Genomic DNA, 62664 nt, shown 5'->3' with positions numbered 1-62664 from the left:
TGTTGATACCGGCTGTTATGTAACAGTTGCAAAGGCATTGTTGGAGAATGACATCTGTTTGCGTAACACGAACATGTTAATGTTGTGCTGCATAATGTGTGGATTCCTGCAGTATTTAATCACGTGACTCATCAGCGATGGAGGACTGGACTCTGATCATATCAAGCTTTGTTTTCTAGGATCATTATTAAAGGAAAAAGAAATGTTAAAGTCTGTGTTTAGATCTCATGCAACGTTCCCATTGAAAATTTGAGATTGTGTCTTTTCACTACATTATTTCCTTCATTGACTTTATTAAAACCAGTCGAGTTGAGATTTACTACTTATTAACACGGCTGTGTTCTTCTTCTTTGCTGTTATTTGTTACTGAAAGAAATTCCTGATTTATTATTTTCTAGGTCAGTTTAATATCTCAAAATAAATTTTAACATATTTAATTCATAAGTGGCAAGAAATTGCATTTTTACTCAATTCAAGGAGTCACGAAAGTGGAGAAAAATCTATTATTATTTATAAAGCCCAAAGGTTGAAATATTTCCATAACTGCCCTATAAAGAATTAAGCTCTCGTTCATAAGTTTTTTATGTGCATCGCGTTATATTTCAGATCTCCTGACATCTCGCAACGTCCTCGGCTGGGAATTGGCTGTCCGTCCTCCTGTCCAGGTTAGAAACCGTCTCTTCCTGTTTGTGCATTTGTATAAATGAGATTCCTATGGTGTTTCTCTTCATATCACGATAACAGCAGCTGTCCACACATCATCAGGCTCTGCTCTCGAAAAGTCTCATTTCAATATTCAGTGTGTTTGAAAAGGTGAAGGAAAAAAAAAAATGCTTCTTTGGGGAAAATGTGTTTACAATGAAATCCCAGTGGGTCCTTTAAGAGAAGTGGTGTTTAGCCTTTTGCTAATTAGATCTCGGTTCTGGTTTGAACCAGTGTGCAGCTTTTCGCTGCAGATAAGCCGAGGTCAGAACAATCATTTGTCCACCGAGGAGGCGAATCTGAGGAGAGGTGTAAAGAAATGTCACTCAAGCTGGTTGTTTTTTTTTTTTCTTTACACTTAGAGAGCGTCCAATCTGGAGGCCACTGCGGGTGTTCGGGGCGTTCAGGGCAAACGCAGATGTTGCTGAAACTCTTTTGGTCCAATTTCATTTTGGACAAGCTTATTATCCTGCTGGAGATTTCAGATAACTGGCCTGACACTCATTATAAAGTTTTTAAGGCCCTCTTCAAACTCGCTCAGAAGTGAGAGTGACGTAATGGCGTGTGGCGCACCAGCTGCACTTTTCATTCACAAATACACTCTGAGATCTGAAGTTTTGTTTTATGACTTCAGCTGCTCCATCTCAATTTAGGCTTAATAACCACGAAACCAAACGGAGGCGGTGAATTAAAGTCAGAATGAGCCGATACTGATCAACCGGCTGACCTCACAGGAACACATGGAAACAGACAGGAAAATAAGTTGATGACTGACATGAGCACCAATGGAAAAAAAAACCTGCAATAACATAATAATCATATTTATGTTCAGATTAATACAAGTAATGGACATCTTTTGGTCAATTATTCTCTAATGGCATTAATCGGTCCGTATTTTATTTTGTAATTGTGAGTTTGTGTCATATCCTGATTTCTATAAGTTATAAGGTTTTTCAGTAGTGTCCTGAGTCCTGAGTGAACCGACTGGACTGTAAATGTCACAGGGAGTTCAGGCCCACTGGACTTCACTGTCGCTTCAAATGAGAGCTGGACTTCATTTCTAAGTGTTTGTCTTTCTGGCCTGGGCATTGATTTCCCTTCCGTCCATCTTTATTACTGTAGCTGCCCTTCTGACACACACACACACACACACACACACACACACACACACACACACACACACCTGTGATCCATATTGACGATCCGTCTCAGTTTCGCTGCCTCTCTGTTCCTTATTAAACCTGTGAGGGCGGTCTCCTTCTACCTGTCTGTTCCACTTTCCACACTCATTCTTCTTCCTTCTGGTTTTTTTTCTCTCCTTGTTTCCTCTTCCCTTGTTTCTCTTTGCTGCAAACCAACAGTTGTTACACAATAAACTTCTACGATAACCTTTCATTTATTTATTTAACCTGCTCTTCATGCCTTTTAGAATACGTTGTTGTGAAGTCTTCCGGACGCATGAATCACTGCCGACTGGTGTCTGCAACTGAAAGAAAACTTTATTTCAAACTTCCAAGAAGAGACACTCCACCATGTTTTAGGTTTCCCCTCCGCTGTGCTTGATTCAAACCTTGATTGTCAAAAGGACTTGAGGGGAACTGTAACTCAGCCACTTGTCCTCATTAATTCCCGTTGTTAACAAAATGGGGACAGATGAAAAGTTGCACTCTGATTTGTGAGAGACCGTTTCTATTGCTGTTTATCATGTCATCAAAGTTAATAGAAATAGGATAACACTCGGATCTAAACAGTGAAACACTGTTGACATGACCTATTTAAGTAGAACTTGTTTTTATACATATCAATACTTTACTCTGTAATTATTTCTTACCTTTACTCACATTGTAGTACTTTCTAAATGTTACATTTGTTCTACTGGCCTGCTGAATAGCAGGTTGATGGGTTTTGAAGACTCTTTAAACTAGAGTCTGATTTTGATGTCGTCATTTCAAAGTCAATTTTAGTTACTTTTGTATGATTTATCTCCCTTATTGCTACAGATGTCAAATCAGTTTGTGATGCCCCAAAAGTTAACAAATGTAATATCAATCACTTGATATTAACAGCCAAAACATCTTGTTTGACTTTCAAATAAAATATACAGTGCTTTAAAGATGTGACACTGTTAATGACTGAAAACTATAAGACCTGTTGAAACCTGATCTGTTGTGAGGCTGTCATATCCACACTGGCGAACATGTACATCATGCACATATCACCCACCACCACCAAATTACTAAATTAATTGGGAAGATTTTGCTCAGGTAAGGAAGTTACATTGGTAAAGATCTGGAGACAACGTCTACTAACATGAGCAATTTGACCTTCTCGAGAGTCAAAACCATGAGATGCATACTTTTGCAACTTTTCCAGCATTTGCAATTCACTTCAATCATCTATTTCATGCAGCTGCAAGACACTTTAAAACCAAGTGAAGACACGTCATCAAACGTAGTCTGGTGCGTAAAAATCATTGTGGAATAATAAAAACAACACATGCGCAGTTCCTGAGGAGTGAATGAGTTTTACGCACTTTGCTTCAGACTGTTTGAGTGAATCAATCAGTGTTTATTGATGACAGGCTTCGGGCCTGTGCAGTGTGCAGTGTGCAGTGCGCGCGCTCCGACGCGCTGCGCACTTTGCGCATGCCCAGAGCGGCGGAGGAGCGCACCGCATGGACACGCTGTACTCTGAAGAGCCACCTGAGAGCCGCGCTCTCCGCCTGCGTTTAATTCAGACCAGAATTAATTTGAAGCGTCTCGTCGCTGCTCGATGAGAAGAAGATCTGTGTTTTGAAGAAGAAGCGAGGTAAGGCTGTGTTAATTGGAGGGAAAGGAAAACAGTTGCCTGCACGGATGATAAGGAACAAGGAGGAATTATAAAAAGCATGCGCGGAAACTGAAACTTATGATCAATGTTTTTTGTTAGTTTTTTTAATCCTATAATGTATATAATATAATCACGAGAAAAGCAAATGCATTTAATCTTCCTCAGTCCTATGCTTCGGTGCTTTGGTTTTAAAAACAGACTGTCATAGAGGAGCCAAGACGTGCATCCACTTTCCTATAGTTTCTATATAATGAACCTGCACAGTGGTGGGGTGGTTTGCACTCTGGCCTGAACGTGAGATTTAATCCCTGGTTTGAATTCAGGTCAGGATTTGTGTCTAGAGTTTGCATGTTCTCTCCGTGCATGCATCGATTTCCAATGGCTACTCCGGCTTCAACCCAAAATTACGCACTTTTGATGGGTGATGAAATGATCAGTCAGTGTCGACCTGAAATGAATGGATGAATATTGCAGATTCACCAGACTGATCCCACTTTTGTTTTAGTTTGTCCCATCAGTGCTTTAACTACGAAGATAAATCCATATTTCATAAAATATAAAAACATTTGTTGGCTGTGGATTCAGTGACAGACAAAAAAAAACATTAACTCAAGACAGCCATACAAGAAAGTGTAGTTATAGAATTGTAATTAGTCACATAAAACCATTGTAACTATTTTTGTTAATATCAGGCTAAGAGTATACTGTAGCTTTTATATTTATTTTAAAAATCACATTTAAACATAGTATTTAAGAGTAGAAACCTGGCTGAAAGAAATGAAAACACTTCACTTCTCTCTCATAATTGTTATTTTCTTGTCCTACTCAGGAATATTCAACATTTCCCCCTACATATACACAATGTTGAGTACTTCCAGTACTGCAGTGTGATTCTTCAGTCCCAGCTCATGTTTGTTGGTTGAGATTGCGATTTCTTTCTCCTCCAGGGTGTATTCCCTCCTCTACATATAAATTGTTAGTTTTTCCTGTTCCTCTTTGTTCAGAGGCTTGAGACGACTGTGTGACGTGATCAAATGAAATCCCACTGGATGCGAGCCCCGATCAATTTTCACCCAGGATGCAGGACATGTCCATCCTCCGATCTCTACCTGGTGTTTGATGGTTTCTTCTGGCGACGTCGCTGTCATATTAATGCCCAACAAGCTGCTACGGTTTGTCCACATCCTGCTGCCGCTGCTCTGTATTCACAGCAGTTTTTCATACCATCGCTGAATTCGTGAGCGTGGCCGGATTGTCCTTGAACTTTCGTCATCGGTGTGTTGTTCTCTGCCTCCAGCAAAAGCCCTTCCAACATGTGGGAGCCTCCCTGGTGATGCACACTGTCCGTCGAGAAAAACACAGGGTTATTTTCAGCTCTGGGCACAAATGAACAATGTCCTGTGTTTGTGTTTGCTGTTGCTGGTTGCAGGCCACCCCGGGGTGTCCTGTAGGGCATTCAGTGAGTACGCAGCTGAAAGTCTGATTAAAATGAATCCGTTGGGCTAAATCTTAAGTGAAATTTCGCAGTTGTACTGTCAACAAACATTGACTGACTGAAACAAGGGTCCAGCTAAATGGGTGCTTTTTCTAAATGTTTTCAAAGATAAACGTTGCATATTGAAATGTAAAATTGAATGAGACAAATCCAAAGTCCCGATGTCACAATGATTTTGTCATTTAGTTATCCAGCCTGTTATCTCTTGCAATGCCAGTTTTCACCACAAGATGGTGTGCTGTGCCCCTCGTATAAGCAGCAGGAGGTTAAAATTGCATACTGCATTGCTTTTTTAATTAGTTTAAATTACATTGAAAAGCTGGTTAAAAATAATAAAGATTTACAATGTTAGAAAAGTTTATTAATGACTTCCTCTTAAATTAAAATAAAGATTTGGCTTATTGCTCACACAATGAAAACAAACTGCCATTTTTAATGAAATCACCTGTTCAAGGTGAACAGGCCTAAAGATATACATACTTTTTAAACAATTATTAGTTTTTCCTCAAAATTATATCTTTTTTTCTCCAATTAGATTTTTCTGCATTAATCACTGAAATGTAATCAAAACCTTCCTGATTCTTCGGGGCTAACATCAACACTGTGGTGCATCACCATGCACATGGCAGCATTATACATTTAAAAGGCTTTTATATAGTTATCATTAGGTCTGCCTGGCGGGAGGTTCAGCACAATCTGTGGCCATAAAAAGCTCCTAAACCTCTCTGGTATGATTTGGAAGAAGGCCATCAACCTATCAGCGTTCGGCTTCAATCCTTCTGCATCTGCACATCAATGTTGTGAACAGATATTCAGCTGTTGTGTAAATGTGGGGGGGAATCATCAGGGACTGCTGCAGATATACTAGGGGGGGTCTTCTTTTCACCACCTCACACTTTGGTGCGAGTTCACTGAAAGGGTAGGGGTTGCATTTCAAATTCTTCCATCTGATTGTGGCAGAAACATCCATATTCATGCTTTCTGTGCATGCAACAATAGAAAGCACTTATCGTTAGAAAATCCAGCCGGGAGTTCGATGGGAAAAGAGGAAGGAGTTGCAGTTTTTTGCAGTCAGTCTGCCTTTTTGGTGTCGATACACAAATTGCTGAAAATTGCGTGTTTCATTATAATTATGAATTACTTTTGTTTTAAGTATTAAAAGTTATAGAAAATATCAAGTAACTCGTTCCTGCGGAAAGTAGCTCCAGTGTCATTTTGTTGGAATCATGTGGGAAAAGAAATATGTAAAGGGGAAGCTAGCATTTGATCAGATATGAAAGCATCTTTTTTTTTTTTTTTAAGCATGACTATTTCAATCAAGTGGTCATGTAAATATGCATCTATCCTTCTTCAATACAGTTTTATTTACTTAGTTTGAACCAGTCCTGTCAGTTAGTCCCCAAATGCCTGTTTCTGGAGGAATCAGAATATTACCACTGATTCATAAACAAATGACAATAAAAAGCAGCACCAAATCAGCTTTAACGAGCCACTAATGTGCAGCCAAACTCTATGAATGTTTGCTCACCGAGCTGTGTAATCCCAGCTACCGTGGACAAAGGAGTGAAACTTTAATGTTACTGCCAGAGGGGCTGACATCTCTTCAGCAAACAGGAGTTTAGTGGAAGAATAACTGTCAAGACCACAGTTTTGACAACCATTAACGAAAATGACAAGCTTACTGTAGTGAATTAATGGTTTAAAAAAACCCAAAACCCACACAGGTACTTTATTCTTCGATTTGTTGGCTCCACGATAAGACAGAAATTTAAATCCTTGATCTTGACCAAAAATCCACAGATAAACTTCCGGGAAGTTTCATAATCCCAAATAAAATCGGCAAAAGCAGCGCTAATTTCTGCTTCTCACACTCCGCCGTGGGGGTGGAGGTGTTAAGAGTTCCAGCCAGCGTCGGTGTGTGTTCACAATCTCCTCTTGATGCTGATTCCTGCCAGTCATTTTCATTTATTACCGAAGGTTTAGCTTGACTCCACTGCAGCGCTGTCCTGTGGGAGAGCAACAAATTGTCCCGCTTGTGATTTAGATGATGAAAATTTCACAGACGGGTTGTTTTCATGAACAGGTGAATTGTAAATCTCGCTTATCAAAGCTGCAATGAATCAATAATAAAAGATACCGGAGGTCAGTCACAGCAGAGAAAATGTCTGCAGACTTTCCTCAGAGCAACAAAACCTCCCTGCTTCTCTAACAATAAATATTCAAATTCGGACCTCATTTAGGAGTTTAACAGTTCTGAGATTAACTGTATTATGTTTTCTCCAACATGTATTTACAATTTTAATTGAATGAAATTAAAAATTACCATTTGTGAGGACAGAAGAAACACTGACACGTAGAGGGGACGAGGACTGTTGCCGGATCGAGTTCGATTTCGCCCGATCCTCTCTGAGCATGCCCAGTACAGCCCGGATTCCTCAGGTTCACTTGTTTCTGTGACGTTTCGTGGTTTAACTTCTATTCCTAACATTACATCTTCAGAGATCTTGCATTTAACTGAGGTTGTTTCCAGAACCTCCAGCTTCCTCCCATCAAGTCACAACATTGCAAGACTGAACGTCTGTATTTCTAAATCAGGATTTGTGTCAGTGAATATATTTTATATTCTCATCTCATAGGATTGCATGTCCAAGGCAGGGAGCTTTCGTCAGGTTGATGATATGAATATCATGTATGTGTCTCCACTGATTCATTCAATTATCGGAAGTCTCTTATCACATGTCACGATGATCCCAGGGAAAATGGTTCCATTATGTGTGAAGACTTCAGTCCAGCCAGGCTTCCACTCTCAATCCAGCAGCAGGATATCAAGTCTATTCTGCCGTGGAGCGGTGCAAAGAATTCAGAATGAGGATCATATCCTCTATTCTCTTATTTTTGCCACTAATTCAGAAGTCTGACTAGTTTTGGATGATTTCACAATGGTTATAATTCTACACAATAAAAATTACATATTTTCTGAACAGTGTGGTCGAGTAAAATCCTCATATTTGTTTAGTCTTTCTCCCAAACTGACAATAAGCAAGTAAAACAACAGGCATTCTAACAGATATTGTTGTTGTTTTTTTTCCCGGGAGTGTCCAAACAGATATTTTTGGTCAGAACTGCCTCAGGATGTGTCGTTGATGTGAAGCAACTTGGGATCTCCTGCTGTGTTGCTGCAGATTCCTCTCGTGTGGGTTTTTTTTTTTCCAGTGCCTTGATTTGGAAACGGTTTAAAACGGGCGAAACTAGACGCTTTGTCAATGCTGATGGGGATTTACTGTGCTGGTAGAAATGTAGGACGTGGGTTCAAGCAGTGCTGGAATGCCTCTGAGCAAGGCACCAAATTCCCCACGAGCACCAATGAGCTTTTCGTCGAAAAAATAAATAAATCAACATTGTGCATTTCGGATCATGCAAACTGTGTTAAGTGCTTGTGATTAAGTCGTCGCATCGCGAGGAAGAAAGTTGGACAGATGAAACGTGCAGAGACACTGTGACCGCGGCACGGATGACTCACGAGTCTGTCATCTCCCCCGTGAATGTTCATTCCTCGTGTACTCGAGTACTTGTGTCCATGTACCAGGACGACGTAAAAGTCTCTGCGTTTCAGATGCAGGAGCACAATACACACACTTCTTTATTGCCACAGCAGGATTAGTGATGTGTCTTTTGATTTGTGTGTAAGAAGATTTGCGCTTGTGTAATAGATTTTTGCCCCAGGTTGCGTGTGCTTCAGGTGGTCCTCGGTGACTTAAAGTGTAACGGACATGCACAACAGCGGCGCTTAGTCATAACGAAGGTTGTTTAGTGAGGCTGCACGATATCAGGTCAACATGCGATATGCAGTGACTTATTTATTCTGGAATAAACCCAACCAGTGTGCGCTGAGGGATTTGTTCCTTCCCTACTTTACAATACAAGTGGTTTTTTTTCATCATTGTTATTTTGGTGCATTTTTCTTGATTTTTGTGCTTCTGATTTCTGCCCTGTGGCCAGCAGGTATGAAATAATTTGGGCTGTTAAAAATATGTTAAAGGGACAATTTTTGCCATTTCATTCAGTTGTTTATTTTTTTGGGGGGGAGATATTTACGTTATACACTTTGACGTTGCAAAAAAAAAACTAATGCAGCACTTGTATAACTAACAAGATGCCGTACAGACCAAAGCCTGCAATATAAACCAAAGGAAATCAGCAATAACTTGAGAAACAAAAGGTAGAGGTCAGACATTTAGCACAAAAATCACCAAACAACAATTACACACACACACAAATCTGATTAAATGTACAAATTGTGGTACACACATCCAAATGTTCATACACTTGACTCTTAAGTATTTTTACAAATCTTGAGTTCACACTCGCAAATCTCAGTGACGAGACACACATTTCACGTACTGCCTCGTCAGTGTTTGCATAAATCTAAGTACGCGTGTATAAACTGCATAAACACAAATCAACATATGCACCGCACACACAATCCACAGTAGGACACAAATGTCATCACGTACTCACTGATCAGTGGATGCACAAATTTAAGTACGCATACACAAAATACACTACACACACACGCAGATATCTAATTATACACGCACAAATCTAGATAACATATACAGCTTTCTACACGTACAATCTTTTTGCCTCCATATTCGCAGTGTAATTCCCTTTTTTTTTTTTTATCAGTAAAATCCTCTCAGCTGTTACATCCATCCCTCTACTCCCCTCAACACACACATACACACACACACACCAGCTTCACCATAGACTTTGGAATTCACTGTTGCCATGGCAATGAAATGGAGCACGCTCTCTCGCATCGCCTTTTTCTGTATTGCTTGATATCTCCACCTCTCTCGCTCTCTTTCTCTTTCTCTCTTTCTCTCTCTCTCTCTCTCTCTCTCCATTTTTGCCACTGATACAGTTTCAGTTTGTTTGTCATTGCATGACATGGTGTCATCCTCCTATGGAAAACATGCCTGTTTGAGAGACGCTTCCTGTTCAGGTTTGAAGACTCGCGTCACGTTCGTTAATCGATTCCCCGCCCACCCCATCTCATCTTCTCATCTCCTTCTTTCACGCTTCCCTCGCTCATCTTCTGCCTCTGTCCCTCTCTTTCTGTCTTTTCCCCTCTCTCTCTCTCTCTCTCTCGCTCGCTCTCGTCTGCACTTTACCACCACCCCCCCACCGCCGCCCTCACTGCCACCTCTCTCCTGCCTCTCTTTGTAGCTAAGATGACTGCCATGACAATTCAATGAGAGGAGAGGACGCCAAGTGAAGTACCCCCCACCCCTCACACCCCTCCGTTTACTTGCCAGAAAGGAGCGAAGGAGTGCTCAAGGTAAAAAAAAAAAAAAAAGGGAGAGAGAGAAGAATCTGAGGGGGAGAAAAGAGTCGGAGAAGGACGAAAAGAAAGAAACGAAGTGAAACGAAGGAGAGAAGAGGAAGGATCGAGAAAAGCGAAGGATAAACGGTGGATGGAGGCGGCTCGGACCGGGGCTACGGAGCGCTCTTCACTGACGGAGGAGAAGAAGAAGAAGAAGATCAGCATCAGCAGGGGGCAGAGGAGATGGAGGCAAAAGGGAGAAACATGCCCTCAGGTAATACACACACACACACACACGGGCTGATGTTCTCACAAACAACCAGACACATGTGGATTCTTGTTTGCATGTTTACTTACTTATATGACACATATATACATGGACATCCAACCATAAACAAACACACATGAATGTGAACACACTGAAAACCACCTTACGCACACACAAACACAGACTGATGTGCATGAACTGGAAACACACATGTGGATTTCTGTATGCATGGTTAATCACATATGACACAAATATACCAGAACATTCAAACACAAGACATCAAGTGAGCTTGAACACACACACACACACACACACACACACACACACACGGGTCCAGCTGTGTGCAGCTGTCTGTATTCAGAAGCGACTTTGATTAATCTGCGCTGGCATGAGTGTAACCAAGCTGAATGTTTGTCCATGTACAGATCAGAGACAGCTGACATACGGGCGGTACACACTTGAAAATTCAGTGGGCTTCATTTATTCAATGAAAATGCAATTAAAAAAAAATAAAAAAATCATTGAAACACTCATTGCAGTGTGGAAATAATCTGCTTGACACTTGACATGTCATTCAGTCTTAATTGTTTTGTTGTTTTTTTTACACTGACTGGAATCTGTTCTGAACAATATTTATTTTTTTAATGATGAAACTGGCCAATCAGGATGAAGCACAGTGGAAACACTCACGGCAGTGTCACCGCTTGTTGTCCACCCTGGATGCAACAGAATTTAATGCACAATGACCTTCCTTTTATAACGCGTCACTTCTAGGCATTAATTAGACATCCCCATAGGGAAAATCGACTTCAGTTTAATTTTAAAACCCACCAGATTATAGACTTTATATTTCACTGGTCAAGAAGAAGTTGCATGTTCCTAACAGTTTGAAGAGAGGAGAGAAAACCTGTTGCTGCCACATTGATGCGATCGATAATCTGCTTTTTATGTTGTATTTTTCACTTGAGTTCATGGTGAATTTGCGAAGTGAGCTCTTTTGGTTGGATGCTCAGTGAAGTCTGTCTAAAAATCTCATTAAGTATATCAAGACATAGAAATAAATGAGGGGGGTGGTCAAAAATGTCTTTTTTAACCAAAATCATTATCATTCATCAATAGGAACGGTACGGACCATGAACTTGTAATAACAATTTGCATCTGAGACTAAATTACTTTCAAGTAGCCCGTCTGGAATTTAAATAAGACTTGACTAAAAATGTAAGTCCAGATATTTACGCTCAAAAGTCAGAAGAGTTTCATGAAAAATCTTCTATTATATCATGTCGGTATTCCTTTTGGATGAGGGTGTCGACCTCCTCTCTGCTCCACATGTCACCTTCTCTGCTGAAATACTTTCATCTCAGGTGGAATGAAAAAAAGAAAATCCCACATGTTTTGTGCTTAAAGCTACTTTACCTGCAGACCAGAATGAAACAAACAAGATAATTGTGGTTGACTGTCGGCTATTCGGCGTAGCGGAGATCTCACAGATCCACATTTTAGTTGATGTCACACTTTCATGTCAGCTGTTCTCCCATCTTATGTGACCTTTAATGCATGTTTCTGTACCCGTGTACCCAAAAAAAAAAACAAGCACAGGGAGATCATGCAAACCCCACAAGGACAGGAACAGATGTGAAAACAGCCTCCTTGCGATGTTGTGAGAGTTTTGCGATGAGTAAAAATCCTCAGACTGGCACTTTTTAAAAAGGTAAACCACCACTGAGAATCCTCCCTCCATCTTTCTGTTTAGCTCTGTTAAACTCAGCTTGCCAGGGGGACTGAGGCTGATCCAAGCTGGACAGCCAGAGTACTCAAAAGAAAGCCCACAGATCATCAGGGAAAACATGCAAAGTCCTCCAAAGCCCGATTCGAACCAGAGATTTCCCTCTGCGAGGCAAATGTGCTAACCACAATACCACAGAGTGGCCCACCGAGGAAAGGAAATGCAATTAATCAGATTTGAATCTAATTTGATGTAGTTTTACTGATCAAGCACCAGATGTGACGACGTCGTCTCCCCTGCGAGGTAAAAAAAACACCGACCGATACGACGTCACCATCACTGATGGGTTTGTTTTTTTTCTCCCTCTCTCTCCGCCTGATGCGTGTTCCACCAGACGGGCCACTGTGAGGGTCAAACCAGCTGAGTGGTCTTGTGTTATTTTTGGACTTCAGTTGCCATTGAAACGCCCTGCGGGACGCCTAAATTTGCCAAACAGTTTAAAAGCCCTCGCCGGTGGGGGGGGATTCATGTTTTTCAAGCCATTGATTTGTTTACATTAACCTTCCTGCTAACGCAGGTTTGCAGCTTTGAGTGAGTTTCTGAACCTGCCTTTGTCGATTTTAAAAAGCGAGGGACTAGGAGTCCAAAACAAAATCAATATTCTTTGGTTTTTCATAATCCACACTGTGGACAGATGCTTTTGGGCTGTGACAGAAAGTAACTGAAACACTTTTTTTATTTATTTATTTTTTTAAATCGCAATCTTTAACGGTAGAGCGTGAAACATTATCACATCGTCGCCTCTGGGATTTACTCTTACTTCCAGTTCTTTAATCCTCCTCTTTCCCATAATTACTGAAGAGACTAAAACCCTGATTTTTTTTTTTTTTTTTGAGGAATTCTATTCCGATCCAATCTGTTCGTTGCACGAAAATGTCTGACGATGAAAGAAACTCCCACAATGCAGAGCTGCTTTTCACAGTTTTTTCTTACAATAAACTGTAAGCTGAGGAACGTTCACCTGCTGTGTTTCCTGGTTTCATACTCAGTCTTTACTTTGCATTATGACGCGGCTTTACTCGGTTTCCAGCTATTTCAATTCCCAGATTGTTGTCGGCTGTGCCTTGTTTCTCCCCATGTGTAATACAAGTCGTCTCCAGGTTTATGAGCCACCGGTTCATTTGGTCATCTTTCCTTGTTACCTGCTGTTTTTGTTCCTGCCTCGGGCTCGAGCCTTCTGAAGTTTATTTGTTCTCTCTCTGGATTAGTTTGAGTTTTAACTCCTTCTGAGAAGTTTTCTGTTCTGAATCCCTGAAACAAACTCTGATTTTCAGGTTTGACAATGCAGGATGTGGATATTAATATTCAGCAGCAACTGGTTGCATACTGTCTTTAATTAGCACTTTCAAATTGATTGAAAAACTTTCAATAATCATCCTCAGTATGTCCTCTTTCAAACCACATTTGAAAACACTATTTTTAATTTAAAATTTATTTTTTTAATTCCCCATTTTCTATTATGTTACTTTAATTATTATTATTCTTATTATCATGCTTCTGGTTTCTCCCCTCTAACTGTGGCTACTGAGAATTAATGCCCCGGGCCGAGTGACGTTGGCTAACTGATTAATTGAAAATGTTCCTGGCTTATGTTTTTGTCCCCTGATTTATTGCTTGGTTTAACCTCTTTACATTCATTGTCAAAAATGCTTAGATCGTTTCCCTCTCTTGCGTTTGTTGAGGCTCTTTCAACTCTCGATAATCAAATCTTTATACATTTCACAACATGCATTTAAAACTAACATAAAATACTCTTTAGATGTCTTCAAAATTATGTTTTCACATCCAGTACATCACTTATTACTCGTTACCTGGTGACTTTCTGCATTTCTTTGTCTCTTAAAGTGTTCAGCTAAACATTGTGGTGGATGTTTCCACTGTTGGTTTTCCTTCCACACGCTTCACCTGATTGATGCATTTAACTTGAAAATAAATAAAGCAGGTTCTCAAACTTGCGCTCAAACCTGAACTCAAGGCAAATATTTAAATTATATAGAAGATCGGTGGTGCTCAAAAGCATCCCTCCAGACTTTTACCTTTTACAGACCATCAAAGGTAGAAAAGGTTAGAAGCTTATGACTGTGGCTGAGGACAATAAAGAGTTAAATCTCATGGAGGAGCTAAATGGTTATATGAGACATACCCCCCCCCCCTTGTCCTTGCACTTCCATTTATGTTTCCTGAAGCACAACAGATGTGTTGTATCTCAATTTTCCTCTTGTCGCTCCTCTCCGCTCAGATTTATGTCTCTTCTCTCCTCTTTTCCTTTCCACTCCCCTGCACTCGTGTCTCCTCGTCCTCTCGCCTCTTATTTTAACTTACGCGTGCAAAAAAAAAAAAACCTCGAAGTCTCACTCTTGTCGTCCTCCACGGCATTTATGGCTTCTCTCAGATGACACTTTCCTTCTATTTCTCCTCATTTTGTCGTTTATTATCTCTTCATGGGAAAGTCTCTGATTTGCGTTGGGAAAAGGTCAGATGGGAATGTGACCACCAGCTGCTGAGTGAAGACACAAAACGCAGCTTCTTTTTTTTTCCCCCTCCACCATATATTTTGATCCACCTCTACCCTCCCGAGTTCAGTTTCGCTACAGCATTTGAAGTTTTATATTTGTGTTGATACAGCGAGGTCGAGGCATTTTGTTCTTTGGCTGCCAACATTTCTTCACCGCTCGAGGCTGTGTGCGCGAACACAGGCTTTTTTATCAAACCAGTTGCCTCGGTGAGCTCACACAGGATGCTGCAGGAAGGCTGGATCCCGTCAGCAGCTCCTGTCTGTCACCGACAGCAGCCTGTAAGGGACACCATTTCTCTCAATGCATAAATATTTGACAGTTCAATGCATAAATTGAACATGCAGAACCGATTACATGCCCAGGTTTTTTGGGAATCTCATATGTAAATCGTTGAGCCTTCTGGGATTTATGAGAAAATCGATTTATAAAATGAGTACGAGTCACAATGATACATTCAAATGAATGGATATTTATTAAAATTGCTTTATAATGAGGTTTTACTCCTGTTATAAATGTCAGTAACTTGGAGTTCTTGAAAATCTTAATGTGAAACTTTTCTGTAACGAAAACGCAAAAAACAATGCATATTCACTGGAAACGTTCCTGATGACACTTTAACTTCTCAGGAGGCTTATTGGTCAAGTACAGTCAAATATCCTGCTTTAAAACATTGGGGGGGAAAAAAGAGTATGTGTTGGTGTGTCAAGATTAAAAAGGAAACGGGTCATCTTGCGTGAAACTTAAATGACAGACAAAAATTGCGTTGTCCCCATTAAATCAACATTTTCCAAAGCTTCACAACAGTCTCGAGAACAAAATATGGACTCACAGTTCAGTACATTGTGTTATTGTGAATATTAAAGCGTAACCTTGATCAAGGTGGTGGTGTGGCGAAGGTGGAGAAGGTTTTCACTGAATGTATCAAAGCTAACAGTTTCTCCTTGTTGACGTGGTTGTCCGTGTCGTCTCCAGATATCAGTTTCCTTCCCCGCCCGGCGATGGTGTGGTGCGAGCGGGGCATCCAGGTGCTGCTGACCACCATGGGAGCGTTCGCGGCCTTCGCCCTGATGACCGTCGCCATCGGCACCGACTACTGGCTGTACGCCCGCGCCTTCATCTGCAACAGCACGGCCAACTCCTCCCAGGACGACTCCAACAACAAGGACAAGAAAGACCCCGGGGCGCTCACGCACTCGGGCCTCTGGAGGATCTGCTGCCTGGAAGGTACGCGGCGGCTGGTGCGCACGCACACACGTCATGGATGCTCACGCGAGCGCGGAAAAAAACCCTCGCATGCATTGTGCGTTTGCACGTTTTCTCATGTGTCTGTCGCTGCAGGCTCTTCTTTGGGTCGGCGTAACCGGAACAGACATAAATAGGTGTTCTGCTTACTCATAAACACGGTCACGTGCGCATACACACTGCCAGCGTGATATATATACGGCTTCGCGTTGTTGACGTGCTCTTTAACCTGCTGAGGTCTTCATGAGGTCATTTATGGGGAAGACATAATGGGATCAGTCAGGTGCAAGCAGCTGCAGCTGCAATATGACAGTCCGGGGGGGAAAGTTCCTCTTTACAAACAATGATTTAAAAATAAAATTTTAGGTGGGATATCTAGTCCAGGGATGGTAAACTGGTCATTGTGAGAGAAACTAGAATATAATCCATGCCATCTCCAAAGTGTGAATGAGAAATTCTACAACAAGGTTGTATGACATCTGTGTACAAACTATGATTTAATGTGAAATCTGATTTTTTTTTTTCTTTTATTGAAACAAACCTGTTGTGCATTCTTTGTTCTTGCAGTTGTCATGATTTATACATGATTTATGTCATAAAGTGTATAGAGTTCTAGCTCTATTTGAGGCTTTGTGTCATATTGAGCTTTTAATGCACACATTTCTTAGTTTCTACTTATGAGGGTCTCATAACATTGTTCTTCTTTCCCTTTTTTGCAAATTGCACAAGTAACCACTTAGTCTTCGTAGATATTTTAGTGGTAGCGTTTAAAATAATCTAATATTGATATGATAAAGGTTAAACTAAGGTTTTATCTTTGCTGAATGTATCTTAACCCTTTCCTAAACAAGACAAACACAGAAATTATTAAATAAACATTGAGTTCGGTGCAGCTGTTGTTAATGACTTTAGTCAAGCTTCTTCCTCATCTATACTGATTTAGTTTATTTTTAACTGTAACTTGCACACATAATTCAGCATGGTTTTGGGGAAATTGCACATTTTTTAAGGGAGCCTGTGAGGATGGATGACCTGACAGATGGAGTTCCAGTTTAGACAAGAGTGTTGTTATTGTTTTGTAAGTGCGGAAATGTTGAAAAGAAAATCAAGGTAAACTGTTGTGATTGAAAGAATATTCTTGAGGCGGGATCGAGCGAACAGCAGCGACCTGCAGCATATGCTGGAAGTCTGCAGTGAGACCTGATGTAACCCGAGGCCGCGGTGCACCCTGCTGTCACCCACTGAAAATACAAAATGACAAGACTGTGGAGCAGCAGGTGCAGCTCGTAGCTCTGAGTCAAATTCTTCGGCTCCACACAGATCTGGAACATCAGGTGCTATGCACAGTGCAGGAGGAAAGCACCGTGCGTTTAATCTGATGATACGTCTGATTTTTTTACTGCATAATGCGGAGAAACCTTTTTTTTCTCCATGTTCATTTAAGCTAAATGCTTCTTACTTTTTGCGGGATTTTTCAGGTCAATATTTATTTGTCCTTCGTGTTGGTGCACACTTCAAGCTGGAGGATTTCTGTATATAGAGATCTTAGCTACACCGATTTTGGTGCACAAACTGCATTAATTTGTGTTTGTCAGCATCCTGTACAAGAGATAAATTGAATCAAAATGTCAGTTGCATAAATCAACACATTATAATATACAGATTAAAAGCGGAGCGTGACGGTCATAAATTTTTGTCTCATTTGCAATGCCTTCAAATGAGACGGAGGAACATTTCTTTACTTTCTAGCGATAAAATATGAGTTAAGAAACAATTTAATACCTCATTTCTTTGTGAAAGCTCTCAATATTATAGTATGAAGCTTGTGTTTGCAGAGGGGAGTTTTACCTCTTCTATCAGCTGTAGCATTCACTGAGGCTCAAGTCACCAGTTGTTCCAAACACCACTCTGAGAGGTTAGCAGGGTATGTACACAGGCAGATTTTCAAGGTTTTCAGTATCCAGTATATCTGCATTATGCTGGCAGTAGTCCATTATCCCTGTTCTTATTATGTTTCCCCTCAAAAGTAATGGGTAACTTGTTCAAGTTCCTTCTGTCTCAGTGTATCTTGTCTTAATAATGCAGACGATGCTGCAGTACTGCAGTCTCGCAGTGACACATTAGTGAGCTGTCAATTGTGTGGGTCAGTCTGTTGACTGATTCACTCAGGTTACATATGTTAGTTACAAATCACATGTTATTTTGGTCTGTCTATGCAAACCACCTGTCATTAAAATTCCAATATTGTTATTGCAGGTGGGACATTTAAGTGGGAAATTTAAGGTGTGACGTTGTGACGCACGTCCATATATTTCATCCATTCACAGTGACTCTGTGTGCATATATATATATATATATATATATATATATATATATCTGCATAAACTGGCTAAAGGCACGAGAGTATCAAAGAGCCAAAGTATATCATCAGTGCATCTGTTATACACCACCTTCATGTCTTTCACTGTCTTGGTTCGTATGTGTCGTCCCTCCTCTGGAACTACTTTCTCCACCATTTTTCAAAAATTCCCTTTCTTTTAGTCTCCGCTGCCTGAGGGTTCATCGGCCTCATCCCACATGCACGTCTCCGTCTTTCTGTGTCATTTCTGCTTTCTCTTCCTCATAACTTCTACTCCTCCCGACGCTCTTCGTCTCCCTCAAACTTCGCCTTCCCTCATCTCCCTCCGTCTCCCTCTTCCTCAGGCTTAAAGAGGGGCGTGTGTTCCCAGATCAACCACTTCCCCGACGACGCCGACTACGATCAAGATGCTGCAGAATATCTGCTGCGTGAGTGACAGCAAACACACAGTAGCTGTAGAGACATTAGATAATACGAAACACACACACACACACACACACACACACACACACACACACACACACACACACACACACACACACACACACATTTGCAGTCTCAATCACACACGGATACAGAGAGGACAGAAGGGGATGGTGGGCGGACATCAATGCACGGATGTCAGATTCAAGCACAGTGTTTCTGAAGGTGTGTGTGTGTCTGTGTGTGTGTGTGTGTGTCCAGGTGCATGAGGTTGGGAGTCTGGGGGTGTACAGAAAGTGTTTTTCCTCACAGATGGATTGAAAGAACAGCCTTCACTAATGGATTATTTTCAGCTCAGGATTCAGGTTTCACATTCTGCCTCCATTGTGGCTGCAGATTCAGTTCCTGCAGCGCTCAACCTTTTTGCTTTCCAGCGTTCAGGAGACGGCTATACATCATAGAAATATGTTCATTTTTTTTGTGGAGCGAGATGAGATGCTCATTGAAAAATCGCGTGTCTTGATTTTCCGTGCAACAAGGACTTCTTTGGTCTGTGCAGACACCTGCATAAACAGTTGGAGAAATCCTGAATGAAATCTCGTAGTGTTTTCTTAATCCTGGTGGCTTCTGTTGTTTATGTAAAATGACAGTAAACCCCTGAATGCAGAGAGGACATTTTGTCTGCAGATCCAGAATGAAGCATATGGAAAGTAATGCCACAACTTCATGCAATTACAGCAAAATGATTAACGACTTTTATTAAAAATATTAGTGAAGGTGAGGGACATTGTTCAACTGCACTAAGGTTAGTGTTGAATTATGGGAGAGAAGCTGTTGTCTTAATTGTTACTATCTCCCCAAACTCCTGTTTACTTGAGGAGGAGCTAATTAACTGTATACAATATAGCTGTTATGCACTTTATCAGCCGTTAGTAATCGTTGGCTTACGGGAGCCGTCTGCATGTTGGTTGTTCATCTCTGTTGTTTACTTGCTGCTTCTTTGCATCATTAGATCATTAATCTGTTTCTTCCAAGAAACGACAACATCCTCATTATAACACAGATTCAAATTGGAGAAAAATAAAGAAATGTCTTTTATACGTTTTTCCTGAAAACGATGTTGCTTTACACACAAACAGCAGAAACACCCAAAACAAAAGTGTAGTTGTCATGTAGGGGAACTTGTGGGTGCTGGTGTTGAAACCACACGCACACTATTTCCTCCATCCTGTGAATTCCCAAAACACAATGAAAGTTATCCGTTTTCACTGAGAAGTATTGTCATGTAAACTAGGCCTGAGTGAGATTGTAACTATAACACAATAGATACTTTCCTTTAGAACTAGTAGGGTTTGTTTCAGTCACTAGTGAACGCTGCTATTTCAAATAAAATACTGTTTTGGTAAAAAAAAAAAATAATTTTAACATGCAACATTTTTTTGTCTAAAACGACAACAATCCCCAAAATGTGGCGATGTTGAAATGTTAATTAACGTTATTTTCCCTAAAGTAAATTCTCAGTTTGACAGATACAGGGAAAACTCAAAATTCTGCCACATCTTTCCCTATTTTTGTCCTTTTCTGTCAGATGGTTATTACACTAATTGTTTCAGCTCGACTTTTAACAAACAAAAGAGGACTAAAAATTCTACTTCACTGGAAGTGGTACTTGCTTAATTTCATGACTCATTATTCTCTCGAGTGTTTCTCATCCGAGCGTCCCGGAGGTCAGAAAATTACTACAAAACTGTCTATTTATACTCCACATAGCGGTCTTTCCCATCAGCTGCTTATCAAATAAACCATATTGTGAGCTGAAGAGGCAAAGGACCCCTGACATTGCTCTTTTTTTTTTCGGTTTAAAAAAAAAGTTATAATTAATTCAGAGCATACTGTGCAGCAACATCTCGGACTGGAAATGTGTGCTCGTCACTGCAAACGGCAGCAGCTTGAAAAGTCACCTTGAAAATTTGAAGGCTCTGCTGTTCTCCTGTGCCGCTGCCTGAGATGGAGCTTTTCAGCATTTTCATCTTGTACAATGCCCCTTTTCGTATCTACACTGCTTATATGTTTGAGGTGTCTGCAGAAGAATGTACAATAGAGGATTTTATTTTCTTTTGCAGCCACGTTCCTCCGATCAGAGTGACGGCTCTCTGTTGACGTTTGCTGTCATGCAAGTCACCCACACCTCTTTAAAACACCATACATGTCTGACTACTCTCGAACGAATTATTCAGTCAGTGGAGGCCGAGAAGTTAGAGAAGACTTGAAATCTGCAGGTTCAAATCCCACAGCTGACAGATCACTGCTGCGGCTCACTGAGGCTCACGACCCTTTGACCTCCAGCAGCTCCCCGGGCGCCACACCATGGCAGCCTGCTCCTAGAAATGGGATGTGGAAGAATAACCTCCCCGAGGGACGAGTAAAGTATGAAATGATGAAAAGCTGACAAATGTGTCATTAAGAAGCACTGCGGGAAGCTGGAGGAGCGGCCGAGTGTGTCGGAGCATTTTAAACCAGTCTGCGGTGTGAAATCCTGTTCGTAGAAGGCCGCTGTCAAAATCCGTTTGTATGAATTCCAAAAAGACCTCGCTGTGGATTAACAGAGTTAAAAGAAAATATATTTGTTTGCTGTTTGCTGTACCGGGCTCGTTCTGACGGAAAGTCGCAGCTGTTGTTCAGCCAAGAAACACTTGTTCTCCCAGAAGTGTCTCAAAGCTGTTTCTCGTCGCACCTTTAATAGTTGTTGAGCCTCAGAAACCAATACATATTTAATGTGCTAGTATTGTAAAAATGTACATTATGTGAAATCGGATGTAAATAACTGCGACTCTGCATGACGCCGGCATCTGCAGGTGTGGTGAGAGCCTCCAGCATCTTCCCCATCCTCAGCGCCATCCTGCTCCTCCTGGGTGGAGTGTGCGTTGCCTCCAGCAGCTTCTACAAGAGCAAAAGGAACATTATTCTCGGCGGAGGGATCCTCTTTGTCGCCGCAGGTGAGACTACAGCTTTGCCGTTGTTTTGGCAGAGACTTCAGTGCTTCGCTTGATGGGTGGAAGAAAACTTTCTCCCGGATACGTGCGCGGCTCAGAGAAAAACTTTGTACCGGGTTTTTATCGGCACACCAACTGGCTGGTGTCGTGAATCAAACGGGACTCAAACACAACAACAATCTGCATTTGTGTTATGACCACTGACAGGTTATTTTTATATGATGACCCTTGTGAGTGCGGACAACAAAATTAACATTCAGACCTTGGTGGCGTGTAATCAGCAGTACAATAGACATAATGAGCAGGTTGCCATTAAAACTGGCTGTAGAGTTGCATTCTATCATGCTATCAATGGCATAGAGTCCTGTTGTTTAGACTCCAAGATGTATATTTGAACTCTATTTACTGTTCTTGACTCCAGCTTGTTGGTCTCCAGCACCTCTCCACAATTTCTTAAACATTTGCTTCAAAACGTCAGGGTTATGTTGATTTTAAATAGAGGATCGACACCAAATCAGTCAGGTGGTTATAATGTTGTGGTTCACTGATGAGAAGTACAAGTCTAAGTCGGAACGGTCAAAGCAGAGGCAGAATTACAATCTCAAACCTGGTGGATGTGAAAACCAAACGACATGACAAGTCGTTGCATTTTCACTGATATCAGTCAAAAGCAATCATCATTGGACGTCTTAATGTGTGTTTTATGAACTGGGGATTCATGCTGCGTCTGCTTCTTCTTCATATAATCGAACGAAAACGGGCGCAGCGTCTCTGCCTGCGGCGCAGTTTAAATGAAGCTGCAGGAGAACTTGTCTCAGAGGAGCACTGACGAGTCTCGCGTCTCTCTTCTCAGGCCTCAGCAACATCATCGGCGTGATCGTGTACATCTCGGCGGCGCTGAGCGACATCTCCCCCAAGAAGGACGAGGACAAGAAGTGGCACTACTCCTACGGCTGGTCCTTCTACTTCGGCGGCCTGTCCTTCATCCTGGCCGAGATGGTCGGCGTCCTCGCCGTCAACATCTACATCGAGAAGAACAAGGAGCTGCGCTGCCGCTCGCGCACCGACCTCTTCAAGAGCACCACGCACGCCATGCTGCGCCTGCCCAGCTACCGATTCCGACGGCGCTCCCGCTCCAGCTCCCGCTCCACCGACCCGCCGCGCTCGCAGGAGACCTCGCCCATCGGGGCGTCCAAGACCTTCAGCCTGCCGCCGTCCGCCCCGCCGTTCTCCGTGGCCACGCTGCCCAACCCGCACCACACCAGCAGCAGCGGGAGCGGGGGGGGCGGCGACATCTCCATGTACACCCTGTCGAGGGACTCCAAGCTGGGCAGCCTGGGGGGAGGAGCCCCGCCGCTGTACGGCACGGTGGACCGCGCAACGCTCTACCAGCTCCACAACTACTTCCCCAAGGATTCCAGCGGCAGCGGGAGTGGGGGAGGAGGCAGCGGCGGCGGCGGAGGCGCACCCATCAGCAGCGGCACGCTCCCGTCTCACTCCAAGTCGAACCTGGCGGCGGCGGCGGCGGCCGTGGCCCAAAACACGGCGCCGCTGAATACCTCGACGTCCGCCACGGCGCCGGCCCAGGCGGCCCCCCCGATCTCCACCGCCACCATGGAGCGGGACAGGGGCAACGTGGGAACCCTGGACCGACTCACAGCCAAACGGGACCGCGACAGCAACTCGGACACGCTCAACAGGAAAACGACGCCAGTTTAAAACTCCAGCTGGAGGGGAAGATGGGTAAAAAGGGATTAATGTAAACTTAAAACAAAAGAAAAGAGTAGTGCTGGAAAGGTGTGGGTGACATTTCAACGGCATAGTTTCTGCCTTTGAGCCTGAGGTATCTCGCTGCCATTAATGCTTCCAACATCATAAACAGCCATAAAATACCCCAACCTTTTGACCGCTGCCTTAAAATCTTTTCACCACTTTTAACAGCGGTGGTGCAACTGGCGTTCATTTAGTGGCACAAACCGGCCGCAGCACTGTTGAGGCATTATCATTCATTTATTTATTTAACAGGTAATCGCCACAAGAACACACAGAAGAATGCTTTGTTCTTCTTCATGGAATAATATTGCATTCAGAATCGGCTCTTTTTAATCAGAATTCAGCTTTAAAGCCTCTTTTCATCATGCGCGACGACTGAAACTTTTTCCTTTGTGTTCTTCTAAATTGTCTCACAGTTTGACGCTTCACAGATGACGCTGGTTAAAAAGTGGCCAGATGGTTATAAAACCACAAGTCTCTCTTGCATTTCTGCTCTGAGAGGAACAGAGTGCGGCAGACGGTCATATTTTGCCAAGTAATGATCTGCTACGGGACGAGTTGCCTGCCAAATGCAGGTCAACAGTATCTGCTTAACCTCGGGTCTCGAGAGACTCGGCCTCAGCCGTATCTAACCTACTGACACACACACACACACACACACACGCACACATCAGAGAAAGCTGCCACACTGAGCTATTTATTTTTCATTGTGTCTTCAAAGGTAATTACAGTGACAGATGGGCATTTGCCACAGACTTGGAGAAAGGGACAGCCGCGGACTCTGAGTTCCACCCTGAACGCCTCCGTTACCACCGCCAGTCTTCCCCGGCTCTTACTGCAGCGTGACGCCCGTCTGAGCAACTAACTTCATCAAGGGCTGAAGTTTCTGCAGTCTTCATAGAATCGTATGAAAGGATTCATTAATTATGATTAAAATAATGCGTTTTGAGCCTATAAGGAGGCTTTTTGAGCAATATGGAAAAACTTCTACATTTTATTTAAAGGCGTTATTTTTGACAGTATTTACAAAAACAATTCTATACAGAGCAGTGTTTTGCGTGTTCGTGTAAGTTATTACTATAATCACAGTAGTGCTGATTCAAGCTAATCTTACTTTGAAGTTGACGTCTTTCGTGTTTCTCTTCGTACAGAATCACAAGCGTTCCTCCAGTTTAATAGAAAATAGGTTTCAGATAATCACCTTCCAACAGTTTCCACCTCGTTTATACCACAACATTTCAAGAGAGAAAACGCATCGTTTTTGCCTTTTCATTTCAGAAAAGTTTCACATTTACACGGCTGTGTTTCGAAAGCGATACCTTGTGTGGTAACTGTTTCAGAAAATTAAAATTTTCCATCTTTCAGACGGAACGTTTTCCCAAAAACATTAATGCCATTTGAAAGCCAATGAAACTATTTGTGATGATGGGACTTTCTAACATTCAGTTTCAGGGTTTGTATGACTGCTTTTGATGTTTATGTTCCGATACCAATGGCTTGAAGGCAGCAACTGTTGGGTGTTTCCACAAAGGGCTGATAACTAGAGCGACAGGCTGGGGCTCGATCAAGTTTACACTCAGGGGGCGGAGCTTTAGTTTGAATTGGAGGCTGAAAATTTGATTCACGTGTTGCTCAGATATCAAATATTACCAATTTTAGTGAATAGAGTGCATCAATTATTCTTAAAAATACACACAAAGCACACTTGATAGTTCCTCAAGAAGAGGTTAGAACAGTTGGAAATCTCTGCGATATGTACTACAAACTACTGACTCTGAATCTGATGACTGGACTCGTGTTTGAAACTGAACACAAACGGAATCGGCTGCGATGGAAGTCAAATTCAAGCTGACCTCGGCGGGGACGACGGATTGTGAGAGGTGGGGGGGGAAAGAGAAAAGAGCACAAACGCCAGCATCAGTTCCTCTTCCCTCGATCTCGCTGTGAGCTATAACTATATACTATTTCAGAAACTAGAATAATAAATGTATTATTGAGTATATTATCGACCCATTCACTTCAACAAAAGCACATAATGTCTGTAAATGGTAATCTTTGGGTTGTCTTTATCATTCCGAGTGATTGACTATCATTTGTAGGTTACGCGAGGATTGTAACTCCTTGAGTATTATCATGTTGCTGGTGTTTCTATGATCGTAATGGTTATCGCAGGGTATTTATACATTTTGAAATGTTCTCTGTTCATTTTTGTAGGTTTTTAAAGTTACTTTTGAGTTTTTTTTGCGTACGTACATTAAGTTCAGTGGTGTCACGTGGAAAGCATGTGCACAGACGTGAGAGGGAAATAATCTGTATTTTAAGCATTTCATTTTTAATATCAACTTTGTTGTTTTGGAGGTCGACTGAGCACGCATGCTCTTTAGCAGCAACATGCTGAAATTGGAAAACTGCCACAGTGAGATCCTCAGTATTTGGCTGGTTTGGCTCAGGATGTGTATTGCATTTACATGAGAACCAAAATGCTTGTTTTTTGTGAATTAACGATATAAGTTGTTTATTGGGGTTTTTTTTTTGTCAGCGATTAAAGATGAAATATACTTTTTATGTGTAGTTTATTCAGTTCAACCTGAACTATTACACTATCTTATAAGTTACAATGAGGGGTTAATTCAGGTAAAAAGTCAAAAGTATTGGCTTGTTGATTTGTACCAAATCAAGTTTTGACGAGTTTTGTCAAAAAAGTTCAAGCGGTTCAAAAATTCTTCATTATTTTAATTTTACAGGTCGACAATGTGTCTCATTTACCAAAATACATTTCCAGAAAACAAAATTTTGAATGTTAAAATTGTCATTGCTACAATTATATATTGGTGTAAAATTATGAAAGTTTAAAAAAGCACCAGTTTATATTTTATGACATCTTTTGTGATTTTTTTTTTTTTTTTTCCCAAATGAATGAGTGAAGAATAAATGGGGGGGGGGGGACCTCCTTAAGTTAGAAAAACATGCATTTCTTTCACCTGTGAATGCTTTACACTCCTGTGGGTTTCTCTGTGGCTCTCCTGTAACATAAGGGTGGATCACGTGCCTTGCTCAAGGGCACATTGATGTTTTTTCTTTCCTCCATGGTTGCACGAGCCAATCTGATGATAAACTTTGTATCGTCTTTATTTTTCTCAGTCACTTTAAATTTTAATGTGAATTTCTTTTCTGTTTAGTTTTTTTGGTAAATTAGTCTTAGTTTTAAAAATTTTTAATGTTTTAGATATACTATACTCACTTTGCCTTTTTTCACAGTTTGTATTTCAATTCCAGCAGTTTATTTTTATACATTTCCTCTTCTTACTCTTTCATCCTACTTTTGTGTCCATTTCCTCGTTTGAAATGTATTAATGATTTACTTTTTCTGAACATTACCAACGTAGCCTAATAATCTGTGTTTTTTAATGTTCTGACTAGTGTATCTCTGTAGGCGATAGAATTTATATTAATCTATTTATTTTGATGGTGGTATGTATAGATATTCTCAATGTTCTCTTGTTTCGGAGTTGTGTGACTTTGGGCTATTGATGCTCGGTGCCTGCGTGCGACACGTGGTCAGTAGCCTTTGTGCTGGCATTAGTGAGGTCTGTGTCAGTGCCGTCAGTGGTTTTTACTCCGTATACATTAACGTACAAACACAACACACTCGTGACGTGGGAATCGTTCAGTACGGAAATCACGAACACTGTCCTGGATTTGCTTTTCATTCTTTTTTTTTTGTGTTTTCTTTCCGTGAACGTGTTTTAGGAAACATGGTCGAAAACAGTCGTCCTCGTTCTTCCGTTTTCGAAGTGAAAAGCCATTATTATCGAAGCCAGCGCGAGTCAACACTCAGGCTACTGACACACATCAAACCTGAAACTCCAAATGGAAAACTGGTGTATGTCTAATATTCTGCAGACCGATATGTCTGAGGGACAATATGGGACAGAGGAAGCAATATAATATACAGACCCTTACTGGACCAGACAAAGTATATAAGGTATATATACATATATAAATATCTAGATATATTCAATAAAGTTCTCTATGAAAAATGTGCTTCGTCGTGTGCATTTTTAAGTGCAGAACAACATGATTCATGAAGAATTTCAATGTATTTTATTAAACTTGTGCTTCTTAGTTATCAATTCATCTAAACAAACGCATATCTGGTTTACGAGCTTCATGCAGAGATGCAGCTTTTTACCTCCATGAACAAAACCCCAGACTTACTTTTATTATTTTATTTGTTGCCTACAAATCCGATTAATTTAGATGAAGACCACACGAGTCAGAGAAAAGAATCGTCTCCTCAGGTTCAGACTTGTGATCAAACTGTGACGGGAAAGTGGTTGTTTCTCATCAGTTCAATTAGGATTAATGACACAACTGCCTGACCTCAGTCCCGTCTAGGAGACGGACTCGCCCAGCGAGGGATCCTGTTTAAAATTTTCCAGGTGTGCAAAGAGTTTTTTTCTGTTCAGAGATGGATGGTGTGGGGGTTGTTTTAGTTTCTGGGAGAGTTCTGCACCCTTGCTCTTGCTTCAGGGCATTTTATTTAAATGAATGAAATTACGCTTTGTAGAAGTCTGGTAAAGAGCCTTTTTTCTTCTTTTTTTTTTAACCAGCCCCAGGAAACAGTCTTGCCACACTTGTGTAGTTTAGTGGTCTGGACCAAATAAACAAAAAGTTAAGTTTGCATTGATTTCAGTTGTGCTTTGCGTTCCCTTGGACTGTGGTAACATTGTAAGAATGTAAGTTAAGCAGTGCTCTTGACAAAAATGCAAGAAAATCCGTGTTGGATTATTGGGATGACATGAGCTAAGAACTTGAGAAAATAATCCTTTGTGTACATTTTGGATTTGGCACTTCTGAAATCATCCTCTGTTTATGTAATGGGTTGGGTCAAACTACAACCAAACCAGGTTAGAGTGGAAGTGGACCAGGAAATCATTGTTCAGGCCAGGATTTGTTTACAGGATGTGAAAATATGCAGGAGGTTGGACTTGATAGTTGTAGTCACCCAGAATAGCAAGACATTCATCTTCTGTCTATGCTAATGCCTGAGTGCTCGCCGGTGCCGCAACTTAAACATGCAAATTTCATACACAAACCGGATGAGATGGTAATGTCGCAGTAACAGCCAGCTTTTGAGAAAGCCCCAAGCTGGATTTTCACACGTGTGCTGCAGGAATCATTTGTCCTCCTGTTGCTTGTTGTGAGTGCGAAGTGATGCAACGCTCTCTAATGCGCTGGGTGTGTGATGTCTCTTGCAGTGATGTAACAGTCATCATTCACACAAATACAAAAGGTCACTTGCCGAGAAGACTTAAACCTGAGGTGGCCTTTTAAGAGAAGAGATTAAACGGCTGAATAGATGGACATTCTCGATGCAATGCTGTGGAAGAGAATGATCTCGCAAATCTCTCCGAAAAGGGAAACGGAGCAGACTGTGACAGGTAGTAATTAAGACTGTGCAGTCTCCTAATAACGCTGAGACGACATCCTCTCTGGAGAAAAACACAGGGAGGGACTGACAGCCCAGGGGAAATGTGACAGTTTTTCATCCCGGCTGACAATAGATCTGCTGGCGGAGCACACTGGAGACCGAGATGTGTTTGGTTGAAGCAGCGAGGAATGTGATTTGGTGTCAAAGTTTTAATTAGTTGGCCTCTCGGTCTGGAATCATTATGATGCTGCTGTGTAGTTCTCGTGTCTTTGTGCGGCTCTGTGCCGGGAACGTCGGCGGTGTGAAGGGTGGCCTCCATTCTCACAGTGTCTTTGAAACTATGCACAGGCCAGACCTGCTATTTATTTTTGATTTTTTTGTGGCTCACTTAACATTACAAAAGAGAACATTAGTTGAACAAGTGGTGTTTCTCTATTTTCTCTCTCTCTCTCTGTGCAGCCAATCTGTTTCTATAATAAGCAAAATGGCATTGATGGATTCATAATGGCGATACTCAAAGACATGAGCGAGCTTCAGATTTTGGTCAAGAACATTCATCGCTCAGGGAGGAATGAGCGATAAAGGCTTTTAAGTTTTAAGTAGTGACCTTATGTCTAAGACTTGCAGTTGTGATTCCAGTTAAAAGAGGCTACACTTTAAAAAAAAAAATTATTTGTAAAAAAAAAAAATCACTTTCCTTCCATTTCACAATTATGACACGTGTTGGTCGATCACATAAAATCCCTATTAAATTCATTTTCATTTATGTGGAAATGTTCCAGGTGAATGTATAATTTTTCAAGGTGCTGTTGTTAGTTATAGCTGCTCGCTGCTGTATTTTCTCATAGAATTTGATTATCTAACTTCACAGATTTACAGAAAATTTACAATCATTGTTCAATTAAACCGGACCAACATTGCGTCTCTCTGGCCAGCACGATACACGATCAACAGCCGTTTTTATTGACTGTAAATTGGCCACACAGATTGCCTCCTCCCGGACCAGGGGTATGGTCTCTACCCACTCCACCAGCATGCAACAATCTTTCCAGGACTCATTTAGGAGACTTAATCCAGCAATTAGTGAAGTCTGCCGCTCATTTCTTCCCCCCCCTCCGTCTCTCGTCTATCCCGTTGTAACTGATTGTCATAATCGTTGTTACCGCAGCAAACAGCAGTGTTGTCTTCCATACAGCGAGGAAGCGATAATGACGACCATCCCGTGTCGGCTTCCATGAGTCAACAGGAGCGTGCCACCTGTGAAGACATTCTGCATTTTCATTTCCTCCCTTCATTCATCCAGAAAGTGGGTGTCCGGCTGTCTCTCCTCTGTGCAGGGCCGTTTGGTGGTGAAGAGAGCGCGCCTGCAGCCTCTGATAACGCCTCCAGGCTTGCTGACAGACATCCATATGCCGGCAGGGAGAACTGTCACTCAAGATTACTTCCTCATTTCCTCTCGTCCTCAAATCCTCGCTCGCTCCCAGTGAGTGAGGGAAATCCCAGGATGAGACAACCTGGTGTGGCTTAGGCAACGCAGAAACAGGTTCATACTGCGGTTTACAATTCAGGACACAGCAAGGGGGGGGGGTCTGCTGTTTAGAACCAGCAGGATACTGATGAAACACTAATCTACTAACAGTTGCTTCTTTGGCTTGTTTAGTCGTGCCTCGATAAACAAACCTTGCTAATCAGAAATGCTGTATCAACTTCACTTGTTTGACCTTTTTCTGCTTCAGGATTGTGGAATTATTGGGTTTCCAACCTGAGGTCCAGCCCACCTTGAGGTGGTGCCGGAGATGAATAGAAGGCACAAGGCTTTGTTCTGTGCTGAATGTTAGATTTGAACCAGATAAAGAAAACCATTAAAACAATGCTTTCATTTTGAACATTCTTGCTTTTTAGCTAGGGTGGGCTTATTTGAAAGATTTTATAGTAATTTGAAAACCAGAGCCCAGAGAGGTTATGCATGTTATGCACGTAAGTATGCATGTTTTGCTTGTTATACTTCAAGCCGCTACCTTTGCTTCCTCTGTGTGGAACTTTTATAATATCAGTCTGTACTGTATTAGTCTGTGGAGAGACCGTGAGAGAAAACAGTCCTCTAAGCATTAAAGATGTGGCTCCTTCGTGGCCATATCATCCGGTAACATACACATAATTCACATTTCAGTCATTTTCCATGTAGCTTTGGAAGTCTGGACAGTGTCAATGTCCATCTGGGCATGTGTTTGCATGTAGCTGAAAGACCAGAGAGGAATTTTCCCCCACAGCCTTATGCTCTGGATACAATCCAACAAAGCTGCAGATTTTAATGAGCTCAATATCCCTTTTCGTTGAGTGTACTCTTTACTGGCTGTGTAGTGCTCATGTTTTTTAAAGGACTGTATTTTCATGGGTTGGGTGACCGTGTGAATGAATGACTGTCGGGGGACGAGGAGGTTGTGAATTAAATCCGACTCCAAATGTCCACACATAGCAAAGGGTCACATGTTATTGAATGTCAGTGCAAATGGCGTGGGAAGGAGCTTCGTGGACGTTTTCCATTTCTTTGGCCCACCATGAAGAATTTTTCACTGGTTTATCAGGATTCCCCACCTGTCTTGTGAAAAATCCAGTGAAACTTTTCCTTCAAAGGTGGCCGCTGCATTAAGATTAATGAAAGGCCCTGTTGTGAATCAGGAGTTTCTAAAAAAAAAAAAAAAGTACTATGTTACTGTATGCTCTGACTGTAACAAGTAATTAGTATTAAAATATTACCTGTGCAGTTACAATTACTGATGTTCCAGTGGAGTTGTTAATTTGGTTGTAGAGTAACATTTACTGCCATCGGGTACTACTTATGGACATCTGATTTTACACAGGATTTCCTTGTTTAATAATAATACATTTTACAAGCACCCCGGGATCAGTGCCTATGTACCTCGTTCTCCGTGAGAAGTCAGTGAGAAACGATGGAGAGCCGCAGGCTGCACTGTCTCTTCACAGTCTAATTCTGAGGATAGCTGCACTGTGTTTATGAGCTAAAGTCTATTCTGAAGCATCGTTTCACCAGTTCATTAAACTGCCTGCAATGCTTTTTGTGGAAGCAGTGACATGCCTTGGCATGTGGACGGACCAGAGGAGACTGAAGCTTCTAGTTTGTGTATAAAAAAGAAAAAAAAAAAATCAAACTTTTGTGCATGAGTTTTTTGGGGGTTTTTTTAACCTCTGGAAAAAAATCGCGAATTTGGACTTTTGCCTTTTTTTTTTCTGAAGTGCATGTGTTTTTTTGTTGTTGTTTTTTTTCACCTCCACATTTTTTTTCTTCAGTGTCCTTCATACTGCATAGAATGATAAAGCATATCCCTCTAACTATTTCCATTTATACTATATACTATAACTACAGCTCCATTTCATTCAAAAAAATGTGTATTGTTATTTTCGTCATTAAAAACAACAACATCCTAATAAATTGTACTATGATTGGGTGAAAAGTATAAACGTGTATCATTCCAACACTGGATTGGTTGGTTAGCGAGCCACGGCCCCTGAACATGAATGACCAATGGTAGAACCAGCCAATCCTGTGCACCTGTGCAAATTAGCCATGTGGCCCAGAAGACAAGTTCCGAAATCGTGCTAAAAATGGGAGCAAATAAGAATTCATTCATTTTGGATTTACACCAAAAAATGAGGCGCAGATGCTGGTGCAGCGCGCGCAATGGAGCCACTGGAACGGACACTCCTGAAGATGCTGCATGTGCTGAGGTAATGCTAACATTAGCTGCTAACGATGCTTGCACGTGTCACTTGCAAAAACAGCAAGTTAAGAGGCTTTTTCTCCCCCGATATTTGTAGCAACTGAATTGTGATGATGGAACTCACTGTTGTGCATAAGGCGTGTGGGTGTGACTGTGCTTGTGTCTTTTCCTGCTTTCGCAGACTGCAGGGTTAAGTAGTCCTGGTGGTTTGTTGTGATCTTTTTGAAGACTTGGAGTTTGACAAGATGAAGTTGGTGAGTGACAGAGAGAGAAATGGAGAGAGAGAAAACAGCTGTGGTGATGTTTGGCTCGTGGTTGTCTGTCTGTCTGTCAGCATCTGCAATGGTGCAGGGTTTGTTTGTTTTTTCAATTTGAGAGATGGCCTGTTTGCACAGTTCTGCAAATGTGTATGGGTATGTTTTTTTAATGATGTAATTGTCTAATAGTATTTGCTATAGATACATGGTTAAATAACGTCACATGGTCAGTCATACTGCAGGCTTATTTGCAAGTGCACTGTGGTATAGGATATACCTGGCATTTATTCAATATATTGCTCTTGTACCTGCACCAGATTGATGCCAATTATTGTTGTCTGCATTGTTATGTACAACTTTGCTTCTCCTTGTTATAAAACAACACAAGTCCACACAACTTTAGTCAATGCAGCTATGTCAGTGCTTTATTAATTCTATTCTCATAAATTAAGTGTGTGCACATGTGTGTTGTCATTCATGAAATTATGTAATATTATAGACCTATTTCATATAGGGAAAGTCTAGATTGATATTGCGCAACAATCAGAAGATGGGGATTGTCCTGAAGGTTTTTCTGGCACTGGTTGGATTAAAAAACAACTTTTGAATGAGCTGCAAATTCTGCACAATGGAGTACCTCCAGCTAATGGTTTAAAAAAATAATATATACCATTATAGTCATTATGGTATTTTGAAAAATGCTGGTATTGTTGGAAGTTGGGGTCTAAGCTGTGACCTAAACTGGTTTAGTCTTTAATGGCATTTTTCTTTTGATTTTTTTCACCTTTTTTTTTTTTACTACTCATTTTGAAGCCACTCCTTTTAAACTTCTCAACTTCTACTTGAGAAATGAATGTGAACGCTTTTGACACCTCTGTGTGTCACAGCAATGCTACAGCAATACCACTAAGTGCACATCATTAAGACATTTTAATTCTGAGAGACGATTAAAAGAAACATGATGAAGTCATTAGCCACTGTAATCAAGCTGTAATTTTCAGTCACTTGGAGTAACTTAAGAACTAAACTAAGGCCAACAGATAAGACTTTTTTACTTTGACATCTCCTAAACCGAGGATGGTGATTGGACTCTATGGCGCTGTGGAGTGAAAGACTTTGGGAATGTGTGGAGTCAGTTAGAAGCAGGGTCGAGTTGTGCTCACACTGTGTGTGTGTGTGTGTGTGTGTGTGTGTGTGTGTGTGTGTGTGTGTGTGTGTGTGTGTGTGTGTGTGTGTGTGTGTGTGTGTGTGTGTGTGTGTGTGTGTGTGTGTGTGTGTGTGTGTGTGTGTGTGTGTGTGTGTGTGTGTGTGAAAAAGTCGATCTGAGTGCGTCTAAATGCACAGCTTGTCTCCAGGTTTGTGTTTCTCCTGTTACGTCAGTCCTATTGGCCACGCTCTATATTTAGCCGGGAGGTCGCAGCCAAACGGCGTGGGCGACGGTTCAGAGTCTGGAAGGAGGTCAAGATAGTGACGCGGAGTGAGCAGGATAACAAGAAGCCAAGCGGCGATAACAGCAGTGGAGGTGCAGGAACCACAAGTCGGATCAATCAAAACACTGTGCCAGGAAACACATGCCTGAACGCATCCCTCCTGCTATTTGTAGCTTCTATGTGTTTACCTCTCGGATTCTTCTACCAGATAAGAATTTGACCCGGGGGGGGGGGGGGGGGGCAGTGTCACATGATGATTTTTGGATGACTCGGATATATCATAATTATGACTTGAGAGCGATTGTTACAACGACGAGGGAGAGGGGGAAAAAACCACGGTGGTATTTAAGCAGTCTAAATATGTACAGTATCGTATGACGGCATGTAACATGCTACCGAAACATCCCATGTTCAAATTTAGCCGAAGACCTTTGTTGTATGTCATTGCTGCTTTCCCTCCTCTGACTTCCTGCTGCTACTCCTAGTTAATAGTCTGAAAAGAGGAACATGTTGCTAATCTGACAAAGAAAACGAACTTCATGAGAGGAAAGGTGGGGTATGGGTGAGTTCTTATATCACTTGGACTTGGAAGAAATGTGATAAGCTTCGGAAAGTTGGGGTCAAACTCACATTATTTCATTTCTTTGGTTGACTAAATCACATGTACTCTGAGGACTCCCAAAAATACTTATGCAGGGACCTTACCTGCCCACTGAACCTGGTGAGCCCCACACAAGTGCTGAGAAGTTGTATGGAAGCAAATTGGATTAAAATGACAAAATCTTTAGCTCTTTCATTGATTAATTCGATTTTCATATTCAAATCAGGAGACTATTTTGCTGTATATGTGCGATTCATAATGACGAGTGAAAATTGGATCGTTGTACCATGAGGATGTTGTTTATACTTTCCTCTCGGTTTAATTCCGGAGTGAACAGCATTGAATTACACACATGCATAAACAAAACACTTTGACCCAACTGTATCACTCATGATTGCTAATCTTTAGACAAATATTTCTCCGGGCGATCTGGTGGTCAAATAGCAGGGGCAAATACCACCCGGGGTAAAAAAGCTCCCTGCTGCCTGGACCCTTGTTTGACTCCTGGTCTGCTGGACTTGGTCACATGGTCTGCCAAGCTTCTTTTTTTTTTTTTTTTTTTATAAATGTCTTCTAGTTTTTCTTATCCTGTTAACTCAGAATGAGAAAATGCTTTCCTCTCACTATGTGACTTTAGATTAAAAAGAGCTAAAACCCACTTCCTGTGTGATTAGGCGCTGATTCAGGGTGGCCCCTGCCACCTTCTCTGAAGTCTTTTTAATGACTTCTCAACAAGCTGCAGCATGAATACAGCAGGCTTGGACATTCAGTACATTAGTTTGCTGACATTAACCTGCACTGAACTACTTCAGTAGCCATGTTCATGCAAGTTTCACATGCTTAAGCTCAAGTATGAGTCTCGTCTCTTTAAAAAGTGTGAATGTAGCCATTTGGAACATACCTGTTTCTACATTTAAACTTACTTTTGAGGTTTCATTTCAGCAAACATGTTTGTCTCATACACTGGTTTTGAACTGTCACAATCCATTGTTAGGCATGACTGTAACAGCCTATTGAAGTGACGTAATCATTGCCACATAGAAAAGCCCAATAAATTGACACTCAAAAGAGGATTCATTAGCCAGGTTCAAGTTAGCGCAGTCATTTTCACCTGAAGGTGTAAAGTGGGACAGTTCATAAAAGCAGCTACTGAAGAGGCAGTGAGTTTAATCCAAGGACGTGTGGATAGTGCAGCACAGGAGAGAAATGAAACCTGCGAGATGACGACATTAAATATTCATGACGTTTAATAATAAAATGAACTCATTCATACTCAATCGATTCAGTTCAAAAAGGGAGAAAAAAAAAAAGAGGATTTGTAGAGATGGTTCTCGTTCCATTCAGGCAGGGAGGAGCACTTTCTTCGGACATAAATCATCATCGAGACAACACTGAGAGTGAAACTACGGCAGCTCCTCACTCCTTCAGCAGATTTTAAATTGTTTGCAGCTTCTACTTGACAAGAAATCTTTACAATAATTTATAGTTGTGCAGCTCCCAACTTCCACTTTATTTCAAACTTTAAGTGCGTAGTCTCATGATGAATTGACTTTACATTGCATAAGATGATGATAAAACTACTGCTGCACATGGCCTAAGAAATATGTAGTGATTGTCTATTTGTACCAATGCAGTAGGAAAACCTTGTGACTTAACAACCTATTCCTCCAATTATAACATTTATTCTGCAATACTACTTTTTCTAAACTGCTCAAAGCATTTGTAACTGTTAGTTGGAGCAAGTTTTATTATATTTACTGTGGTCTTTTCTTTTAATTCCGCTGGACGTTACTTGTCTGGGTACAATATTAATTTAATAGACTATAGCGTTGACATTTCCACACTGTGTTATTAAAAAATATGTAACCGGGTGGTTATTGTGTATTAAATTAATTGTCTCAAAATGTCATTTCCAGGCGACAGGGTTGCGTAAAACAATGCAATTAATGTATTTCTAATTAATGCCTATCTCGCCATACACTGAGTATCAACAAAACATTCAGCAAAGACAATCAAAGGCGACTCTTCACAAGTTGAAGTTGAGGACAAACAAAAGGCTTTTTTCCCCCCCCACACTTTCATCACTGAGAATTAACAAGCTTTTTAAAAGAGGTTCTCAGATTAGAGGTCCATGCATTATTTGTTCAGAGGGGGAAGCTTTGTCGGTTCATATTGAGCTTGTATTGTTTACCTGAGCAAAAGGAGGGCTGTTTCAAACACAAAAGAAGGAGTCTGGAAAGCTTTGTTGTGGGATAATGGTCAGTGTTTTGTGTTTTGTGGATTAAGAAGGAGGAAAAGTTAGTTTGGATGCAGTTCATGCAAGTTTGGTTCCGAGACAACTCTCGTTTTTCAAAGGGATTCATTTAGATGCTTGACGTGACGAGTGTGACACTTAAATGAAAAAAAAAAATGGCTTGTCATCTGAAATATGCATCACATAGCACCATGTCGCCTCAGGACTGCTGTTTACTGCTGGTGAGCTACAATGCATGAATCACATGATGAAAAATCTCGGGCCCTGTTTACACGACAAGTGAAAACGCATAATTTTTGCATTTTTGTTTCAGAAAAGTCACGTTTATGCAACGTTTTGAAAACACTGCCTGTTCACATGGAAATGACAGAAACACTACACAATGAAGTTCGCATGACGGGACATGAGGTGGCGCTGTTGGTTGTTTTTAAATGAAACCCTGGAAAAACAACATGTGTGCAGAGAACAGAGAGCTGTAAACATGAACAATGGTGAGTACACAGACATCCGTAGTGACATTACAGGTGACCCTCAACTATAAAACTACCAAGAAGTAGTCTGAGTGTTTTCAGAAAGTTGCAACCAAACTTTTCCATTTTCACTTGAAAGTGTAATCGTATAAACGGAGCCTAAATGTGCCGGTTACTTTCAGGTGTGATGACCTGTTGGTCCTACAGAGGGCGCACAGGCTTCTGATACGAATGTTATGAAGCCACTGACCAGCCTTTGCACGTCCAACATTTTGACAGTAGCATGTTAGCTTTCCAACTAGCATTCAAAGCAGGCACTTATATGAAAGCTTTTGAACATTCAGCTACTTGGCAGTATGTGAGTTGTCATTTTGCAAATTGCTTCAGTGAATAGTTTATTTCCCCCTGTGAACAAATAGCATATTGCCTCCAAACCCTGCAGGATCATTAATAAGACAATACTGGAGTGTTTCCCACACACGTCTGAGCATCAGGATCATATTAGTGCAGCTTAACTTAATATGATATTTGGCCTTTAGAGCACAACATACTGATTCCAAGTTATAGGATCATAAATGTACTAATTACCAGTCAAAAGGAAATGGCTCTCGTGGCGGCAACCTCCCTGATAATAAAGTAACTGTCTGGTATGTGGTATGTGGTCTTTGCTTAATTCAGAAAATGAAGCACATTAAATGCCACAGATTCCTCCATCAGTGTCTCATTAGCATGCGTGGAATTCCGCTCGGTCAACAGAAAAAAGTCATCCCCCCCCTGTGCTCAGACGTGTCTGGGAAATCTGTCCGCCCCCCCCTGCAGCCTCCGTCCGCTCGGGAGGGGGGGCGGTTAAAGTGCGCCATCACCTCGGGCCACTAGCTGCTGCTGTCCTTGTGAGGGAGGCACCGCTGCCAGGGGCTGTAGGGCAGCGCCAGGAGCAGGAAGAGAATGCCGCCGATGATGAGGACGGCTCCCGCACAGCCGATGCACGACACCGACCAGGACAGCTCGTGGTGGAGCGGGACCGTGTGGTCGCTGGCCAGGAAGGCCAGGACGGACTGGTGGAAGACCATGACTGAGAGAAGCACCAGGAAGCCTGAGGGGGCGGAGAGAGAAACGCCAGTCGGGCAAAACATTATGAGCACTGCGAGAGGCACTCTTTGTCCACAACTGCTGTTCTTAGGGTTGTGATCTGCAACAGCCAGTGTCTATTAAAATTGGTATAAGAAAGAGAGGGAAAAGAGAACCGTTAAACGAGCTGCAATGTCATGGGTGACCGAGACTCATTGATGCACGTGGTTCGGTGTCACTTCCTTCAGGACTTAAACAATCTGCTGCCACGGCACACCTTCAGTGGTCTGAAGCCCCGGGCTCTATTAGGCAGGTGGCCATAATGTTTTGTCTACTCCCTCTACCTCAGTGGTTCTCAAAGTGAGCAGCTGCACTGTATGAGATGATCTTTAGGTTTAGGTTATACTCGGCAGCAGGAAAACCTGGGAGCCAGAATGGGGGCCTTTTCTGCTCCTTATAAAAACACTATGAAATGCAGCTTTTTACCATAAATTGCGGTGATTAAAGCTCATCAGGCACCTCTGAAGATCATCTTGCTGCTGCTGCTTTGTTCACTCACCTGACAGGATGAAGCAGATGGACGCCGGCTTCAGGAAGAAAAGAATCTCTTTGCTGAGAGACATGGTGATGCAAATGGCCCCCATCACCATGAGGAACAGGCTGAAAAGAGCCAACATGGCTGCAGCTACGTTTAGATCTGCACAGAGGAGGAGGAGGAGGAGAAGGAGGAGGACGGCACTATTAATGAAAACATCTGCGCATTAGGAACACCACTTTTCAGCCAGAACCGAGTGCTGTTTTATCCAGTAGACCTGACATCAGACGTGAAAGCCAGAGCAGCTGCTGCTCTTTAAAAGCCGACACTTTCTCTGTTGCACTCAGGCATGTCTGACTGTAGCCGCTTGAGTGGCTGCAGCAAAGTGTCAGTCTGGGGTAGCTTGTCGCGGGCTTGTGTAATTTATGATCAAAGTGATGCCTATGGAAGTTTGTTGTTGTCGGCACTCGGCGGCAACACAGTTTCACAAATGATCTTGTCACAAATTGCCGATAAGGTAAAACAGCGGCGATGCTTCATTTTGTACACTGTTTGTTTTCATTAGTGACATTCAAAAGGAGCTGAAGAGAAGCATTTAATAAATGCGGGGCTCGAGAGTCGGCAGCGGCTTGCTAGATATGAATGTGTCTTCAAATTTGGGGTCTTCAGATTCCTTTTAAAAGTCTCACTGAAAGCTGAGCCAGAACTGTGAGGGTCGGTGCGAACGAGATTCTGTGAGGAAATGCAAATTCAACTAAGTGGGGCAATTTGGTTGAATACATGTCTGAATTTTAAAAAAAAATAAGAAAAAAGAAATCATTAGAATTGGTGAGGTTTCATTGTGCTCACTGTCATTTTGCTGGAGCTGAAGACGGTTGTAAATCTGCAGAGCTGCTGTCTCTTCATCTAACAGCTCTATATATTTTGCCATATTTTCCTCACTAACTCGTTTTTTTTTTACTTTTACTGTTGTTTCAGGCATTTAGAGTAACTACTGAAGTAACTGAACCTTTGAATGTGGTAAGTGGATTTGATCATTTTAAAAGAATTATTTGAATGTTGAATGTGCAAATCTGTGAAATTTGTTATTTTCCATTATTTTCCATTATTCTTGCAGGCCTCGATCAGAGGTGTCAAACACATTTTCGTTCAGCAGCCGCTAACAATTTAATCTGGAGTCGACCTAAAGGTTTTGTTGTTGTGGTGCAGATTATATGTGGTGAAAATTGTTATATTTTTCACAAAAACCAAGCAATTACTATAGAAAATGAATGCTATCTCAACATAAAGCCAATTTAAATTAATCTTTTTGATGCAAAATACAGTGAAATGTCCCAAAAAAAACTCCTGTTTATACAAACTCACCCTGACTGCATGGATTTGAAGCTAATGTTAGTAAGCTGTTTTCCCTGGCAGCATCACCATTATCGCAGCTCAGGTCTCAGTGGTCATTTGAGTCCATTACTCTTAAGAAATGTATTTAAAAAAATCTATTTTCTTGATTGGAACTTCTTGTGAGATGTTCCCTGTTATTCTACCTTCTCACTACAACATTGTCGTGTAAAACCTCAAAGCAAATATGGAATGATGCACTTTCTACATGATTTTACACAATTTCCATGGTTATATTAATGATTTTCTAAGCCTGAAATGAAACGTGTGTTTAACACACATTCAGTATTTTTCTCCAAATTTGTATTAATTTATTCTTTTTGATTAAAATGAGAGAGGGACCACATCTTGAGCCTTTTTGTGTATTCCTGCAAACTAATCTGAATCAAACTGTCTCCTACATTTATGAGTTCAAACAAACGCAAAGGAAAACCCTTATTGTGAAAGAGATGAGTCGCTCAGGTTCAACTCTGTGGTAGAGTTTCTTTTAGCCATGAGGTGTTCAACTTTTCCTTCTGGCAACTTGAAGTCTATACATGTTCTGCAAAAAATTAGGATTTCGTTCTTTCTCTCAAAGCTGCAACAAAAATATGGTCTGGGTCTATTTTCGGAGCTTTTTCTCAACACATCATTGAAATGACTTTTTTTTCCTACGTGGTGTTTGACGTGATTGGTCAGAAGAAATTTGAAGAGGACATAGTTAATGTAGAAAAGTGAATATGTCGTATACGTTTACCATTTTTTTTCCCAATGTCCTTCCAGAATGAACAATATCGTGGATATTTTTGTTGGTTAAAAAGTTTTTTTTTGAAGAGAAATCAATAGAATTGTCCAGTTGAGTTTAAGGCTACCTTCAGGGGGAAGCTTAAAAAAAACAAAAAAAAAAAACTACAATCTCTTCGTCATGAATACACAGCTGCTGTTTTGTGCATTTTTCAGCCTTTTGCTTATGATCTATGAACACAAGAACACCAGATGCCTTTTAACTTGTCCTGGTAAGTGGTTTTATTCCAACGCCGTGGAGACATAGAAGCTCAGCGGTACCTCTAAACATGTTATTTTATACGCTCATGACTATACTTATTAAATCACTACATTGAGGCTTATAGGCGTGACAGTGATGTGGCATCAGCAAACAAAGATTTTAATGTACGTCTGTCTTTCTTCATTCAGCGTATGGCACTGTGTGATCTTAATACATTATGAAGCTGCCAGGGAAATGAGAGGTTAGACGGCAGCTCGGAGACACTTGAACGCAGCGTGGGCGGAATACATTTCAAACACTCGCAGTGCAGACAATGGCCAACCTGAAAGAGTGCAGCGAGGAGGTGAAGGCAGGGAGAGAAATGGAGGGACGGAGAAACGGAGGGGTGAGTCGCAGGAGAGGAGGCGACAAGATAGCGTGTGGAAGGAGCAAAGAGGGCACGGGGGGGGGGGGGAGATGGGGAGATGAGATGTGGGCAGAGAAGGTGGAACATAAACTGAGTGAGGCCGAAAGAGCTGCGTGACTCACTCTTCTGCGTTGTCTTCTGAAATATCACAGCGTTTTCTCCCGTGGTGAAAAACTTGAAGGAGGTGCAGTTTGATTCTGCAAGAAGAGAAACGGCGTCGGTAAGCACTGGGGCTAACCCCCCGGGTCAACAAAGCCCTGAAGGTTTCGTAAATCCCTCGACTAAACCTTTTCCCCATTTGCCATTGCTTCACCCTCGTCAGGTGGACTGGTCTTGCCGGTCGTTGGCAGTGCTGGAAATAGCACACCACGACTTTTGAGAGCAGAGCTGGTAAATGGTTGTGAAATTTCGGCCCCGTTTTCACCTTTCAATTGAAATCCGATGGGTTTTGTGTTTCAGATTCAGAAATTACATGACGATTTGCAGACAAGGTCTGTTTACACAGGAATGGCAGAAACAATGTAGTTAGCATGCTGGGCCACTAGTGGGCACTGTTTTGTTTTAGAAGTGAAACCACACACATGCGTCCAGAGAACAACACGCAATAAACATTAACAATGTGAGTACACGGACATTCGTATGGACAGACGATCAAGTTGGATTATTATTATGGTGACTCTCAACTATACAACTGCCAAGTCTCAGGAGAATGTGAACTGGGAGCCATTTTCTTACTACTGAGCATGTGCAGAAGAAACATTTACTATGGTATCGGTGCGCATGAGCAGTAGCAGCATTTCATATACAAGACCACAGCTTTACAAGGTTTCACTCTTGGTTGGAATCTAACAAACGTTTTTGTAATCTAACCTCACATTTCTATGTGCAGTACAGTCTGTCAACCTTGTTGCACCGGTGTTGTGTCGATCAGTTGGTTGTAATTCTGCTGCATTTTGACTGGTTGGGGGGTAGCTGTGGGTCGTAGCTGTCTGAGATGGGCGAAATGTCAGTGTGTTGGCCAAAGTAACGATTATTTTCTCACTAAATGAAGAGAGCTTCATTCATTGTGAACCAACTGAGCTCTCATGATAGCATGAAATATGTATTGCTGCGAGTAAATATTCCAAACAGTCTTTGATCACAGTACATGTGGTGCATTAGCTGCCTTGAACTTCTCGTCATTCGTTCATTTGTGAAGTTCTTTCAAGACTCCACTTTTTACCAAGTTCATTTAATTGTGTACACATTTTCAGTACACGTTTTCAGTACATTGGCTTGCACAGCAATGGTTATTTATTGCTGCCAATTATTACAGCAGCAGGAGGATGAACGGCCTTTCTCCTTTCACAATCTCTTTTCATTGTTCTGGGTGTTTCAAATTGCTTATGCTGTGCAGCCTATAATTGGACATTTGTCTATAAAATGAGCTCCACAGTGAGATGCTATGAACTCGATGCCTTCTGTGTTAGAATCGTTAGGTCAGGACCTCCGTATATTCACAAACAGGTTGTCTTGCGGGAGCTGCGGACGTCTTATTTAAATTCAAGAAGCCACATCCCTTTCCCTCTTTCCATGCATCCCTGTATGCCTTAGTTTCAATTATTCTCCATCAAGCATAATCATCCGTGACTGTCAATGACAAGCTGAAGGTGACTATCCAACGCTTCCTGCACAATTTGTACTTTCCAGTCCCGATGATGTGTGCTCCACCAATTAGAGTCTGGCCATCAAACGGATTGTGACACCTCAATCTGTTTCCTCGCACACTTATGAGCACAAGTGAGCGAAACACGTACACACATCAGTCTTAATTAGTGTGATCAAAGCTACGTCTTCAAAGTGCTCTGCTCGGGTTTTTTTCCGTTTTTTTTTTCCCCATCTCCCCAACAGCAGCGATCAGTGTTACTGTGAACTGTTACCACAGCCCTCAAAATCCCGATGGACAACATTCAAATCCCTTCAACAAATAAGGGGCTTCTGCAGCCGGCGAGGCAGCCAGGCTCACAACGATTGGACTCTTTCCTTTGGCTGAACACAGAACATGTGCACTATTTAATCCGACAAGGGAAACATGCCTCATCTTGTTCAAAAGAAAACTCTTGCAACCAGCATGCCACTTTTCGATACTGCGCGAAATGGTATGATCGTCAACTGGTTATGAATACGTGAAGTGTGTCAGTTTGCATCTTATCATCACAGCAACGTTGAGGAAAAAAAAACTATGTGGACAAAGATTTAATCTTTAAAATTCTGAACGCAGATTCTACTCAAATTGCAACCCAAATATATTCAACAATAGTTTTGATTTTATGCTAATGTGGCGCTACTTCACTGAGAATCCCATGCACATGTAACGTTCTCCATGCATCTCTTCACTCGACCCAAAAAACAAAATCTAGATGACTTCATTCCGACTGAAGAACAATGACTCATCGTGTCAACTAGGCTGTTTTCCTGCCAGCAACACAGTGAGCCAAGCATCAATTGTCTGGCCAGAAAAGTCAAGTAGTCCAATCACTCACTTTATGTCAATTCAAGCTGAGCCGTGCGACGGGCTCGACAGGTTGACAAATGTCCAGTCGGCCAGTTGTTCTGTCTATCATCTGCTCAAACAGACCCAGTCAGCCGTCGCGGAATAGTTCGACACACATCCACTCAGACAGGCGGCAACTCGCGGAGTCACCTCCGGGCAGTTCAGCGGGTCCGCAGCTCTCTCTCTCCGGGTCAATGTCGGACACCCACAGCGTCTTGGTGCAGCCCTTCCACAGACCATAGTGAGCCGTCAGACATGTCTGCAAAATCAAGATTACGGGGGGAAAAAATAAATAGATAAAATTTAAAAAAATACTGTTTAGATTTCAAACCTGACAACAAAGACAATCCTGGCTTGAGTCTGCAGGCTTTTTTTTTATGTGGACGTTTCATACGCTCCCTGACGTAACCTGGTGGCTGACGAGCAGCACTTTACGTTTGACCCCAGGCAGCCCTATTTCTTACATAACGCATGTAAGAAAAATAAACAATTCTGTTGTGAGTGTGGAGATTCCCCAAAGCCTTCTTATTACTATATAGGAAGTCCTTCGAGTCAAAAATAGAAGTTGTTTTATTATTTTACCTGATTGTTGTAGAAATTCTTAGCTGGCGCGAGCTCCACCCAGAACTCTGTACCAATTCCCAGCACCGTGAGGACGACGCCCACTATGGCCACAAAGAACGCCAATTTAATCTGGTGGAAAAAAACACGAATACGTTATTCAATCAAATATATTTCTCACCATCGGTGCTGACTTTACATTGATAGCAGTCCTGTGAACAATCTTAAATGTTTTAAAATCGAAGTTTTGGACCGGTTTTGGCATTTTTTTCCTAATTTCTTGTCTCCATCTTGCTCACCCATTGAACTTGCGCCAACTCAAAACATTTGGATCACAGCCCCGTAATGGAGCAGCTGATATACGCCACCATTACTCTCAATAACGTTTACAAGTAACTAATTAATGTAATCGGTGTAAAACAAATTCAGAAACTTGCGTATTGATATATCCTCGGAGGGATTCTGCACACACGAACCTTTCCTTCCTGGGCTTCACTCATGACGTGTCCCGTCGACGTCGTCCTGCGGCGCTTGTTCCCGCCGAACGTGCTGCGCCCGGTCATGAGGTTGGAGAGGCCCCCCGCTCCCTGGCCCGCCCCCGGTGCGGCTGCCGCGCTCATTCCTGGAGCCCCCGGGCCCACCGTGCGGCCCTCCTCATCAGTCACAAAAAAGGTAGACCACATTTTGTACAGAACAGGGGGGAAAAAAAACAACCAAGGCAGCCAAGAAGGGGTAAGGCTCGGTGGTCAAACTGGTTTTGAGTTCAACTATATTTCAGCAGAAACAATAAAAAAAAGAAAGAGGGAAATTCAGTTTTGTATTGTCAGTTTGTGCCCGAATGGGGAACAATGAAACGCAACATGAGACCAAACAAACATGTTAGAAGATTAAAAACAAAAGAAGAAAATAGTAAACCCACCAAAGTCTTCTTTGTGAAGAGAAAGTAAAATACAGTCTTTGAAAAGCTTTAGCAGGACAAGATGGGAATCAGTCTTCTCTTGAGAAAGAGCTTGTGAAAGTACGGCGTCTTGGATGACTGATGCCAAACCGCTGAATGAGGCATCATGAAAAAAGAATGACAATATGAAGGATGGAGAGAGAAGGGTATCCACTTAGCGTGAGCAGAGGTGGAGGCGAGGAGTGAGTGAAGTAACTTCTGGAGAAGAGAGAAAACATAGGAAGCGAGAGAGCAGAATTAGTATTCTGTCATAATGTTGGAGAAAAAGAGGCTTATCCTCCATTTTATATATATGGAAGTTGTCTTCAGAGGAGTCGCTCATCTTTTCAATGCTTTTCATCAATACACGTTTATTTCAAATAGAAATTTAAGCAGGCATGAGTTGTTCTTAACATCTGTGGGTGTATTAAATGACATGTTCTTATTAAATGTGTATTAAATGACCATTTTTAGTTGTCCACATTTAATAAAAAGTTTCCTTTGTAGCTTTTACACATTAAACATGTTATTTAATGTGGACAACTAAAAATGGTCATTTAATACACATTTAATAACAGTTTCATATGTAGCTTTTACACATTAAACATGTTTTCAAATTCTCGCCACTCAACACTGAAACTCGGTAGACAAACCATCTCTAGAAATCTGATAACATTATTATAACTGTGGTTCAAACAAAGATGGACTGTATTTAATGTGTTTGCAGCTTTTATCAATAGAAAAACTGCTGAGAACTTCGCAAAATAAATAATTATCGGCGCTCTGCTCTTTCATCAAGGGATCTGAAAGTGCTTAGCGTAGCAGCATCACAATCAATTATCTATTTTGAGAAGTTATGTGACGGCAAGCACATACAGAAAACAGTCAGCATAGTGAAATCATAACCGGCCGTCTATTCTGAGACGCTTTGAGAAACAAAACAAAACACAACACCCGTCGTATTCAAGCCAGAACCAATTATCTATTCTGAGAGAGAGAGTGTGACGGAGGAGTGGCACACATGGGCGTGAAGCGGATCTCAGAGACCTTTGTGTCTGAGGGCCGGGCGAAGCAGCTGTCCCGTCGCCTTTACACACGGTGACACCACAGACAATCCCACCTCGTGTTAGGAAAAATGAAACACTTCCCCCCCTCTAGACGACACAGAACTTTACTTTCCCATCATGACAACATGACAAGTTTGAGATGATGACGTGAAACAACACAAAATAAATAGATAGATAGATAGATAATTACTTTATTCATCCCCGAAGGGAAATTGTTTTGTTGCAGCAATCTGGTACATATGAATATTATAAAATACAATAGAATAGTAATAAAAGTAAAAAATAAAAATATCTGGGTATAACACATAAAGTAAAGCACAGTAACGGAACATGGGCACTTAGAAATAAGCACGAGATAAAAGCAAGAAAAATAAATAGATCGTAAGGTGCAGTGGCAGAGCCATTAGAAGTAGGCATTATATAATAACAATAATACAGATAATAACAGTGTGAAATAGTGTATAGTACTCGTGTATAGTACTACTAATAGTGGTAGCAATAATATAACAATAACAATATGGTAGCAAATCGTACATGAAGTATGAAATGTTAAGGCTATGTCCACAGTGACTGAGTAACTGTTGTAAAGTTATTGACTGAGGGACTCTTCTCACACTTTTATGTTTTATCTATTTTTTTTTACAGTTAATGCACTTTGTTGGCAGAAAATTAATACATCATGTATTATATCACACTTTTATTAAAGTGATACTTTCTACCTAACTGTAATATCTCTTAAATATACATCTTAACTGTTCCATTACACATATTTTTAATGATCACACTTCTGCATTTTTTAAATGATGCATTACAGTTTTAACTCTGACATTAGGCATCGAAGACACTTTTAACTGAAATACATTTTTCAAACCGATGCTTCACAAGGCCTTAAAATACCATTGAAACAGGACAATTCAAGATCCTGGCTTATATCAAATAGAATGAAATGGATAACAAATATTTTCTGTTTCATGAGTCATTGATATCTTTGAGGTTTTTCACATTAGCATTAAATTAAATTCAATACTTTTTCTCTCACTTTGTAGAAATATCAGGTTTTGAACATTTGCAGTTACTCGGTAATCTTTCGAGTCGAGTGAAGATTAAATGAACGAAAAAAAATTCCATCTGACAGATGAATTTCCTCTTTGGTGCCAAGTTGCATCAGGTAAAGAGCGATCACATGCCGGTTTATACATGCTGATTACCTTAAAACAGCTTTTTCTGTATGTATTTACCAGCCCGAGTAACTAATGTCAGTTTTGTTTGAGACAGTTGTTAAAATACAGTAATGAAGAAGCATCTCACCCTGTCGATGTATTGAAATGTCCAAAGCTAAGAAACTGAATCCATGTGAGTTCCATCACCTTGCATCTCCTCGTACCATTTACACGAGATATAGTTTCTATTTGTCTGTTAATCCACTAAACCAAACATTTGCAATTATGTGCATTATTTTCACACAAAGAATGAATTAGTATCGCAACAATATTATATATTTTGATCCAATGCAGCCCAAACATATCTTTGTTAAAAGCACTTTAGCAGGGATGCAACATAGAATGTAATACGGTATAACAAAAACACTGATTTGAATAGCTGCAGTAGTGTTTGCACATTATAGTCAGATTTATTGTAGTATAGTTTATATTATTGGCTAATTTACTCATCTTAAAAAGAAAATCAACTGCCGTTTAGTCTGTGTGTGCGTCATATGATAAGGTGTAATAATGCAGTTGTAGTGATAGTAGAAGTAGTAGCAGTAGATTTTATTTTTGTCAGCTAATCCAATTACATCCTCAGAAGTCACTTTGCTGTTGTGTGCATCATTTGATAAGGTAAAATAGTGCAGGAGTGTCAATAATGTTACTTGCCCTCATCTCGGCAAATCTTTCACAGAAACATTTTTTCAGAGTTGACATAATAATAGTAATAGACAAATTATGTCATTTCAGTTTTTCATAAAATAGTCTGCTGTAAACATCTCTTGCTGAAAAGGCACTTCTACAATTTTATATATTATATAATGAAGGATAAATATGCAGCTTTTGACAGTTGAACTACAGTAGTAACATACCCGTTTACTGTTTGTTACATAGTGCATGCCGTTGCTGACACTGCAGTTGGTACTATCTCCAGCATTACTTTGTTAAAAGTAACGTGCACTTTTCAAAAAGGCATTTGTCGAAATGGTTTTTTATTAGCTCACAGAAAATGGCTTTATCACCTGTTAAAACGGCTCTAGAGACGGATAATTAGCTGGAAAGTGTCTGTTAGCAAACACAAATAGTCATTTCTTACTCATCTGCACTGACCTCGGCTCTCCTTATAAGGAATCCAGTTGGACAGGGTAGAAAAGCAGCTCTGAAGCTGAAGGAAGAAACTCATTACTGCAGCTGTGGCCAGTGACCATTTAACAAGTTCACTCTCAACAAATCCCGACTGCTGCCTCCAAAAATAAGCCCACATGGAATCAGCGCTGAGTTCCTGTGTTGGATCACACGAACGGCAAACTTGATTCCAGAAACACAAGCACAGGCAACATTTGAAAAAGTTCAGCACCCCCAACCCCCCCCACACTCCCACCTCCCACCCCCAAACCCCAACCAGTCCAACGGCCAACAATTAGACACGTTCCGTTTTATTTCTCACTCGTTAACACGGGCTGCTCGCATGCTCCGCAGCGCTCGCCGCCACTTCACAAACATCACAACAATGACACGAACGAGTTGCTGACCTGGTTTTTGTGTGTGTTGCTCTGCCCGGAGTGACGGAGGGCGAGGTGAGGCTAGGAGAGGGAGCGACGGAGGGGAAAGTGAGCGGGTGAGGGAGAGGGGGGGGGGGGGGGGTGAGAGGGGGTGGGGGGGTGGAGGTCAAAGTGGCTCAAGTGTTGAATCCATGAGCAGATAGGGGGGGGTTAAAGCACATGCATGTGCTTGGAGGTGAAATGGAGCATCAGCTAAATGCCCAAACATGTGTGTGTGTGTGTGCGTGTATGTGGTATATGTGTGCGTGCATATGCATATCGTGTGTGTGGTGTGTGGTGTGTGTGTGAGATGCAGTGACAGTTTAGCTTCAGTAAGGGAATCTGTTTGTTTACACTAACATAGCAGGTTGTGCCGGATGAGTTTCTCAGCTTTATAACACGGTTGTGTGAAAATGTGCTCCCACGCGTACACTTGCCCCTATCTTCTTCGCCGAGCGTGCGTGTGCGCGTTCGTGCGCGTGCATGTGCCTTCCTCCATCTATTTTTGCCCCCCACCTGTTAATGACATTAAAGCTGACCCCGGGGGGGGGGGGGGGAAGAGCTGCAGCGGGGGGCTTGTGTCAGCTCCACCCTGGCTGCGAGGCTCCTGTCTGCGGCCGCCGCTACGATCTGGCTGATTGGAGGAGGAATCGTAGATTCAACACCTCGAAGACGAGCGGCGCAGGCGGTTGGCTCTCCGGGAGCACATGTGGTCAGATGTTGGACCCATGAGATCAATTCCACCAGACAGTGAGAACTTGATAGCCTGCAGCCTGTTGGCACAGGCAAAGATAGTTTATAAGCCATTTAGATTTGTCATTCATCCTTACCACTAGGAAAGATTATAAACGGTGAAGATCAATTCATACGAGGGTGCTGGTAAATTCATCTTTTGTCGAGAGATGGAAAACATGACATTTTTGAAAACATTCGTGTGTGTGTGTGTGTGTGTGTGTGTGTGTGTGTGTGTGTGTGTGTGTGTGTGTGTGTGTGTGTGTGTGTGTGTGTGTGTGTGTGTGTGTGTGTGTGTGTGTGTGTGTGTGTGTGTGTGTGTGTGTGTGTGTGTGTGCTTTCATCAGAAAAACATCCAACAGCACCTACTAGTGGCCCAACATGAAAACCGCATAATTTTTCAGTGTTTCTGAAATGTTTTTCTTTGGACAATGGACATCGTTTTTGAAACGTCGTGGATATGGGGTCTCAGTCGTGTGCTTGTGCGGGTAGATTGCGTGTGCATTATTTTGGCCTGATGAGTATTAAACTGTTCAAATAATGGCTTTGAGTGCATTCGGCATTTTCATACAAGAACAATCGGCTGGAAGCCGGTTCGCGTTCATGACTGGGTGATGAAATGCGAGACCATGGAGTCTCACAGAAAATTTGAACACGGGAAAAAGAAAAACAAAAAAAAAATCACAAATGGGGAAATAATTTGGGGGAAATGAAAGGCCTCTTGCCACAACAACAGCAGTTTCTCTCTTGATGGCCAAAGTTAATCACCAACAACACAAAGGCTTTCAGACGTTGTAAATCACATTGCAGGGTGTACATTAATCTTTGAGCATAAACTTCTTCCAGTGTTATGTGTGATCTGGAAAATATTCTATATCCATATTCTATATCTACAAAGGCAAACCTGCCGAGGAAGTGTATTGTACGTCTGTCCGATGTCATCCTCAGTGTATCTCGCTACTAGATCATCTTTCACAAGTGTTTACGTGCCATAAAATCTGTGCCCTTTTAAAACACAAGCCTCCTCGTAGACCAACACATAGGGCCTGACCCTATGTGTTGTTTTCAGAGGCCAAACCCAGACGCTTTCCCATCGACGGCCATAGACACGATAAACATAGATTGAACAAACACAAAAAAACTAATATGTGAGAAAGCCTCCATATGACCAAGCGGCCCCCTTAAACTAATGCTTTGTCACCCTCTAAATCACCGGCTTTGCAGGCTGTTAAAAGTATTTACTGAATCCATTTTCCAGCCGTCTAATCACAGGGTCAGTAAGTGCCTGGTGCTGCTGCTGCCTGGAAAAACACAGGGAGACAAAACACTGCAGTCAGATGTGCTTCGCATTGTGATAAACGGCGTGTTCGCTAGCAAGAAGGTCAGACGGACGGAGACACACAAACTATGGAGAACATGAGGCAGAGGGAGAAGAAGACCGATGTGAGGGAGAGTGAGAACTGGAAAGACAAATGATTGGCTGAAGCATGATGTGAGACGCTTACTTCACAATAACTTGCACAGCACCGTGGTTATGATATGATTACAGTTGTTTGTTTAAACCAATAATTGTCTCTGTTCTGTGAACTCCTGGTTTAGTGTCACCCAATGCTGTCGTCTCTCTCTGTTCTACTCACCAGGGGTCTCATTGATAAAACCTTGCGTAAGTTTACTACTAGAAATGAATGCGTGCCCAAAAACTGAAAATGGCATGCGCCCCAAAAAATTTGGATCAATAAAACCGTATGTACGGACATCTGCACGCACTTTCCTTTTATAGATCACAATCCACCTGGAAGGTTGACAGTTCATTTCCCGCTCTCAACACACACACTTCCTACCATGAATGGTCAATGCAAAGTGCGTCGTCCATATTTTTGCATCTCAATCAGCCTGTTGATCGCCGGCAGTTGACGCTAAATCCAGCTTTTATCAGGATTTACAGTCATAACGAAGAAATATACTAAACTGCATCGCGTATGTATAATAAAATAAGGGATATAAAATCTATAATCTCTTTATTTTACATTGGTAAATCATCTCAATTGCAGTTCTTTTTTTACATGAGACTTTCCCAGAGACTCACTTTGGTTCTTACCATGTTGATACAGTTTAGTATATTTGTACATTATCGCTGTAAATCCTAATAAAAGCAGCTGGAACAGAACTGACGTCCCCAGCGACTGGAGACAGTCAGTCAGCGTGTTCCCCCGACACTGCAGCTTTACGCACGACTGGCACCGCGCTATTTATGTGTTTATTCAGTAGTAATGGTTCATTAAAGAAACACATCTTTACCACGGCAGCTTGGCTGTTTATGATTACGTGGCTCAGTAAGTCTGATATCTGAAGATAGAAAATGTATGAGATGAACCTCGCTTCAATTCTCCAGTTGTTTGTGTATTATTAATGCTCCATATACATCTACAACAGGCTCTCAGGTATGGAATCACAGGAGTGTCAAAATTAAAAGGTAATAAATGTGGAAATATAAAGAGAATCAATAATACAAAAAATATACAAAGGTAGACATATTCTTTTTCTAACTTGTCTGTGCTTATTCCATTTTGGCAACGCTTCTCCTGTTTTGTCTTTGTCTTTTCTATTTGCTTTTTGTCGTCGCATTTACTGGACGAGTCAAGCCGTCTGGAAAAGACAAAAGCAATACAATGCAAATCAGCGAGGGCTGTGGGCGGGGCTTTCTGTTCAGGGTGACAAGTCCATACCTGATCATTTATTGACTCCACTTCATAGATTAAAGAACTTTTCCAATACTGCAGCTAAGTTTTGGGTGCAAGATATCATTGATCGTCTTGAGGGGTCTGCAGTAAAGTGGGGACCGACACAATCATAGACGTCATGGTTGATCAGTGCAAATTATTTATGATGTCGCTGCAATAAAAACAAAAAATGTCCTTCTACTTAGCTATGCCTCCTCTGTAATAAAAACCTTGAAGGACAATTTTCTCTCCATATTACCATTGATTTACCAAGAGAAGGTGACTTCACATCAGACTGCATAGTTCTGCCAGAAGTTTGGGGGTTTTATACAAGGACAATTGGATGCGAAGCATTCAGGGAACAGAGAGTATTACTTATTCATTTTCTACTCCCTGTTCACCCAACCAATTATTCCGTATGTGCCTACAACCTCCTGGCTTCCTCCCTTCTTCTCACCATATTAGTTTTCATTAAATTTACATGCTAAGATGTATGCAGTGACATCAGAGGCCGATCTTTTTTTGGAGGGGTTACCACAGGGGGGGTACCAAGAGTAAAACCTGCACTGGTCGCCCAAAAGCCATCTGAACTCGGGGCTGCCACTGACATCCCTTTTATATTTGAATAAACTCTGTTAACTCTTCAGGTTGTGTTTTTGTTTCTTCTTCTCGCTTTTGTTGGCCAAGCTTCAATTCCTCATTGTCTTGGCTGCATGTGATTTTCCACTATAAGCATTATATAAAGTTGGACACGTCCCCTTGGGTCCATTGTTCTCTTCAACATCTGCTTCTTCGGCGCAGTTTAGTGAGCAATTCAGCAAAACATTGAGTAGCTTAAGCGGTACAAGAACACGAAGAACAATACTATTTTAGCATTCTCATTTATCAAAAGTAGGAAATATACAGAAATATTGTCAAAGTGAAAGTGGGACATAATCTATTTCAAGTGTAGTCCTATCAGAACCTCTGAGCAACTTCAAGAGCAACTTCCCTCAATATCTGAGTCCTGTAAACCAGAGATGACAGGGGAGTCTTGTGGGGTCTCCATATGGTCACTCTGCTCCCCCGAGTCCTGCAACTGTCCCTGAAATGTCAGAATTCCCTCTAAATGCGTTTGTAATGGTGAGCCCCGGCCATAAGAGGGCACCACCCGGCAGAGAGGCAGGCGGGGAGGCATGAGGGTGTGAAAAGCAAAGCTGCCGTGATCCTTTTGGCATGGAGGGAGAGTTTGAGCCTTGAACCCTGAACTCTTGGGTTGCAGAAAGGTCTGATGAGATTACACCAACACAAAGAAGAAAGAGGATTGATTAGGACGGCCTGCGGTGAAGGACGTCCACGTCCAGGTTCAGGCAGGCTGAAGCGCCGCCAGTTCTGCCACATTGTGCCCGTGACTTCATCTGACCTGTGCAAGTTGTAGTCATTTAGGCGAGGAGAGACGGAGAGAGAGAGAGACAGAGAGAGAGGCCATTTTTTGTTTACTACCTTTCAAACTGCAATTTAAATAAGACAGAGATTTATGAGAGGTGCACGTGGAGCCATAATGACAAAAATCAATTAAAGTTAAAGGCAGTGCATTAAAAAGTTTCCCCCAACCATTCAAGGAAAAGCAATTTGCATGTATCCCGTGGAGTTAAACAACTACGGAGCAGTTTCTGAATGAAAAAGTCTATCCCGTGAATACTCCCAACAAAACAATCATAAGCGCAATGAACAGTCCAGCTAAAGTTCTCACCAATCTGCCAAAGTTATGAGCTCCAACAATAGAACAAACGGAATAATAATGACAGCCGTCGTACACAAATATGAAGGAAGTTTAAACATTTTCGATAAAAGTCACATTTGCAAATCTTTTGTAGGAGAGAAATTACCATCGACATTGATATGACCTAAAGGTTACAGTCTGAAAGTGTCTTGATAATAATGCACCTCAGAGACGCTTTTGTTTTCAGGGTAAACTGACGAGAGTTCCAATTGGATGGTGTGTGTGTGTGTGTGTGTGTGTGTGTGTGTGTGTGTGTGTGTGTGTGTGTGTGTGTGTGTGTGTGTGTGTGTGTGTGTGTGTGTGTGTGTGTGTGTGTGTGTGTGTGTGTGTGTGTGTGTGTGTGTGTGTGTGTGTGTGTGTTCAAAGATCGCTATAAGGGGATTACTATACTCAATAAATCATTGTTTTCTTTTCTTTGAGATAAATATTAAAGTCATGTGAAGTAGTGGTCTCATCATGAAACCTTAATTATTCTCCAAAAACACCAAGAGGTCCCATAAATTGTCTCATTTTTCATTTCAACTCGAGAACTAGACAGGACAGTGAGCAGTATTTTATCAATTTGGTCTTCGAATAACTACATTCTTTCAAATTAACTTATTGAATTTACCAGCACTTTATGACGTTATCATTCTTTCCACAATTCAATATATAATTCTCAATTTTATTATTTTACACCACAGAGAATGTATTTTTGATGTATTTGAATTTGTTTATTTTTTTTATGAATTAACCTAATTATAAACACATTGAGCTCACTGGTTACTTCGGTTAGTTTGGATACACCTGCATTTTGATTTATTCTCCGAACAAGCTCAACTACTTTTCTTTCACCTTATTTTGAATAATTTATTCATGAGTCATAATGTACTGATGAAACAGACGTACAAAAAACTTTTCTGTTCTCATTTTGTTCAATCTCTTTTCACTCTGTGACCTTACTATTCATTTGTTTCCCTCCATCTTCACTCGTTGTCTCATAAATGACAATTGGACATAATCATCTGTCTGCGTCAGCGATGACCTGCTCGTCTCGCTCCATCTCATCATTTGTAAATACAATCCCACTTCCTTCATGATGCGTCACCGTAATTATAGCCGCTCAAAGCTCCGACAATGAGCCTGTAATGTTATGTCGTCCCATTTGTGGCAATAGTAGAAAGTTTTGAATAGTTATTATATGATAAACAGCAATAATTGTAGTTGTGGCAAGAAGAGTTTCAGTTGTAAAAAGTACTAAAAAAAAAAAAAAAAAGTACTCCAGTGCGAGTTGTAATGACTTGTCCAATTCACTCATGGAGGAAGATGCTCTATAACGAAAATGGACAGCTTTGATTATTGTGAGGGCCCCAAAGGTTTCACAAAAATGTGCTGGTTCAATGAAAATGACTGCTGGACAGCGTTTTCAGGTGAAAATAGAAAACCTGCGTTAGATTCTGGGTGTTACACAACACCGGGTGCGGGGGTCACTATAAATTGCAAATTTTGGGAAAAACGGCTCCCGAGGTGGAACTTTTCGAAAACGCTCAGACTATGTTGGGTTTTTATTTTTTGCAGTGTTATAGAAAAGTTGTGTTTTCCCTCCCATTCCTACAGACACAAGGCATTTTCATCAAGTTGCATTTTATCCTGTTTGTTTCTGTGGAAACAGCATAAAATACAACTTGATGAAAATGCCTTGTCTGTAGAAATGGGAGGGAAAACACAACTTTTCTGTAACACTGCAAAAAATAAAAACCCAACCTTATCTGTTTGGTTGTAAAAATAACAGAAAGTGTTGCCACAGACGTGTCATCCTTTTCAAAAGCAACCAAAGCGCTTTGTTTTTGAAGAAAGTTTTTCCACGGAACAAGCCTGAACACTTTTATTCCAAAAGCTTCTTGTTCAGACACAAACGGCGTCACTCGCTCGTCTGCAAGCCGAACTCACAGAGGCTACATGAGGCTGGCGGTGCGGCTCCTGAGCTGTCACTCTACCGTTTTCAGACGATGAAGTTCTCAAACCCACAGTTTGGACCCGAAATATTCAAATGTATTCATACTTTGATTCCTGTGTGGTTGCCTTTTAATATGGGCTTATCTCGTTGTGAGACCTATTATGTGACTGTCAGTCTCTCGCTCCCTGAAATGCTTTTACCACATGAAGAGCTTTGTTTCATTCTGGCATGAATACATTTGGGAATAAAATAATTTCCTGACATCTATCATTCAACAGCACTATAACGGAGAGAAAAGGGGTGCCGGCGTTTAAAAATAGCACGAATGAGGCAGGCACTTAACACACCTACTGTCTGCTGTGAAATACTTCATGGTGGCGCCTCAGTATAGAAACCTATGTATTTATACAGTATATGTAAGTGACACCTCATACTGAACTTATAGTACGTCCCTGATTTGAATACCTTAGTGTCTTTTCTTACTGCATTACAAACCTCGACCTCTTCATTAGTTATCTACAGCCTTGAGAACAAGGACATGTTACTCATACGTCACTCATTTCACCAGTAATGTGCAAGTCGCTGCTTTTTGATATGAAATGACAAAGTTGCAGCTGCATGGAAGACGTCTCTCCGTCAGTAACGTCGGCATTAAGTTGGAGCCATCCCACCTGATCCAATCCCTTTGAGACGGTTATAAAAAGAAAATGGCACAACTTTGTCTTTCTCAGTTAAGGGCATTATCACTCCAAAGAAGCTTTCTGGACCCCGACTTAAAAGGTTTGCAGCATGTAAAGCCAGCTTTGTTGATGTCGAGTGGGCTTGTTGTGGTTCGGGAGAATCATGTTTGAATCGAGGAAATGCAAGATCATTCAGGTTCAATAGAGAGGAGAAAAAAAATACATGTTTTCCAATGAAAACTAATGACATGAATACATTTTCATAAACTTTTAGCCATAATTCTATGCCTGGGAAAAGTTTGCTTTCACAAGTGTTTACACATAGTCTACTCAGATATAAGCGTATTACCTTCCACACATGGCATAGCTGTTTAACTCAAGAACAAAGCACTGGAATTGCCACAAGTGTATTCAAGCCTTCAATTTGAAGTGATTTCACTTTATTACTGGAACATAAATTCTGAGAAATAATTGAGTACAATAATAATTTATTAGTATTAAATCTTTAAAGGTTTTGTGCAAGAAATGAAATGAAATGGTGAGCAACCAACTGCAACGTCATCTTCATGAATGTGTCTGGAACCACATTTATTTTTATCTATAGAAGAAGATGCAAATAAATCAAAAAGAACTACAACTCACTAAAAAAAGTATTTTTTCTACACTTTTTAAAAAATAGATACTTTGTATATTTGTAGATGCAACAAGAATCTGAAGGTTTAGGTTCATCAAATTTGGATCAAATAAACTCAAAGCACGTTTCTTACTATACAGCCATGAGGGTGTCCGTTTACATGGAGCCACTGAAAACACAACTTTTCTGAAACACTGCTGATGTACGTCTGCACCACGGCATAGTACCTTATGTTCTTACCCTGAATAATTTCAGTGTCTCTAAATCGGGGAAATTAGTCTGTCAAGTATCAATGGGTCAATAGTATAATCTGTTTCCCCTTGTCAGCTTGTCAAATCATCTCCTCCTGTGCTCTGTCTTTTGCATTCATAAGATAGCTCCCAAATGAACCCACAAATAGCCAGTAAGGAGGAGCTTTTTACACTACGCGCTTTCATTTTTAGCATGCATTTCTATAAGTGGAACAAACCATAGTGAGCTTCGGTGTGATGATCTAATCTGCAGGTGACAATAATAACATTTAAGCAGCTGCCTGCTTGGCTGTCTGTCTCTGTGCTGCCATAACCAAAATAACTGGGGTCAGAGCAGGGAAAAGACCTGGATTTAGCTCACCTCAGCGTCAGCAGGTCAGCCTGAAACGGTCTTATGAAATGTGCTTAAGTTCAAGACGTACAACTTTGTGTTTTTAAATCAATTCACACAGTAGATGCGATGATGTGACGCAGATAAATTACAATGCACAAGGCATTCTGCTCACAGATACTCAATCGTTTTTGTTTATTCACATTATGAATTACACTCCTGGGGGTCACATAGTTGTATAGATATTTACTCTATATTACTCTATATTCACTCTCACGCCATCGGGGAGACGTTTAATTCCACAGTTCAAAAAGGTTAGAGGTGTGTGTGTGTGTGTGTGTGTGTGTGTGTGTGTGTGTGTGTGTGTGTGTGTGTGTGTGTGTGTGTGTGTGTGTGTGTGTGTGTGTGTGTGTGTGTGTGTGTGTGTGTGTGTGTGTGTGTGTGTGTGTGTGTGTGTGTGTGTGTGTGTGTGTGTGTGTGTGTGTGTGTGTGTGTGTGTGTGTTCACCCTGCGATGGGCTGGAAGCGCCCTTTTTTACACGTTTTCATGTGAAAACAAAAAAAACTTTTGTTGCGTTTTGGGCGTCTGTTTTTATGACAGCCGGTAACAATGCAAGTTTTTTTTTTTTTTTTTAAAGGGGAACTTTTGGAAAACGCTCCGACTCCGTATCTGTAGAAACAGTGGAAGACACTACTTTTTGAAAATGTGTGTGTAGTTTCATTACAAAAACAACAAACACCACTCACTACTTGAAAGCCGCAGCTTTTTCAGCGTTTCCGTGAAAACTGCCGCCATTTTCAAAACGTTGCAGGATAAACGCAAAACGTTTCTGAAACAAAACCACAAAAATTCTGCATTTTATGAGAAACATTGTAAATAGAGGCTTACTTCTAAAGTAACATATTAGTGTGACCGCCTTCGATTTGGCGAAAACATCCTCGTAATGCTTTTAACACGTTAACGGTTACTGATGTTTCTTTGCGGTCAGAACTTTATTGTGAATCACGATGTTTGAGAAACATTTTGTCCTAATGGTCACTATCGCTCTAAACTCCTGATTATATGAGGAGGATCTCCTTGGTCTTACTTAAAGCAATACGAAAGATAATTCTCAAGCAGGAAACGCGACCAGCATCCACAGTGAAATAAACATTAGCATTGACTTCTAATGTTACGTAAACTGTACTAAACTCTTTTTGCTGTTCATAATTCCGCATTTTCACTTTGCGTTTGACGTCATTGCAGCTTGCCGGCGACACGAACTGAATGCAGATTATTTTCTGTTTGTGAAAGCTGCAGTTTATTTTACACCAGCGTCGAAATCCTTCGCAGGAGAGGAAGCACGCTGAGCTGCTTCAACGCCCACATGCGGCGTCAGAAAATAGAACAGAATTCGATGCAGACACATGGCCCGTTTTAGTTTATTCTCACCTTTTGTTTTCTAGACTCTCTTTACTCTCCCGCTTTTGTTCTTACTACCACTACCACTCTCCACCTACATGTGTATGTGCACAGAGTAGCAGCAGACCGCGAGCTCTCGCTGCGGCTGGACAATATGATCCGGTGGTTTTTTTTTTCTTTGCAGAGCATGCGAGTACACTTTGTCTTGTACCATCTTTCTGTAATTTGTGACAGAAAGGTGGTACAAAAACCTTAATTTATCAATGATAAATATCAGAATGTGGGTTTCTCTTCCGTTCCATCTGTATTCAACCACAAGTGACTTGTTTTTCCGTAATTTTGTCAAGCGTGTGGGATTTTGTTATGTGTGCTTTTATGACTTACTGGTTTTATTACCTATGTAAATTGCTGTAATTGCGCCTTTAGATAGCTGGGATTTTAACATGTCAAGCATCACGCCAACAGAAAGAAACAACAGAAAGGTGATAAATAATCTTAACATCTTCTGCAGCCTGCGTTCAGTGAAAATTAGATGTTAAAGCAACCATATCAACCTACCGAGGCATGGGTTTACATAGGTCCACTTTAAGTTTGAGATAATACAAGTTAAAGCTGAGTTCAGAGTGTAACAGGCCTCATAAGGCATGAAAACACATGAGTGTGTTGAAATCAAACATTTCTAGATGAATATTGGTTTTACTTCTGTTAGGAAAGACATCAAGGTTGGTTTTATAGTTAGTTTCCTGGAAATGAATAGAAGTGAATGTAAAATCCCTGAAAGCACAAAAAGACCATGTGTGTGTGTTCTTGTTCTTGTTCTTTCACTCTAGTGTTGACGTCTCCTTGCAAAGAGACTTATGAGGACATATCATTACGACTTCAAACATCGAGGTCACTGTCGGTAAACTCTTGCAAACTTCAGTTGACAGTGAATCTGTAAGACAATATTGAAAATAAAAGCAAAGTGAGGCTCTCTAGCTTGTCGAGCCACAATACAGGGCCTTATGTCTATTGATGTCATCGTTTGGTCGGAGCAGCTCAGTTATAAACATTGTTTTTGTGTGATTTAATGCCACCTTTAGTAGGTCTGTCAGTCTCCCAATCAGGTATGTGGGTCTCTTCCGGACGGAAACTTCCTTCTCTGTGAATCCCGTGACACGCCGGGTGTATTGTAATCTGGCAGGCGTTGGTTTGATTTGTCTGGGCTGGATCGGGCCTCTTATCTCGGCCTAATCTTCAATTAAAATAAAGACACCAGATACTCAAGTGGCTGGATTTAATTCAACCACCGTGTGACCCGGCTCTGTGAACTTTTGATTCGTGTTACAGAAGAGTTCATAAATCATAGAAAGTGCAAGCTTTATAGCATCATTTCATGAAGATGTTGTCTTTCAAGATCTGTCACTTAAGCACATGTGACGACAACTTAGTTTTGTTGTATTTATGTATGAATTGAATTGTGCTCATAGATCATTGCAGTCACAATTCTCTCACACGTTTTGTGTAAAGGATATTTTACCGGCGTGCGGCAGTGCTGCTAAACTGATCATGTTGTATGACTAACGCTAAGACGGGCTTGTTTGTGTATGCACTAGAGAGAGGGAGCTACTGAGACACACACACACTCTCACCGAGTTAAAATTATCCACCTAAAGCCAATCCTCCTCAAGCTGATCAGTGTGCCGAATGGACTAACCAGCTTGGGGACTTCAAACTTGCATGCAGGTAAGAAAACTATTGTTTCTTTCTCACAAAATCGTCTAAAACGTGGATTTCAGAGAAATCCACATTTCTCTCCAGTGAGCTCCAGTTTGAGGAACCTGAATGACGGTGAAAGCGGCGGCAGATCAACCTGCCAGATTGTGTTTGAGGTCTAACAGACGACGCACGTACTGCTCCTGAATGTTTTTTTTTTGTTGTTTCGAGCATCGGCAGGAAAGCTGTTTTTCCATCGCGTCGGTAACATAAGGAGTGATTCATTTAGTTATGTAATGTCCATGTATGGATTTCCTCATGAGGCCTTTGTTGACCTGCTGCTATAAACTGTTGTTTACGTGCTGGATGTATATTGCGTATGCGCAGCAAAGCC

At 41.4% G+C, this 62664-nt stretch overlaps 2 protein-coding genes across 6 annotated transcripts; one reads left to right on the top strand and one right to left on the bottom strand.

Annotated features, from left to right (window-relative positions):
* Window positions 1-10595: 10595 nt before the first annotated feature.
* LOC308144886 (voltage-dependent calcium channel gamma-4 subunit-like) lies at window positions 10596-23658 on the top strand (the record flags this gene model as incomplete). Its single annotated transcript, XM_080516144.1, has 5 exons — window positions 10596-10626; window positions 15895-16146; window positions 18868-18951; window positions 21802-21942; window positions 22793-23658. 5 exons carry the CDS (start codon window positions 10596-10598, stop codon window positions 23656-23658), a joined length of 1374 nt encoding a protein of 457 aa, XP_080372270.1.
* LOC308144888 (voltage-dependent calcium channel gamma-6 subunit-like) lies at window positions 21763-50189 on the bottom strand. Of its 5 annotated transcripts, none has more exons than XM_080516149.1 (8): window positions 50120-50189; window positions 45855-46534; window positions 45400-45510; window positions 44968-45076; window positions 42407-42481; window positions 39526-39663; window positions 38762-38991; window positions 21763-21886 (listed from the first exon to the last, which is right to left on the bottom strand). In XM_080516149.1, the coding sequence occupies exons 2-7, from the start codon at window positions 46059-46061 to the stop codon at window positions 38771-38773; spliced, it is 861 nt and encodes a 286-aa protein (XP_080372275.1). In that variant the 5' UTR covers window positions 46062-46534; window positions 50120-50189; the 3' UTR covers window positions 21763-21886; window positions 38762-38770. The 5 variants fall into 5 exon arrangements, with proteins under 5 accessions (XP_080372275.1, XP_080372273.1, XP_080372276.1 ...); XM_080516147.1 differs by lacking the exon at window positions 21763-21886 and having other exon boundaries at window positions 37477-38991; window positions 45855-46145; window positions 46298-46534; XM_080516150.1 differs by lacking the exon at window positions 21763-21886 and having other exon boundaries at window positions 37477-38991; window positions 45855-46031; window positions 46298-46534.
* Between the last annotated feature and the right edge of the window lie 12475 nt (window positions 50190-62664).

This window comes from Blennius ocellaris (genome assembly GCF_963422515.1).
Source record: "Blennius ocellaris genome assembly, chromosome: 20".
NCBI lineage: Eukaryota > Metazoa > Chordata > Actinopteri > Blenniiformes > Blenniidae > Blennius > Blennius ocellaris.
Note: the sequence above shows the minus strand (reverse complement) of the source record. Positions and strands in the feature narration are given on the sequence as shown.

Excerpts from the sequence above, each read along its gene's own strand:
- LOC308144888 (XM_080516149.1), bottom strand. The coding sequence starts at position 46,061 with ATGTGGTCTACCTTTTTTGTGACTGATGAGGAGGGCCGCACGGTGGGC. Across the intron at positions 45,077-45,399 it reads AGAATTTCTACAACAATCAG|ACATGTCTGACGGCTCACTA; the intron begins GTAAAATAATAA and ends TTGATTTTGCAG. Across the intron at positions 42,482-44,967 it reads ACCCGCTGAACTGCCCGGAG|AATCAAACTGCACCTCCTTC; the intron begins GTGACTCCGCGA and ends CTCTTCTTGCAG.